We start from the raw sequence: 72,089 nt of genomic DNA, 5'->3' as shown, positions 1-72,089 counted from the left end.
ACCAGTTTAAAACTTTTCCCTTATTTTTTCACACAGAAGTCACAAGTTTACTTTCAGCGAGAGGGGTAAGGCAATCAAAGGATAGTTACACACTCAGTCAGTCACACATTTCTGTCCGGTGCATCACACACTATCCGCTTCATACACACACTTCAACAGCTGAGCAAATCACCATTAGTCAGAGGGGAATTAAACAGTCAAAACCAGTTTAAAAGTCACAAGTTCGCTCTCAGTGAGCAGTCGAAAGAAGGGATATGTCAACAGTCAGTTTATAAAACATTTTTTCTTTATTATTTAATGTTGCAACAAGGTTTTTTCACAGCTGTACTGCGCTAAGCCCCTTTTACGCAGATTTCCCGGGTTTACAGAGCTTAAACCTTTCACTACTGGCTCTGTTTAATTTGGGATCAGATTTTTTGATCGATCATTGCACCTTGCTTTCCTATGATCCTAGTCATAAGCTACTCAAGCTCCTTATCTGACTCCCTACAATACCAGCCTATAGCTCGCAATATTGTGAGCCCTGTATTTAACTCTTTACTAAATTTGAAACTCAAAACGGATCGATCGGTGCCTTCACATCACTTTCACTTTTACTTCACTTTCACTACTATTTTTGTTGCCAATTACTTCTTTCGCCGCTATACTGACTCTCCTCTCAAAATTCCAAGGGGCCTGCGTCCAGTCTACCCCCCGGGTTCTGATAGAGCCCTGAAATATTACACACCCACTGAAACTTAAAACTGACCTTCCTCCCAGCTACTTCTGGTAAGGCCCTCATAACTACTTAATCTCCTTATACTGACCTTCCTCCCAGCTACTTCTGGTAAGGCCCTCATAAACTACTTTATTTCCTTATACTGACCTTCCTCCCAGCTACTTCTGGTAAGGCCCTCATAAACTACTTAATCTCCTTATACTGACCTTCCTCCCAGCTACTTCTGGTAAGGCCCTCATAAACTACTTAATCTCCTTATACTGACCTTCCTCCCAGCTACTTCTGGTAAGGCCCTCATAAACTACTTTATTTGTGCGCACAAATTTATCTGTCAGCAGAGTCACAGCAGCTGTATAACTAAGTTCAACTTGTAGCCAGGACGGCCCTCCGCTTCGGCTCACTTCACCCAGAAGGATTTAAAATGGGGCTTACCTCCTTAAGCGGTGAGTCAAAGCGGTCCACACGTCCGGCCCCAGCGGTTAACTGGCTGGCTCGCCAAATGTCGTAGATAAATTCTTTATCAAAAGGGCTTGCTGATATTAAGAGTCTGCAGACAGAGGTCTTTAATGATCTTCCTTTATTCGGCCGAACAGGGGGACACCCTTCAGGATCAAAGACCACGTTCATCCATTTCTCCAAGCTTATATAGTCTCCCTGTCACTATTTTCAGACACACAGCATCCAGGCACGCAGCCTTGTAGGGGGGCTGGTTGACATAATTTTGATATCATGTTATAATGTCATACTATTAATATTTTGCTGACCAGGGCCACTGCACCTGTTGTTTTTCAACTCTGCTATATTAATACTTCCACACTATTTCTTTAGGCTTCATCATGGCCTGCAAAAGTTTCAGTATCTGCTCGCGATGTTGTATCGGAGAACCATCTGATTTTTTAAAACCTCTATTCCTCCATACTGAACCGAATAAGTGACAAACATTATGCGCATACGCAGAATCCGTAAAGATTGTCACCCGTTTTCCTTCTGCTAGCAAACACGCTTCAGTTAATCCTACAAGTTCAGCAAGCTGTGCAGACGCTGGCTGCGGCACTACTTCTGCTTTTTCCACAACAAACTCCGATGCCTCAGCTCTTATTACTGCCTTACCAGCACACAATTTGTCTCCTATGCGATAGCAGGAGCCATCAGTCCAATACTCCAAATCCGCTTCCTGTAACGGAAGGGCTTGCAAATCTGACCTGAGTCTTGAGAACTTCTCTGCTTCTTGAACACACTCATGTGGTTCACCATCCTCTGGAGTTGGCAAATGTTCAGCTGGGTTTACTGTGTCACATCTGACCAGAGTAATATCTTCCTGCTCCAGGAGCCTATGATAATCTCTAAGTCTAGACATGGTCAGTGTGTACTTGCCATAATTCAAAAGATTTCTCAGACTATGATGGGTAAGAATTGTCACTGGATAACCCATCGTGACTGATGATGCTTTATCATACATCAGAGAAACTCCTACTAGTGCTCTGTAGCATAGTGGTAGTCCTAGCTCCACTTCAGAAAATGCAGTAGAATAATAAGAAACAGGCTGTGGTCTAATTCCTGTTCCTGTGGGTTGGCAAAGAACTGCACACATGTATTTCCCTCCAGTGGAAGTGGAGATGTATAACAAAAAGTTTTTGGAGTAATTAGGCAGAGCTAATGCTGGAGCTTCCTGTAGTCTCTGTTTGATTGTTTCAAATGACAGAAGGCCATCTTGAGTCCAAGAAAGATTGCTATGAAGATGAGCAGTTCCAGTATCTTTAATCATAGCGCTCAATGGTCCTGTTAAGCTGGCGTAGTCCTCCACCCAGGCTGATGAATAGCCGGTGATCCCCAGAAATGTCATCATCTCTCGGACCGTTCTTGGCTTTGGAGCTTTTTGAATAGCTTCCAGGTGACTGTCGGAGATGCTTCGGTGCCCTTGGGTTATCATCTGTCCCAAGTAAACCACTTTCTCTTGGCAATACTGCAGCTTTTTCTGAGAGGCTCTATGTCCCTTCTCCGCCAATATCTGCAGTAGTCTGATGAAGTCTTTGTGAAACGTTTCCTGGTCTGGTGAACAGATGATGATATCATCTACATATTGAACGACTGTACTGCTCAGTTCCTGGTCGATCCCTGCCAAGTCATCCTTTAGCACTTTGTTTAAGATGTGTGGACTGTGTTTGAAGCCTTGTGGTAATCTTTTGTATTGGTAGAATTGATCTTTGAATGTGAAACCAAACAGACCTCGGCTTTCCTCACTGAGTGGGACACTGAAGAAAGCACCACAGCGATCTAACACAGTGAAATGTGTAGATTCTGGTGGGATTTGAGCGAGCAAGGTATGTGGATCTGGTACTTCTGCTGGGTAATCGACCACCACTTCATTTACTGCTCTTAGATCATGGGCCATACGATAAGAACCATCCGGTTTCTTTATGGGTAGTAGGGGCGTATTGCTTTGAGGGTTCTGTGTTATTTCCAGAATATCAACTTTCACCAGTCCATCAATTTCCGATTCAGTTTTCTGGATTGCTTCTTCTTTAAGAGGATATTGATTTCTCCAAGGAGGTCTGGCTCCTGGTCGAAGATCCACTTTCACTGGCTGAGCAGATTTCACCAGACCTATGTCGGTGCTGTATCGTGACCACAGACATTCTGGAACTTGTTGCAGCATTTCTCTTCTCATGGAGTCAGAGTCCCTCATGACGTTAAAGACCGACTCCTGTGTCATCTGCACCACTTGTGATTTGCCATGGCTTAGAGCTGAAATCATAATCTTAATGAATTGATCATCCTTGCTTCTCCAGATGAGATGATTCTCTTTTAGTGGTACAAAGATAGCTTTCTCTGCTTCCACCATCATCTCTCCAACATGTTTCTGCTCGTACTCTTCTGCTATCCTCAAAGTTACATGTGGAACACTTTTGGGATGTCATGTACTCTGTTCAAATAATCGTCCTTGGTTATTTTCATTGCTGCTCCTTGAGGTCCCAGAATTATCCAGCTTGATTGAAGTTGCACTTGCTTTGGTTGGCGGCTCAGCCACTCCTCCGGATCCGATTTAGCAGCATCCTTGAAGTACTTGAGTGTACAATGAAATGGATGTCCTGGAGCTCTTCCACAAGGTGTATTGGCTACAATGAATTTTTCCCATAGGGTAGCAGGTTTCAAAAGTTCTGGGCTAAGGTCGCCAATCCAAAAGACTGCAGAAGCATCAATCTCTGTTGTCATTAACAACTGACGATAAGATTCCTCTGGTACGTCCACCAAACATCCGTCTGGAGTACATTTTATTATGCAGTTCAGTTTGCATAGAGCATCTCTTCCCAAGAGTGCAATTGGGGTATGTTGCGACAACAATATGGGCATTGTAATCTTGCAATTTTTATAGCAAAGCTCAATTGGTTTTGTGAGAGGAATCAGCTGTTTCACACCCTCGAACCCGATCGTCCGTATCAATTGATTAGACATGGGGAGATGTATAGCATCTTCAGGCCTAAGGCAGGTAAAAGCGGCTCCGCAGTCCGGCATTACTTCTACCGGTCGATCATTTCTTTCACCTTTATTGTTGGATCTTGCTCTGGCCTTGATACTACCAGCTGACACCTCCCTTTCAGGTCCTCTGGGCATCCCTAGTACCCAGGATCGGGGCCCCTGTAGGGGTTCACCGGTCCTCGGGGCGGCCGTGACTGTCCTCTGGGTCACCCTCGGTAGTTGTCTCTGAGAAAACTTTCTCCTAAGCTGTTGCAATTGCGAACAAAATGGTCAGGTGAACCACAATTATAGCACACTTCAGGCTGCTGTTGAGAGCGTGGAGCAAAATTTCTTCCTCTCCCAAAATTACTTCTTCCTTTTCCTCTCCAGGTCTATGGTGGGCCATAAACTGGTGGTGAGAAACAGTTAACTGGAGGCCATGGTGCAGACTGAGGTGGTTGGAACTGTACTTTATCCGGCTGCCGCTGTGGTGGTGGTTGATTTGATGATGGCAGGCTCTGGATAACCACTGCTTGTGTTTTCTCCTTCTTTTTCGAATCCACCAGCTGTATTTGATTCAGTTTCCTGAGAGTCTCTTGGTCTTGCTCTTTCTGATCATGCTCTTTCTTCCTGAACAGCTCCACTTGGTGAGCAATGTGGTCTGTATAAACTGCTTTGGTCATGCTGCTAAGACCGACTACTTCTGCAAGCTTGCTTCTCAATGGTTGAGGCAGCCCCTTCTGAATCTTGGCCCGCAGAATCGATTGTTCCATTTGGTTCAGATCTGGATCATTTCCTGTAACATCTCTCCATGTTTGATGAGCTCTAGAGACATAGGATCTTGGATCTTCCTCCTGGCCCAATGGCTCAATAAAAATGTTGTCAGGGTGGACATTTGTCAGAAATGTCTCTTTTAGAGCTCTCCACGCTCTGCCTCGATTTGCAGCAAACAGTTCTGGGTCGTATACAGATGTCTCCACATAACAACCAAGTCCCGCTTTCTGCAGAATGTCCTCCATGGCAGGAACTCCTAAGATGTTAGCCAAAAGTCGTTTGACATCTTCTGTAGCCAGTTGCATTCCCACGCAGATCTGCTCCAATTTAGAAATCCATGGATGTGCTCCATCGTGAAGAGATGGTAATTTCTCCAAAATGTCAGACAAATCAGTGTTTTGCCAGGGTTTATACTCCAAGTTCTGTCCTCGGACGACCACTGGACACATCTTGCCGACCGGCTTTCTTCTTCTTGGGCGGAAGAAATATGTTGCCTGCGGCTTTTTAGAGAGCTTCTTCCGCAGCTTCTTCTTCTGTATCCGGAGTTCCTGTAACTGGGCCTCAAGCGCCTGTCGATTGTCTTGGCTGCTGGCTTCATCCAAATATGAAAGACATCGATCTACGCTCCTTTCAAGTTCTATCAGCACTTGTTGGCTATCATCTTTGGTTCCTGTACTCGTGGTAACTGGATAAAACTCTTCTGACGGAGAAGGGCCTTCACTCTCAGAGGTTTCATCGCTCTCACTGTCAGAGCTATCAGAGGTGTCATTTTTGAGATCCTTTTTCTTTCGTAGCTCCGCTCCTTTTCTTTCTGCTTTGGCCAATATCTCTCTTATGGCAGAGTTGTATCCATCTCTGGCTTCCTCCAGATCACTCTGAGACTTGTCTCCAGGTTTCTTCTTTGTTGTCTTCTTTTTACTCTTGAGGCTTGGATACATGTGAATGGTCGTTGTTGCTTGTCCCGTTTCTATTATTTGGTTGGCATCATCAGTGACATGATAACTGCCTTCATGGGAAATCACTGGGAGCTGAAATGAAAACATCCTGAAATTTCACTTCTTTCTCATACGGTGGGGGGCTCTTTACTGCAACTGTGTGAGAGAAGGGTGTGTTGATCTCTGCCATTAATTTCTCTGTGGCCTTTTTGATCTGCGAGATGTCTTCTCTCTGTTTTTCTTCCTTCTCTTTTGTTGCTTTCAGAAGTCTCTGTCGTTCCTTGTCGAACAGCTGAAGAACTCCCAGCTCCGTTTATCGCTTGTCATGACGTTTCTGTCCTCTTCTTCCCTTGCTCTGGTCTGCTTTGTAAGTAGCCACCAGCACTTGAACTGTTTTCATTACCTCTTGATTAAGTGTCCCCTCGATTGGCCATGGGCGGTCGATGCTTGGCCAGCGCTGGTTCCACTTTTTTGAGATCTTGGCTATATCTTTAATAAGAGGGTTGCTCTGCTGGACTAAATAAACTGGAGTAATTACAGTTGAAGTTTTGTCATCCTTCTCTGACATGATACCAACTTTCTATAATTTTCTATTTTGTGAGTTAAAAAAGGAAAAAGTAGTATGTCCAATACTGTGTTATTACACTCAATTTCTTTATTGTTTGTGTTGTTTTTATTTTTATTTATTTATTTCTTTTATTTATTTTGCTTTCACAAACCTGCAAAACAAATTTACCAACTTCAGAGGAAACCAAAAAGCCTTTAATTATTAACGAAACAAAATCACATCAAAAACCTCATTGTAATATCAGTAAACCATTCTTTCAATAGTCCATTTAAACCTTTGACAATTTATCGCTTTAAACGAATAAATGAAGAATAAAATATTTTAATAGTCAATCAGTAGCCAAGCTTTTCTGTCGGAAGTAAACATACCATGTACTCTCTGATATGTGTCTTCTAGTATGTATATGCACTACTAAAGTTTGTAATGTTCACTTGAGTTTTAACAAAAAAACAAGAAAAACAACGATACCATGTTTGTATGTATTGAAACAACTATGCATTGATATATATATATATATATATATATATATATATACAAAAAGCAGGTGACAAGATGTTTGTGGATAAAATGCACACTAGCCTTGAGCAGTTCAGGGGAGATGTGTCATCCAGCCCACAGATTTAGTGACGGCCACACCCTTGAGGCCTTGGAGAGCCTGGTCTAGACTCTCGATCCAAATAAATCATATAAAGAAAACAAACAAAAATTCAGTATGCCATAATTCAAAACAATTTATAAAAAAATGTGACAACACAAAGATTATTGAAGGCTAAAGGAGGAGTTAACTTCCTCTCCCTCTGTTTTCTCTCTCTTTTTTTTATTAAACCAATTTTTGGCTCTGTTGGCCTCTGTAAAAAAAAGGAAAAAATTACAAGAAATATAAGGCTTTATTTTTCCCATTATCATTTTATAAAAAGAAAGAAGAGTCATTTATACTGAATTACAAATGTCTCAAATGTCAAAGAGGATGGAGTCAAATGTGCCCAATGTAAAATTTTGATTCTAACTGGATTCAAAACAATAGTCACGCTGTTTTCTATATAATATCCAGGTACAAATGGGACCACATTTTCCCCTAGTTTAAATCTAAAAACAGGAAAAGGCAAAAAAAAAAAAAAAAAATAGTAATTGGGTCTGCTACCCCTCTGCCTCTCATGGCAGAGAGAGAGATAAACTTCTTAAGAAAGAGGCCTATCTTCTGCTTAGAGGAAAAAGGGTCAAAGGTGACAGGCCTTTCTGCAGTGTAATCGATAATTCTATAAGCATCCCTAAGACGGATGTGCTTAAATAAACAATCTGCTTCCACTCCACCACTTAAAGAAAGCAGCTTGTGACAGCTGTAAAAATGATTACTGTGACTATCCTAAAAAAATTGTCTAACAGTCGTCTCTTAAAATCTCCTATACCCCTCAAGTATAGTTCTAAATCCTCTTATAGAACTAATACACTATCTTACCAATACTTCCACTAATGGGATTATAACAATAACGCACACATTTACATAAAATAATAAAGACTAAACATTGTCTAAGCAGACATATAAAGCAGAAAATCAGCTACAGGCATTAAATCACATCAGCAGAACGCTCACACACCCAGACCAACACAAATGCTGACTCCAAAAGCTGTCTTCACTGCTCAGTGCACACACAGACACAAGCAAACTTCATCCCCATATCTTATATCAGTACAGATGAAGCAAGTGATATGTGCATGTTTCTTGTCACACAGTGAAATAAACTCTGTCCCTGTTTTCCATCCAAATTAGACACAGAAACTCATTTTCTTGTGATGTTAAAGAAACACCCTCATAATTTTCTGTAGTGGTTCATTAAAAGAAGAACACAAAAACATATGTGTCCAGAAATGCACAAGGCAATTAATAATATTTTAGCCACTAACAGAACATTCACACATATATAAAAGTCCTTCTGAGGAATATCTATTAAATTATTTTCCAAAACAATAGTCTGTCTGCCAAAGTGCAGACGCTCATTATTACAATTAAAATTTTTGTAAAAGTTCCTCGTAAAAGGCTCATTTTTCTGAAGGTTTATTGAGTTACCTCTAAAAAGGCTGCCCATTGAAATAGGAATTCGTTAGATTACTACTTATTAGAAAACCCTTCAAAAAGAATTTATCATTAAAAAGTTATGGAAACACAATCATGCATTGAAAACTTTAATTTTGCTCAGACCACACCCCAGCTGGACACACACACACACACACATCAGACACTCTAGCAGAGTTACGCACACACCTCGGCTCCTAGCATACACACACACACAGCTGTTCTCACTCAACCTCACACAAACACCCTCTCAGTCAGCGCTGACTTAACTCTTTTTACTTTTATATGCCTCACAAAATCTTCTTCTCTTCTTAATCTTAATTCCTTAAAAATCCTACAATTTATCTATCAAATTCTTATCCCAGGCCGGAGATTCTTACACTCTTGCTTTTTAAATTTACACCACTAATCGCTCTAAATTGGAGTACAAATGACACCGAACAATTTATTTATTCTTATGTCTTTCGATTCAAAGGGCTTCGGGCCCAGACCCCTGAATTTGCATAAATTTATAAACTTTCAAATGTACATTTTAGAAACTCCAAAAACTCAAAACACTTCACTATTTCTGAGGCTTAACCATCTCTTTTTCTTCTTTTTACAACTCAGGACTCCCAGTCCTCTATATGAAATTTCAACACAACCTTATCACTTCTTATCTGCTTCTTTTCTACATCAATTACCCCCCTTTCTCCACTTCGCCTAGGATGTGGAGAGAAAAAAACAATTTAAAATAAATTTAGCAGAGACACCTGTATAGACAACAATTCACAAACATACCCACAAAGAGAACTTTGCGGAGTGACCCCCTATGCTCTCCCCAGAAAAGCAGAGAAAAACACACCTGTCTTTCAGACTGCCATCAGGGAGTCAGCTGAAGGAAAAAAAAGGCACTGCACGACCAGTATTTCGTGACGTCAGATTTGATGTATCTTGATCAGGAGATGTGGAAAAATTGGCTTTCAGGCAAAAACGTCTCTGGACGCTGACTTGAATAATAAAAAGAAGTTTATTGCAAAAGTTCAGACATCAAAACAGATTTCTGCAGCAAAATCTGGAGGTCCCAAAACCAGAATGAAGACCTAAAGACTTGATGTGTCATTCTGTCTTATATAGGGTTTAAACAAAGAAAATTCCTCAGTCCTGTGTCCTCGAATCATAGAGTTTGCCTATAGGATGCTCATTTGCATTGAATACATGTTCGTGTGTGAATCCAGTCTGTAGGACAGAGAACCTTATATGGCAAAACTTGAGTGTGTATCTTACAAATGCTATGCTTAGATACCTCATTACCATGTAATTACGATGTAATAACCATATCACCGTGTAATCACCATGTAATATTAATGGTATTACGATGTAATTACCATATTACCATGTAATTAAAATGTAATTACCATGTAATTACCCTATTACCATGTAATTACCATTTAATTTCCATATGACCATGTAATTACCATGTAATTACCATGCAATTACCATATTACCATGCAATTACCATGTAATTACTATTTAATTACCAGATTACCATGTAATTACCATGTATTTATAATGTAATTGTGGGGCGGCAGTGGCTCAGGCGGTAGAGCAGGTCGTCCAATGATCGGAAGGTCGGCGGTTCGATTCCCGCTCCCGCAGTCATCTGTCGTTGTGTCCTTGGGTAAGACACTTAACCCTCCTTGCCTCCAGTGTTGGCATCGCTGGTGTATGAATGTGTGGATGAATGTTCGGTGATGGTCGGAGAGGCCGTAGGCGCAGACTGGCAGCCACGTTTCCGTCAGCTTGCCCCAGGGCAGCTGTGGCTACACATGTAGCTTACCATCACCAGGTATGAGTGAGGAGTGGATGAATAATGGATTCACACAATGTAAAGCGCTTTGGGTGCCTTGAAAAGCGCTATATAAATCTAATCCATTATTATTATTATTATTATTATTAATTACCATGTTATTACTATTTAAGTGCCATGTAGTTACCATGAAATTACCATGTAATCACCATGTTGTTACAATGTAATTACCATGTAATTACCTTCTGTTAACCATGTTGTTAAAATGTCATTACCATGTTACTACAATGTAATTACATTACAATTACCATGTTATAACCATGTAATTACCATGTAATCACATGTTATTACAATGTAATTACCATGTTATTACCATGTCATTACCATGTAATTACCACTTAATTCCATGCAATTACAATGTAATTACCATGTTATTGCAACGTAATTATAATATAATTACCATGTTATTACAATGTAATAACATGTAATTACCATCTAATTACCATGTAATTACCATGTTATTACTATGTTATTACCATGTTATTACCATGTAATTACTATGTAATTACCATGTTATTACTATTTAATTAGTGTGTAATTACCATGTTATTACAATGTAATTACAATATAATTACCATGTTATTACAATGTAATTACCATGTAATTACCCTGTTATTACCATGTAATTACCTTCTGGTTACCATGTAATTCCCATGTAATTACAAGCTAATTCCCATGTAATTATCATCTAATTACCATGTAATCACAATGTAATTACCATGTAATTACCATGTCATTACCTTCTGGTTACCATGTAATTACCATGTAATTACAATCTAATTACCATGTAATTACAATGTAATTATCAGTGAGCAAGGCATCCGACTTTCACTCAGGAGACCAGGGTTCAAATCTCCACAGGAACAATTATATATAACACATATGACACATATTACACATATTACACATATAACTCTACCTAACCCTAACCCTAACCCTGATCTCTGAAACACATATAAGTCATATAGCACATGTAACAAATACAACACATATAACACATATTACACATGCCACACATATACCACATTTAACACATCTAACACATATAGCACTTATAAGGCATGTAACCCCTTTAACACATGTAACATATATGACACATCTGGCACATATGAAACACATATAACACATGACACATGTTAAACATATAACATATGAAACACATATGACACATGAAACAGATATAACACATATGACACATATGACACATGTAACACATTTAACACATATAGCACATGTAACACATATGACAAATGTAACACATATAGCACATATGACACATATAACACATGTTACACATGTAACACATATAACACATATGACACATGTAAAACATATAACACAAAAAACACATATAAATCATATAACACATTTAACACATATAGCACATATAACACATGTAACCCATTTAAAACATGTAACACATGTAACACATATACGACATATGACACATGTAACACATATATAACAAATGTAACACATATAATGCATATGAAACACCTAAAACATATAACTCATATAACACATGAAACACATACAATACATGTAAGACATATAACATGTGTAATATATATTAGACAAATAACACATGTAAAACCTGTACCACATGTGGCACATGTGACAAATACAACATGTGTAACACATATAACACATGTAATACATATAAAACAGATGACACATATAACACATGTAAGACATATGACACATATAACAAATATAACATATATAACACATGTAACACATGTATCAAATGTAACACATAAAGCATATCTCACATATGACACATGTAACATATAACACATATGACACATGTAAAACATATTACACATAAAACCCATATGACACACATGACACATGTAACACATAAACACATATACCACATTTAACACATGTAACACATTCAGCACATATAACACATGTAACCCATGTAACACATATAACACATATGACACATGTAACACCTATAGCACATATGACATATACATAACATATAATGCAAATAACACAAATAACACATTTAACAGATATAATACTTATAACACATATAACAGATGTAACAGATATAAAACGTAAGAAACATTTAACACATATAAAACATGACACATGTAACAAATATAACATATATAACACATGTAACACATGTATCAAATGTAACACATAAAGCACATCTCACATATAACACATATAACAGATATGACACAACACGTGTAACACATAACACAAGTAACACATAGAATACATATAACACATAACACAAGTAACACAAAGAATACATATAACACATAACACAAGTAACACATAGAATACATATAACACATATAACACATGTAACACATATAACATTTATAACACATGTACCACATGTAACACATATAATTCACGTAACACATATAACACATTTAACACAGATTACACATATAACACATGTAACACATATAACACATGTAACATACACAGCACATATAAGACATATGACACATATAACACATATTACATATATGACACATGTACCACATATAACACATGTAACACATGTAACACATATGACACAAAGAAACACATGTAACAAATATAAGACTAATAACACCTTTAACACATATAACATATGTGACACATATCGCACATAACACATATAACACATATAACACGTGTAAGACATGTAACATATATAACACATGTAAGACATATAACACGTGTAAGACATGTAACATATATAACACATGTAACATGTGTATTACATATAGCACATAAAACATGTGTATCACATATAACACATATAATAGATATGACACAACACGTGTAACACATAACACAAGTAACACATAGAATACATATAACACATGTAACACATATAACACGTACAGCACATGAAACACATATAACACATGTCGCACATATAACACATGTAACACATATAACACATATAACATTTATAACACATGTACCACATGTAACACATATAACACATGTAACACATGGAAGTTTTCATCATGTGGATGTTCTCAACATGTGTATGTTCTCTTTATGTGGATGTTCTTGTCCTGTGGATGTTCTCAACATGTGTATGTTCTCTTTATGTGGACGTTCTCGTCCTGTCGATGTTCTCAGAATGTTGATGTTCTCATCATGTGGATGTTCTTATCATGTGGAAGTTCTCAGCATGTGTATTTTCTCCTCTTGTGGATGTTTTCATTACGTGGATGTTATCAGCATGTTCTCATGTGATTTTTCTTAACATGTGGATGTTCTCAGCATGTGGATATTCTCAGCATATATGTTCTCAGCATATAGAATTTGTCATCATGTGGATGTTTTTCATCAGGTGGATATTCTCTTCATGAATATTCTCATCATGGATGTTATCAACATGGATGTTGTAAACATGTGCATCTTCTCATCACAGATGTTCTCATCCTGTGGATGTTCTCAGCATGTGGATGTTCTCATCATGGATGTTCTCAGCATCGATGTTCTCAGCATCGATGTTCTCAGCATCGATGTTCTCAATATCTGGATGTTCTCAACATGTGGATGCTCTCATCATGTGGAAGTTCTCAGACTGTGGATGCAGTAAACATGTAGATGTTCTCAACATCGATATTCTCAACATCTGGATCTTCTCAGCATATAGAATTTGTCATCATGTGGATGTTTTTCATCAGGTGGATATTCTCTTCATGAATAATCTCATCATTGATGTTATCAGCATGGATGTTCTCAACATGTGCATCTTCTCATCACAGATGTTCTCATCCTATAGATGTTCTCATCATGTGGATGTTCTCAGCATGTGGATGCTCTCATCATGTGGTTGATCTCCACATGTGGATGTTCTCATCATGTGGATGTTCTCATCCTGCAGATGTTCACAGCATGGATGTTGTCATCATGTGGATGTTCTCATCATGTGGATGTTCTCATCATGTGGATGTTCATAGCATGGATGTTGTCATCATGTGGGTGTTCTCATCCTGCAGATGTTCACAGCATAGATGTCCTCAGCATGTGGATGTTCTCCACATGTGGATGTTCTCATCCTGCAGATGTTCACAGCATGGATGTTGTCATCATGTGGATGTTCTCATCATGTGGTTGATGTCCACCTGTGGATGTTCTCATCATGTGGATGTTCTCATCCTGCAGATGTTCACAGCATGGATATTCTCATCATGTGGATGTTGTCATCATGTGGATGTTCTCATCCTGCAGATGTTCACAGCATGGATGTTCTCATCATGTGGATGTTCTCATCATGTGGATGTTCTAATCCTGCAGATGTTCACAGCATGGATGTTGTCATCGTGTGGATGTTCTCATCATGTGGATGTTCTCATCATGTGGTTGATCTCCACATGTGGATGTTCTCATCATGTGGATGTTCTCATCCTGCAGATGTTCACAGCATGGATGTTGTCATCATGTGGATGTTCTCATCATGTGGATGCTCTCATCATGTGGTTGATCTCCACATGTGGATGTTCTCATCCTGCAGATGTTCACAGCATGGATGTTCTCATCATGTGGATGTTCTCCACATGTGGATGTTCTCATCCTGCAGATGTTCACAGCATAGATGTCCTCAGCATGTGGATGTTCTCCACATGTGGATGTTCTCATCCTGCAGATGTTCACAGCATGGATGTTGTCATCATGTGGATGTTCTCATCATGTGAATGTTCTCCACATGTGGATGTTCTCATCCTGCAGATGTTCATAGCATGGATGTTGTCATCATATGGGTGTTCTCATCCTGCAGATGTTCACAGCATAGATGTCCTCAGCATGTGGATGTTCACAGCATAGATGTCCTCAGCATGTGGATGTTCTCCACATGTGGATGTTCTCATCCTGCAGATGTTCATAGCATGGATGTTGTCATCATGTGGGTGTTCTCATCCTGCAGATGTTCACAGCATAGATGTCCTCAGCATGTGGATGTTCTCCACATGTGGATGTTCTTATCATGTGGAAGTTCTCAGCATGTGTATTTTCTCCTCTTGTGGATGTTTTCATTACGTGGATGTTATCAGCATGTTCTCATGTGATTTTTCTTAACATGTGGATGTTCTCAGCATGTGGATATTCTCAGCATATGGATGTCCTCAGCATGTGGATGTTCTCAGCATATATGTTCTCAGCATATAGAATTTGTCATCATGTGGATGTTTTTCATCAGGTGGATATTCTCTTCATGAATATTCTCATCATGGATGTTATCAACATGGATGTTGTAAACATGTGCATCTTCTCATCACAGATGTTCTCATCCTGTGGATGTTCTCAGCATGTGGATGTTCTCATCATGGATGTTCTCAGCATCGATGTTCTCAGCATCGATGTTCTCAGCATCGATGTTCTCAATATCTGGATGTTCTCAACATGTGGATGCTCTCATCATGTGGAAGTTCTCAGACTGTGGATGCAGTAAACATGTAGATGTTCTCAACATCGATATTCTCAACATCTGGATCTTCTCAGCATATAGAATTTGTCATCATGTGGATGTTTTTCATCAGGTGGATATTCTCTTCATGAATAATCTCATCATTGATGTTATCAGCATGGATGTTCTCAACATGTGCATCTTCTCATCACAGATGTTCTCATCCTATGGATGTTCTCATCATGTGGATGTTCTCAGCATGTGGATGCTCTCATCATGTGGTTGATCTCCACATGTGGATGTTCTCATCATGTGGATGTTCTCATCCTGCAGATGTTCACAGCATGGATGTTGTCATCATGTGGATGTTCTCATCATGTGGATGTTCTCATCATGTGGATGTTCTCATCCTGCAGATGTTCACAGCATGGATGTTCTCATCATGTGGATGTTCTCATCATGTGGATGTTCTCATCCTGCAGATGTTCACAGCATGGATGTTGTCATCATGTGGATGTTCTCATCATGTGGATGCTCTCATCATGTGGTTGATCTCCACATGTGGATGTTCTCATCCTGCAGATGTTCACAGCATGGATGTTCTCATCATGTGGATGTTCTCCACATGTGGATGTTCTCATCATGTGGATGTTCTCATCCTGCAGATGTTCACAGCATAGATGTCCTCAGCATGTGGATGTTCTCCACATGTGGATGTTCTCATCCTGCAGATGTTCATAGCATGGATGTTGTCATCATGTGGGTGTTCTCATCCTGCAGATGTTCACAGCATAGATGTCCTCAGCATGTGGATGTTCTCCACATGTGGATGTTCTCATCCTGCAGATGTTCACAGCATGGATGTTGTCATCATGTGGATGTTCTCATCATGTGGTTGATGTCCACCTGTGGATGTTCTCATCATGTGGATGTTCTCATCCTGCAGATGTTCACAGCATGGATATTCTCATCATGTGGATGTTGTCATCATGTGGATGTTCTCATCCTGCAGATGTTCACAGCATGGATGTTCTCATCATGTGGATGTTCTCATCATGTGGATGTTCTAATCCTGCAGATGTTCACAGCATGGATGTTGTCATCGTGTGGATGTTCTCATCATGTGGATGTTCTCATCATGTGGTTGATCTCCACATGTGGATGTTCTCATCATGTGGATGTTCTCATCCTGCAGATGTTCACAGCATGGATGTTGTCATCATGTGGATGTTCTCATCATGTGGATGCTCTCATCATGTGGTTGATCTCCACATGTGGATGTTCTCATCCTGCAGATGTTCACAGCATGGATGTTCTCATCATGTGGATGTTCTCCACATGTGGATGTTCTCATCCTGCAGATGTTCACAGCATAGATGTCCTCAGCATGTGGATGTTCTCCACATGTGGATGTTCTCATCCTGCAGATGTTCACAGCATGGATGTTGTCATCATGTGGATGTTCTCATCATGTGAATGTTCTCCACATGTGGATGTTCTCATCCTGCAGATGTTCATAGCATGGATGTTGTCATCATATGGGTGTTCTCATCCTGCAGATGTTCACAGCATAGATGTCCTCAGCATGTGGATGTTCTCCACATGTGGATGTTTTCATCCTGCAGATGTTCACAGCATGGATGTTGTCATCATGTGGATGTTCTCATCCTGCAGATGTTCACAGCATGGATGTTGTCATCTTGTGGATGTTCTCATCATGTGGATGCTCTCATCATGTGGTTGATCTCCACATGTGGATGTTCTCATCCTGCAGATGTTCACAGCATGGATGTTCTCATCATGTGGATGTTCTCCACATGTGGATGTTCTCATCCTGCAGATGTTCACAGCATAGATGTTGTCATCATGTGGATGTTGTCATCATGTGGATGTTCTCATCCTGCAGATGTTCACAGCATGGATGTTCTCATCATGTGGATGTTCTAATCCTGCAGATGTTCACAGAATGGATGTTGTCATCATGTGGATGTTCTCATCATGTGGTTGATCTCCACATGTGGATGTTCTCATCATGTGGATGTTCTCATCATGTGGATGTTCTCATCCTGCAGATGTTCACAGCATGGATGTTGTCATCATGTGGATGTTCTCATCATGTGGATGCTCTCATCATGTGATTGATCTCCACATGTGGATGTTCTCATCATGTGGATGTTCTCATCCTGCAGATGTTCACAGCATGGATGTTCTCATCATGTGGATGTTCTCCACATGTGGATGTTCTCATCATGTGGATGTTCTCATCCTGCAGATGTTCACAGCATAGATGTCCTCAGCATGTGGATGTTCTCCACATGTGGATGTTCTCATCCTGCAGATGTTCACAGCATGGATGTTGTCAACATGTGGATGTTCTCATCATGTGGATGTTCTCATCATGTGGATGTTCTCATCCTGCAGATGTTCACAGCATAGATGTCCTCAGCATGTGGATGTTCTCCACATGTGGATGTTCTCATCCTGCAGATGTTCACAGCATGGATGTTGTCATCATGTGGATGTTCTCATCATGTGGATGTTCTCATCATGTGGATGTTCTCATCCTGCAGATGTTCACAGCATGGATGTTCTCATCATGTGGATGTTCTCATCATGTGGATGTTCTCATCCTGCAGATGTTCACAGCATGGATGTTGTCATCATGTGGATGTTCTCATCATGTGGATGCTCTCATCATGTGGTTGATCTCCACATGTGGATGTTCTCATCCTGCAGATGTTCACAGCATGGATGTTCTCATCATGTGGATGTTCTCCACATGTGGATGTTCTCATCATGTGGATGTTCTCATCCTGCAGATGTTCACAGCATAGATGTCCTCAGCATGTGGATGTTCTCCACATGTGGATGTTCTCATCCTGCAGATGTTCATAGCATGGATGTTGTCATCATGTGGGTGTTCTCATCCTGCAGATGTTCACAGCATAGATGTCCTCAGCATGTGGATGTTCTCCACATGTGGATGTTCTCATCCTGCAGATGTTCACAGCATGGATGTTGTCATCATGTGGATGTTCTCATCATGTGGTTGATGTCCACCTGTGGATGTTCTCATCATGTGGATGTTCTCATCCTGCAGATGTTCACAGCATGGATATTCTCATCATGTGGATGTTGTCATCATGTGGATGTTCTCATCCTGCAGATGTTCACAGCATGGATGTTCTCATCATGTGGATGTTCTCATCATGTGGATGTTCTAATCCTGCAGATGTTCACAGCATGGATGTTGTCATCGTGTGGATGTTCTCATCATGTGGATGCTCTCATCATGTGGTTGATCTCCACATGTGGATGTTCTCATCATGTAGATGTTCTCATCATGTGGATGTTCTCATCCTGCAGATGTTCACAGCATGGATGTTGTCATCATGTGGATGTTCTCATCATGTGGATGCTCTCATCATGTGGTTGATCTCCACATGTGGATGTTCTCATCATGTGGATGTTCTCATCATGTGGATGTTCTCATCCTGCAGATGTTCACAGCATGGATGTTCTCATCATGTGGATGTTCTCATCATGTGGATGTTCTCATCCTGCAGATGTTCACAGCATAGATGTCCTCAGCATGTGGATGTTCTCCACATGTGGATGTTCTCATCCTGCAGATGTTCACAGCATAGATGTTCTCAGCATGTGGATGTTTCCATCCTGCAGATGTTCATAGCATGGATGTTGTCATCATGTGGATGTTCTCATCATGTGGATGTTCTCATCCTGCAGATGTTCACAGCATGGATATTCTCATCATGTGGATGTTGTCATCATGTGGATGTTCTCATCCTGCAGATGTTCACAGCATGGATGTTCTCATCATGTGGATGTTCTCATCATGTGGATGTTCTAATCCTGCAGATGTTCACAGCATGGATGTTGTCATCGTGTGGATGTTCTCATCATGTGGATGCTCTCATCATGTGGTTGATCTCCACATGTGGATGTTCTCATCATGTAGATGTTCTCATCATGTGGATGTTCTCATCCTGCAGATGTTCACAGCATGGATGTTGTCATCATGTGGATGTTCTCATCATGTGGATGCTCTCATCATGTGGTTGATCTCCACATGTGGATGTTCTCATCATGTGGATGTTCTCATCATGTGGATGTTCTCATCCTGCAGATGTTCACAGCATAGATGTCCTCAGCATGTGGATGTTCTCCACATGTGGATGTTCTCATCCTGCAGATGTTCACAGCATGGATGTTGTCATCATGTGGATGTTCTCATCATGTGGTTGATCTCCACATGTGGATGTTCTCATCATGTGGATGTTGTCATCCTGCAGATGTTCACAGCATAGATGTTCTCAGCATGTGGATGTTCTCCACATGTGGATGTTCCCATCCTGCAGATGTTCACAGCATGGATGTTGTCATCATGTGGATGTTCTCATCATGTGGATGCTCTCATCATGTGGTTGATCTCCACATGTGGATGTTCTCATCATGTGGATGTTCTCATCCTGCAGATGTTCACAGCATGGATGTTCTCATCATGTGGATGTTCTCATCATGTGGATGTTCTCATCCTGCAGATGTTCACAGCATAGATGTCCTCAGCATGTGGATGTTCTCCACATGTGGATGTTCTCATCCTGCAGATGTTCACAGCATAGATGTTCTCAGCATGTGGATGTTCTCCACATGTGGATGTTTCCATCCTGCAGATGTTCATAGCATGGATGTTGTCATCATGTGGATGTTCTCATCATGTGGATGTTCACAGCATACATGTCCTAAGCATGTGGATGTCCTCAGCATGTGGATGTTCCCACATGTGGATGTTCTGAGAAGAATTGTACAATATATATAAAGTAAGTGAGATGTCAAGGTACATGGAAATTTCTGTAAATGCAAAACTATTGTGGACAATTAATTTAACATTTTAGCGTCTCCAGTAACTCTGTAGATGTGCAGGTAACTGTGTGAAAAAGTCAGTTCATGTTAAGTTTTTTTTATATCTTGATGAGACTTTTCCATCTAGATCAATGTCAGAAGTTATTTTTCCACCAACCTTAAACAGAAGGTGCTTGGCTTAGTGACACCAGCCTGATTAAAATTAATGTAGTTTCAATTGTTTTCACTTTTTGTGGTGCAAGATATGTAAAATCTGAACTAAATTCAAATATTTATCATATATAATATCAGTGAGCAGAACCAACGATGGAAACTGAAAGTAAAGAAGACAAATACAAAACTTGAAAATTATGAAACTATAACTGCTCATGTTGTTATTAGTAAAAACACATAACATCCAGCTTAAGATCTTGAGGCTTTCAATTAAAGTCCACATACTTGTCTGATCATACACAGTTATCAATATTTTATATTTAAATCAGCTGATAGTGCCAAAAACATTTAAAGGGGTATTAATAATTGAAAAGTATATTGTTTTTATGAGAAGGACAGAAGACCGTATTCCTGTTTGAATATTGCACTTCATTTTATTTATAGCGTGCTGCACAGAGGAAGACAGGGTTAAAACACAGCCGATTTGTAGGTGCATTTTATTTTGAAAATGTTTAGCTTTTTCCTGCCCTTTGGTGGCGGTGTCCTGAGAGGAACCTGCACCTGAACGCCTCCAAAGTGGAGCTCTGCAGCCAGAAGTTCATGGCTCTCAGCAGGTCTCTCCTCTGCTCATTCGGAGTCTTTGATGAGGACGTCAGGGTTTCAGCAAAAATACCGGAAGTAAGACAGTCAAAATAAAAGCTGGTTAATTTGACTGTTTTTTAATTTCATTTTATTTAATTTTGATTCATTGTAAGCATTAAATTACAGAACGTAAATTCATAGCACCGTGTAATCATTGTTATGCTGTGTGGAAAAATATTAGACTTTATTTGAAGTTTAATCAGTTTTACACAATTAATAGGTTAATTTCATATAAATGAGAAAATAGATCAATATTAACTATTAATTATCAACATAAATCAGTATGGCTGGATTAATGAGATAACTTTACATAAATAAATAGCCTATATGAGTAAATACAAATGTTTGATGATTTAAATGTTTTTCTTCTTATTTTCTTTGGCTGGCTGACTGGCAACAATCCTACAGCAGTGTGTAACCAGGCTGGAGACCAGCGAGTGGAGGAGGTACCAGGATGTTGTAGTTTTAGTCCTTTCCAAAGCTGAATTTATAATTATATCTGTCTGTGCTGTACCATCAAAAACTGAATACATATCCCACATAGAAATCCCCCACCAAAAAAAAAGCCCCTCCTGCATGAGTTAATATCAGAAACCGGCAATTATGGTTTGGGAAGTTTTTAATTAGCTTATCTCACAAGTACAATTTCCTTCCAAATGTGGTTCTATTTAAATGGCAGTTAACTGCCTTTCCAAATGTATAAAAACATATTGTCAAGAAGCAACGAAATAATCCAACAAATGCCAACTTTTAATCTTTATTTTTAGTTATGTACGTGTGGGAACATGGGCGCTTTTATTGTGACATGTTTCACCGGACGTGAATCGTATTGCGGCTGCTAGCTTAACTTCCCGCGGTGAGATGGCCGTGAAGCGTCTCTGGTTCCTTGGAAGTGGAAACCGGCTCTCTGGGCAGACCGCAGGAGGCGAGAACCCATCGTTTTCCGCTTCGACCGTCATTCTTTATTTTTTATTTATTTTTTTTTTTAACAATATTCACGGTAAGACAGAAAGGAGCACGCGTCTCTCTGCTATGTAGCTAGTCAGAAGGTAAACAAGCTAAACCACACTGAGCGTTCGTTTTGTTAGTTACGTTCTCCCGCCTGGGGGGAGGGGCGGGGGAAGGCAGTGGCAGACCTGACCCAGTCCACGGTTGTCTCTCCGTGTCTGGGGCATTCCTTGCTTCCCAGCAGACCTACTATCGAGCAGCAGTGTTGTTCGGTGGTCTGAGGCCGGTACCCGCCCCTTTCTTTCCCCTCTGATTAGTTATTAATGGAGAGGAAGAAGGAAGGAAAATCCAGCAACATGGCTGACTCTGGCTCTGCAGAACCCGCTTCTTCTTTTAGTTAGACGATGGCTGTAAACTGGTATATTTACCTGAACCAGTCAGATGGCTGGCAGACCAGTAAGGGCTGAACAGGAAGATGTAAAAACCTGAATGTTTGAAGTGGAGCTCTGTTTGGCTCAGACTCATGAATCTGCTGCATCGTCTCGTTCAGATGCAGTAACAGAAGCAGGGACAGGTTAAAAGCTGATTTTAATGCTCCTCTGGGCCCCATCTGTCAATCAAGGGTGGTCCTGCAGGTAGGTGGATCCAGGTGAAACTAAGGCCCTCCTATAGAAACAAAATCTGAACCTCAAGCATCAGGAAGATGAGTTCTGAAGTAGCCTCGCCAGTTTTTGTTGGTACATGTATTATTTCGACACATCTGCAGCACATCTGGCCGTACACACCGAACAGAGCATCTGTAGTGTCTCAGAAAAATCACATGACCTTGGAGTGGGATGTTCCACATGGGTACTTTAGGTTTTTATTGAAGAGGTTTTAGTATCTATGCCAGAAAGACGAGTATCTGAATGAGTTGGGAGGATAAACGTGAATTATTAGAAAGGCTGCTAGCTGATGACGGCTTTTTAAAGGAGAAATCCAGCCTGTCCCAGACCATCCAGGAAGCTGTGGACAACATAAATAAAGCAGAACGGCCAGTAGAGGCTGAACAACGTTGAAATGCTGAGACATTCTACTATGTGATGGAAAGTCTGAGCTGGCGGTGAACGTTTTGGGGTTTGGACTTCAACATGTGTGAGAAACTACAGAACAATGTGGGCAGGCCGGGAGTTGATGTGATCCAGATGGAGGAGGAAGGCCGACTTCAGCATAGGAGTTTTCTACATCAGGACGGCGGTGTGTTCGGGGTCATGGTCTATACAGAGGAACAGGAAACTGGCCGGTGAGACTTCAGGGAGGAGAAGGTGGAGCATCAGTGGCCAAGACACCAAGTTTTGCTCCGTTTCTCTGTTTTCATGCTTTCAAGCTGCAGGTCGACGTCTCTGTCCCCCGCTGCTCCGCCCTCATGAGAGAAATGACTAATCATAAGTAGCTCAGGGCAACAGGAGGAAAATCAGCACCAGATGTAGCCAAACTGCAGAAAGTCTCTGCTCGTCGAGTCGATTCCTCTGCAGGTTGGCAGGAACGTCTGCTCCGCTGGAGGAAAATCTGTAGCAATTGGCGAACGCGGTGGTGCAGGAACGTGGTCTCTGCTGGAGCTGGGATTTTTTCTAGCCGCACATATGTTGGATATTCATGCAACGAGGGTATGGTTTGAAGCCTTAATGTTTTTTTTAAAGGCCCTGAGCAGTTAGAGGATCAGATGTGTTACATAACACCCCTGCAAATAAATAATCCATTCGCTCCACTGATCAATAATTAAAGTGTCATGCCGCCTTCGGCAGCAGCTGTTCAGTCGATTAAAACGTCCTTTATCCCTCTGAGAGAAACACCTGGAGTGCATGACGAGCTTTCAGGTGAACATTTCACCATCTTGGGTGGTTTCCATGCGGGAGGCTGCAGAGTGAAATCAGGCCTGTAGCAGTCTTCCAGACAGATGTCGCCCCCTGCTGCTCACACGCAGAAAACACAAGAGATTTGAAGTTTTTTTTATTTGTTTGAACATATAAAGATACCCCGGTGTTAATCTGTGAGCCCATATAAAACCTTTAAACTTTGTCTTTTACTGTTGCAGGTTAAATTTGGGTTTTGTCCAAGACGACTGAAGCTCGATTCCCAGAAACACAAGAGTGTGACATCTCATCAGCACTCCTGTTCGCTGGAGATCAGGTAACTGCTGCTAACCCTGCAGGCTTCTTTACTTCTTCATGTATATATGTAGAGTGACTTGATGGCTCCAGGTGTTTCTTACCAGGTAAGAACAGCAGAAAACTGAGCGATGTCCCCATCCAGCAGGATGCAGGTTCCAGCTTTGCTTTGTGGCTGCTGGTTCTGCAGGACTTTATCGTGCTGTGATTAACATGATGGTCCACGTTTAAAATGTCTCTGGATGATCCAGCTACACTGTCTCTCTGATGAGGTGGGGAAAAACCCACAAGTGTAGATTATTTTCTTTCTTTTATTTATTTTAGGGTACAAAGCTGATCCACTTCATCACATTTACTATGAGAAACAGTTCCTTATGAGAACATATTTGGAACAAACTTGCATATAATCGAGTAAGTGCCTCCGCTAATGTTTTTTTTTTATCATTTAGAAGTTTCACCCACATGGAATCAGGATCTCTGGAGCCTGAAGTGCTTTAAAAAAAAAAACAAAACGGAGTGGGTGCAGGCAGGAAATCAAATGTTATCAATTATTTAGTGTTAGATGACCTTAACTAAACATCAGAGGTCCGAGGGTAGTGGTGGGTGATATCGCCCAGATATGATTTCACAAAATATTTCTGAAAAATAATAATAACACAGATGATATTGATCTTTGGCCAAACAAGACGTCGCAGCCTAGACTTCCACCGTTTGCTGACTTGGCATCAGACATATAAGCGAAATAAAGCCCTGCTTGTAGATCCTGATGTCACTTACAGTTGTTTTACATGGATTTTATATATATATATAGATATATATATATATCTATATATATATATCCATGACTGAGACCAAGCTTTCTGACACTGGCAGCACATTTCTCTCTAGAATCCCTTGATAGTCTTGAGATTTCATTGTACCGGCACAGATTCAAGACACCCTGTACCAGATGCAGCAAAGCAGCCAGAACATAACAGAACCTCCTCCATGTTCCACAGTAGGGATGGTGTTCTTTTCTTCATATGCTTCGTTTCTCCGTCTGGAAACATAGTAACTTGGTAAAAAGTTCCATTTTTGTCTCATCTGTCCATAGGACATTCTCCCAGAAGCTTTGTGGCGTGTCAACATGTAGTTTGGCTTTTTTATGGTTTGTTTTTAACAATGGTTCCTCCTTGGTCGTCTCCCATTAAGTCTACTTTGGCTCAAACAACGACGGATGGTTCGATCTGACACTGATGTTCCTTCAGCCTGAAGTTCACCTTTAATCTCTTTAGAAGTTTTTCTGGGCTCTTTTGTTACCGTTCGTATTATCCGTCTGTTTGATTTGTCATCAGTTTTCCTCCTGCGGCCACGTCCAGGGAGGTTGGCTACAGTCCCATGGATCTTACATTTCTGAATAATATGTGCAGCTGTAGCCACAGGAACATCAAGCTGCTTGGAGATGGTCTTATAGCCTTTACCTTTAACATGCTGGTCTATAATTTTCTTTCTAATCTCCTGAGACAACTCTTTCCTTTGCTTCCTCTGGTCCATGTTGAGTGTGGTACACACCATGTCACCAAACAGCACAGTGACCACCTGTAGCCTATATATAGGCCCACTGACTGGTTACAAGCTTGTAGACACCTGTGATGCTAATTAGTGGACACACCTTGGATTAACACGTCCCTTTGGTCACATTTTTTTCAGTTTTTTCTAGGGGTACCATCATTTATGTCCAGGCCTGTTTCATGAGTTTATTTTTTAACTAATTATGTTGAAACATGGTTGAAAAGCAATGTTTGACTTTCATTGGTTAAATTTAATAGAATTTTTATTTATTATTACTTTTGTCAGATTCAAGTTATTTCTGTGACCATTGTGAGTTTTTCTTTCATTAACCGAAGGGAACCAACAATTTTGTGACCATGGAGGGCGATAGCATACATTTCTCTGCATGTGCGTCTTAGAAGACGAGTGAAGTCTTGAAAACTTGTATTTAAGTGTGAGTTTATTATAATGCAGGTACATTCTGATGGCGATCAGAAACTGTGACTTAGATCCTCCCTCTTATAGTCTGGACTCTAACATAATATCCCATATTGTGGACAGCTGTGAGAAAATCAGGAGGCTTCATAACAGGTGCAGGACCAGCCCAGATAAGCAGCTACACTCAGAAAAAACAGGCCTAAAAACCCCCAACTGATGCTATTTGCTAGAGACTTAACAGAAAAACCAGCCCAAAGTCACTGATCACAGGCAGATTTAGCAATTCTGCTGCCTTTCTGCGGCACAGCCGACTCTATCCCTGCTTTGTCTGATCTAGCTGGCAGTTTACCTGCAAGTAAAAGCACCACATATGATTTTATATTTTAACTCCAGATCCATGTGGGACATGTTCTGGGTCCGGATCCGGACCGTGGTCCCCTTGTTAGTGACCTCTGGTTTAAATGGTCTCAGTCTGTTCCAGTACAGTCCAGCATCATGGGGAAGGTTGCTGACCTGACAGCTGGGCAGAAACCATCACCTCCCTCCACCAGGAGGGAAAGCCTCAGCCGGCGACTCCAGAAGAAGCTGGATGCTCTCAAAGTGCTGCATCAAAGCTTCATTAGATATCTGAACCTTATGTATCTTTAAATATGTGTGCATGGTCAAGAAGACTTTCGCATTAGAAGAATGTACTAGATTCACAGGTTAACCTCTTTGCATTGAATCGTTCATTTTGACAGTCATATTAAAAAGTATTGGTATCAACGATAATAGCCCTTTATTGGTACCATGTCTTGCAGCATCGCTCACCACCAGCCTCAGAATGCTGACATAATAAATGTCACTGTGGCATAAAACAAGTCATGAACACTAAGTTGTAAAGTTATCTGGAGTTGTTTTTAGCAGCATTTTATGCTAATTCATAATTGCAGAAATGGTGGCTTCATGGAGAGGAAATCAGGGTGTGTTTGCTCTGAGGGTCCTCCTGTCTTCCATTGTGGGTTATAAGAGGATTCAAAGAATTTATCTAAATGAGGAAACATTATTTCTGTAGAAAGATTTTTTATTGGCGGGATTGTTGCAGAATATGAATAAAAAGATTTTTTCCCGCTGATTTTTATGCAGCTGGTAAAAAAAGTGTGTGGTAGATGGTAGAAACATATCTGAGATGGTTACATGTGCCCTTGTTTTGCCCTTGTTCTTTCAGACCTGGAGAGGTTTGCATTGTTGCCGCTTGGGTGGGCAGCATGGCTCCCCTGCCTGACTCCAGATGAATGAAGAGCACTCCGGGACACAGAGATACAGCTGATACAGGTCAGATACACTGATACAGGTCAGTAACAGCTGACACAGGTCAGATACACTGATACAGGTCAGTAACAGCTGATACAGATCAGTAACAGCTGATACAGGTCAGTAACAGCTGATACAGATCAGTAACAGCTGATACAGGTCAGTAACAGCTGATACAGATCAGTAACAGCTGACACAGGTCAGATACACTGATACAGGTCAGTAACAGCTGACACAGGTCAGATACACTGATACAGGTCAGTAACAGCTGATACAGATCAGTAACAGCTGATACAGGTCAGTAACAGCTGATACAGATCAGTAACAGCTGATACAGATCAGTAACAGCTGATACAGGTCAGTAACAGCTGATACAGATCAGTAACAGCTGATACAGGTCAGATACATTGATACAGATCAGATACACTGATACAGGTCAGTAACAGCTGATACAGGTCAGATACATTGATACAAGTCAGATACATTGATACAGGTCAGTAACAGCTGATACAGGTCAGTAACAGCTGATACAGGTCAGATACATTGATACAGATCAGATACACTGATACAGGTCAGTAACAGCTGATACAGGTCAGTAACAGCTGATACAGGTCAGTAACAGCTGATACAGGTCAGATACATTGATACAGGTCAGATACATTAATACAGGTACAGATACAGTTGAGACAGTTCAGACCCTGCTGACAGTAAGAGCTAAAGAATAATCTGCACTCTGCTTTTATAACAAGGATTTCAGTGAGTTTCCGGAGTAATTAGCACCCCAAATTTCCCTGAGTACTCTCCAAAGGGATTAATAAAGTATTTCTATTCTATTCTATTCTATTCTATTCTATACCTTGATGGCTAACCATACCGCAGCTTCAGCGTTTGCTGCTGTGTCCTCCTGTGTCTTTTAAGGCCCGTTATTACAGTTTCGTCATACATCGCCGCCCTCATACTTCTATACGTCTTGTATAGTTCTATGTGTAATATGTCAGTTCATACACAAGAGGGCAGTGTCGAGTTTAGAATTCATTTCCATGTTTTGACACCGGTTTTTGGCGGTAATGCGTTGCTATAAAGTTGTTTACAGCGGTCCAAAAACACAAAAAGAAGATGAAGCAGTTTTTCTTCTTCGTCTGCATCTTCTTTTTCTTCGGGTGCTTTTTATTTGGCGGTTATGTCATCTTCCTGTTCCTCTTCTTCTTCTTTGGTTTGTTCCTTTCGCTGGTTGTGTGTTAGCTCAGCACTGCCCCTGTAATTTCAGTGCTATTGCTCCATCTTCTGATGGAGTGACGGATAGCTAAGCCCCTGGAAAACGGACTAAATTACGCACATAACCGACACAGAAGACGGACAAAACTGTCTGTCAGTCTTTGTATCCATCCAGCACAAATGGACCTTTAGACTAAATGTCTCTGTTGACTCTTTTAGATGAGTCTCTGTATGTCTGTAGAAAGGTCGGTAGGTCTGCAAATCTCTGGTCAAATTTCAACTGATAAACATATTTTGCTAAAAGGTTAATGTTTTGTCACAGAGCTTCTCTGTAGATGTGAAATAATAGTAACTGAATGAGACGTTTCCTGTTCTTAGCTGGCAGGAGGCACCCGGTGTGGTCTTCTGCTGCATCCTGGTCCAGACAATGGTCCAGATGGTTGTGGGTGGAAATCCCAGTAAATACACAGACCAACAACCATGCGACGTTCAAAGTCCCTTAAATCCTCTTTCTTCCTCATTCTGATGCTCAGTTTGACCTTCAGCAAGTGGTCTTCACCACGTCTACATGACTACATGCTGCCATCTGATTGGTTGGTTAATGTTAACAAATCTGTTGAACTGATAAAGTGGCCAGCAAATGTGTGACTGCTGGAAATAATACAGCCTTATATTATAACAACCCTAATAATACAGCCTTATATTATAACAACCCTAATGCATGTGTGAAGACCAATGATCAAACCTCTCCAAGCTTCTGTTTGCAGAGAGGCACCAGACAGGGCTGCCCGCTTTCTCCATCACTCTTTGCTATTTTTATTGAACCCCTAGCTGCTGCCATAAGACAAAATAAAGAGATTAAAGGAATCCATGCCAAAAATATAGAACACAAGATAAGTCTTTATGCTGATGATGTATTACTTTTCCTCCAGAACTCACAGACATCTCTGCCCCAGACAATCACACTTATTAACACATTCTCATCAATATTTGACTACTCTATTAACTGGTCTAAGACTATTATTATGCCCATCAACTGTGACCTACAAAACACACCCAATACTACAATACAGTCTGGAAACATTAGATATCTAGGCATAAACATTTCCCCCAGGTTATCAGAACTAACAAAGCTAAATTATGTCCAGCTACTTAAAACAGAAGAGGATGATCTCTCATGGTGGAGGCACTTACCCATATCACTCATGGTGAGGGTTGCCACAGTTAAAATGATGGTTCTATCTAAAGTAAACTACCTGTTTTCAATGATACCCACTAAACCATCCTCCACCTGGTTTAAGTCACTGGACTCACATAGATCCAAATTTTTATGGAAAAACAAGTCATCACGTATCAGTCTAAAAACTTTACAACAGACTAAAGATAGAAGTTCATTGGAGCTACCCAACTTTAATCATGTTTTCTTAGCTAACAAGCTGCAGTATATCTCCAAATGGCTTAAACCTAGCAGTCTGGATGAATCATGGTTAGATGTAGAGCAAGCATTGTGTGAGAATCTGTTTATCTCTGACCTGCCATTCATCAGCTCAACCATCAAAACACATCAGTGTTTTAAAAGCATCAATATCAGTTCCTCTTTAGTGGCCTGCTTTAATGCTACCTATCAGGGCGGCAGAATTCATGAATCTCAATGCCCCAAAGCTATTATCAAAAACATATAGACTGTTATCTAAACTAGAAGACTCAATCTGTCTTCCAACTTCAAAATGGGAGGGTCACTTATCCAGTAACTTTAATAAAGATAAATGGTCACAAATATGTTTAAACACCTTTAAAATGACTAAGAATTCAAATATGCAACTAATACAATTCAAAATTCTGCATAGATCTCATTATACAGGACAAAGGATGTTCAGGATGGGTCTGTCACAATCAAACATCTGCACACACTGCAATGAAAACACACCTGACAACTATCTCCATGCCTTGTGGTCCTGCACACCTGTCCGCAGGTTCTGGCTTCAGGTATGTGTGGACATGTCAACATGGTTTAAATGTAATATTCCTACAATCCCCGCACTATGTCTTCTAGGTGACTTGGGTGACATTAATATGGCAATTAACCCTGCACACATGATACGCACAGCATTATGCATTGCAAAGAAAACTATCCTTGTGAACTGGAAAAACAAAAATAAGCTGTGTATTCAGCTGTTTAGGAATCTCTTAGCTGACCACATCAGTAGTGAGACAATGTCTGCCTCCTCAAAGAACTATTTAGCTGAATCTCATTCCCTCTGGTCCCCTGTTCTTAGTTCTATCACTTAGTGTAGGTGGAGGACTGTGACCTCGTTGCTATGGGGGTTTGGGAAATGGCCGGGAGTGACTGGTGGTTGCGGGTTCTTTGTGGTTGCCCGTGGTGCGGGACCGGGCTGCTCTGCAGTGGGGGTGGCTCTGGGTCAGGCCTCGTCGGGGGCTGTGGGGGCCAGCGGTTGGAGTTGCCTCGTGGCGGTGGGTGAGGCCACTGGTGGCGCCTGGGTTGGTGGGCGTCGGTCCTGGGCCGTGCATGAAGGTGTGTGCATGTGTTTCTGTGTGTGGTTGGGGCGGGGTTAAGTGCACTTGTGAGGGGGGGCTTGGGGGTGGTGGGCCGTGGGTCTGCCGCTGTGGGTCACTGGGGTGGTCAAGATGGATTTGTGATGGCGTACATGTCCCGCTACACAGTGAGTCGGTGTGTAAGGCAAAACTCGGCTGCAGCATCACGCAGCGACCCAGAAGAAAACGATGTGAAAAGCCAAGATGAACCCTGCACCTCTACAATACAGACGTGGACAAAATTGTTGGTTCCCTTCAGTTAATGAAAGAAAGACTCACATAGACCACAGAAATAACTTGAATCTGACAAAAGTAATAACAAATAAAAATCCTATGAAAATTAACCAATGAAGTCAGACGTTGCTTTTCAACCATGTTTCAACGGAATTATTTAAAAAATAAACTCATGAAACAGGCCTGGACAAAAATGATGTTTAACTTAAGTTTAACTTAATATTTAGTTGAACAACCTTTTGAGGCAACCACTGCAATCCAATGATTCCTGTAACTGTCAATGAGACTTCTGCACCTCTCAGCAGGTATTTTGGCCACTCCTCATAAGCAAACTGCTCCAGTTGTCTCAGGTTTGAAGGAGCCTTTTCCAGACGCCATGTTTCAGCTCCTTCCAAAGATGCTCAATAGGATTTAGGTCAGGGCTCATAGAAGCCACTTTAGAATAGTCCATGTTTTCGTCTTAGCCATTCTTGGTGTTTTTAGCTGTGTTTTGGGTCTTTGTCCTGTTGTAAGACCCATGACCTGCGACTGAGACCAAGCTTTCTGACACTGGCAGCACATTTCTCTCTAGAATCCTTGATAGTCTTGAGATTTCATTGTACCTGCACAGATTTTTTTTTTTTTTTTTGTATCTCAACACTGGGCCCTTAGGCCCAGTGTGGTGATGCCTTTTTTTTCTCCCCAGCCACATCTTATTCCCCCAATGTTATATTTTCCTTCTATATCTACTCTAATACATAGGCGCGCTGTAAGTGGCTGCTGCCTCAGTATGCCTGTTCCTGTTGTGTCTACATGTTGTTGCTGTCTAGTCTCGGACGGGTTGTACTGGAAACAAATTTCGTTGTACCTGTGTTCTGCACTGTGTATAATGACAAATAAAAAATATTCTTCTTCAGATTCCAGACACCCTGTACCAGATGCAGCAAAGCAGCCAGAACATAACAGAACCTCCTCCATGTTCCACAGTAGGGATGGTGTTCTTTTCTTCATATGCTTCGTTTCTCCATCTGGAAACATAGTAACTTGGTAAAAAGTTCCATTTTTGTCTCATCTGTCCATAGGACATTCTCCCAGAAGCTTTGTGGCGTGTCAACATGTAGTTTGGCTTTTTTATGGTTTGTTTTTAACAATGGTTCCTCCTTGGTCGTCTCCCATTAAGTCCACTTTGGCTCAAACAAGGACGGATGCTGCGATCTGACACTGATGTTCCTTCAGCTTGAAGTTCACCTTTAATCTCTTTAGAAGTTTTTCTGGGCTCTTTTGTTACCGTTCGTATTATCCGTCTCTTTGATTTGTCATCAGTTTTCCTCCTGCGGCCACGTCCAGGGAGGTTGGCTACAGTCCCATGGATCTTACATTTCTGAATAATATGTGCAGCTGTAGCCACAGGAACATCAAGCTGCTTGGAGATGTTCTTATAGCCTTTACCTTTAACATGCTGGTCTATAATTTTCTTTCTAATCTCCTGAGACAACTATTTCTTTGCTTCCTCTGGTCCATGTTGAGTGTGGTACACACCATGTCACCAAACAGCACAGTGACTACCTGCAGCCTATATATAGGCCCACTGACTGGTTACAAGCTTGTAGACACCTGTGATGCTAATTAGTGGACACACCTTGGATTAACACGTCCCTTTGGTCACATTTTTTTCAGTTTTTTCTAGGGGTACCATCATTTATGTCCAGGCCTGTTTCATGAGTTTATTTTTTAAATAATTCTGTTGAAACATGGTTGAAAAACAACGTCTGACTTTCACTGGTTAAATTTCATAGAATTTTTATTTATTATTACTTTTGTCAGATTCAAGTTATTTCTGTGACCATTGTGAGTTTTTCTCTCATTAACCGAAGGGAACCAACAATTTTGTCCACGTGTGTATGTGCAAAGCAGACAGTGGTGGAAGATTAAATATTTGGTGCATCTAGATGTTGTTTCCTTATTTGTGCCGATAAAGTAAAAAGAAGCCTCCATGAAACAGCAGCGGATCATTTTCCAGACGACTGCACTGAGAGGAGATGCTCAGCATGGTTTCTGGAGATCAGTAGCATCAGGAGCTCATTCTCTGTTCATCAGGATACATCCTTCATTTTTTCTGATCATAGTCTGATCAACCTATACAACACACAGATATAAAACACACCATCAGCCCTCTGACATTACAGCTCACCTGTAATTATCTGCAGAGGTGATTCTGGAGTCTCTGGGGCCTCTGCAACATTTCCTCCAACCAGCGTTTATTACCCTTTGATTAGATTTTATATTAATAACAATAACAGTTTTAATATCTTTATAGGATTGTTGCTAATATATTAAATTGCTCAAACCCAACTTTTGGATTTTCTTTGGCAACTCCCACTATTGTTCTACTTTATTATTTTCAATTTTCATTAATTAAACAGGAGCGATGTGATTGAACATGGTTCCAGTACGGAGCATTAAACTATATGCTCAGGCCTGGATAATGACTCTTTGGGATTATATTTACAGCTTACAGGACATAAATAAATAAATGCAGTTTTGCAGAACATAAAGCCGACTGGACACATGGAAATTTAATATAAACTCCGCCTGCAGACACACAGCTGACTTTTATTATCTTTAGAAGTGATTATCTAAATCTCTCACCAACAAATTCTAACTTAACTTTTTTATCTTGACAATTTAACTGCACACAGCTTTCATTTGTTAACTAAAGAAGGCGAACAATATAAGTTTTTATTTTCAGCCTTGCGACGGCCAGGAACTCAACCTGAGGACAGACGGAGCTACATGAGCTTCTTTATCTCCACTACTGACCGCTGTCTGCAGCTTCTCTTTTTGCTCGGCCTGTTTTTCTTCTTTTTGATAAACTCGCTCTCCCCCGTCCGTTTACATGAGACACGCCGCTACTTGCAGCCAGGGTTCCACCTCCGTCATTGCTAGCTCTCCACATGGGCGTGGCTCTGCAGCAAGTCAGAGGTGTTCCATAAAGCGACGGTCAGCCAGAACCGATCAGCCGGCTGCGCAGCCTGTTAGCATGTTAAAACGTGTTAAAGCTGCTGTTTGCGGAATATTTAGTGAATATGCATTATGTCTCCTCAGGGCATGCAGGTGTTTCTGCAAACATGATGAAGAAAAAAAATCCACACAAGTAAGTAAACGCTGCATCTCACGGCTACTAGAACTGGTTTAGCGACTGAAACTGGGCTTTACGTCTCTGCAAAGGAAGCATAAGAGCAGCAAGGTTCTGTCGCCGCCGCAGCACAACCTTGTCGGCTGCCGCATCCAGCACGTCTGGAAGGAAGGAGGAGGTCATGTGGTGTGGAAAGGAACAGTCCTGGACCAGGTAAACGGAGGCTGGGGATGACTCGCTTTCCTGCTCGTAGCGGATTTAACTGCTTTTACTGTTGAAAGAAGCTCCGGAAGAAAAAAACCTAGTTTCAAATGTTTTGCATTCATCAGGTGCCAGTGAACCCGTCACTCTATCTGATAAAGTATGATGGATTCGACTGCGTTTATGGTCTGGAGCTTCATAAAGACGAGAGGGTTCAGGGGTTGGAGGTGCTGCCGGACAGACTGGGTAAGGCTGGGAACTTGGATATCTGGAGGGATGCATCAAGGAGGATTAAGCTGGTCTGTTCATGGGAAAAGCCAAACTTCATCTGCAGATTTAGTGTAAAAAGATGTGAATAAAGTCATTCAAGCGGAGTGATGTTGCACCATAAGACACTAAAACAGATTCATCTGTTGGTTATTTCTTATATTAACTGATATTTATAATGCGATGCCAGACTGAAAGAGTTTAATAACTAGCAGTCAGGCTAATTGATAACAGATTGGCAATATAAAGTATAGAGAGAGTATCCCAGGAAGCCGCAGTTCATTTCCAGAACCAAAGTCAGGAACAAATTTACTTCAGTTCTGAAACGGCTGGAACGCTGTGTAAAATGTAATAAACCAGAATCCCATCAGGTCATGTTCTACTCCCAGCAGCAGATCAGCAACACATCAGATGATGAAACTGAGACGTTTCACCATGAGGTGGAAAATCTGAGCTGATGAAGGTGAAAGGTGTGGACTGCAGGCAGGCCAGTTCAGCAGCCGGACTCTTCTCCTGTGAAGCCATGCTGCTGTGATGGATGCAGGATGTGGTTCAGCATCGTCTTGCTGAAATCTGCAAGGTCTTCCCTGAAAGAGACGTTGTCTGGATGGGAGCAGATGTTGCTCTAAAACCTCCATGTACTTTTCAGCATTGATGGAGCTTCACAGATGTGGAAGCTGCCCACGCCATAGGCACTAATGCAGCCCCATCCCATCAGAGATGCAGCTTTTCACCTGTCCACTGATAACAAGCTGGATGCTCCCTCTCCTCTTTAGTCTGCAGGACACGCCGTCCATGCTTTCCACAAACTAGTTCACATCTTCATCCAGGTTTCCACTTTGCCTCAGACCATTTTAAATGAGCTTTGGTCCAGAGAAGACGGAAGAAGCTGGTTCTGGATCCTCTTCACATCTGGCTTCTTCTCTGCATGATGGAGCTTTAACCTGCATTTGTGGGTTTCAGGGTGAACTGTGTTCACAGACAGTGGTTTCTGGAAGTCTTCCTGAGTCCATGCAGTGGTTTCCAGTAGAGAATCATGTCTGCTTTTAATGCAGAACATCACCAGCATCCAGCCTTGTCCCCAGCACACAGAGATTCCTTCTGATTCTCTGAATCTTCTGATGATATGCTACACTGTAGATGGAGGATCTTCAAAGTCTGAGGAACATTTTCTGAAATTGTTCCACAGTTTTAGATCCAGTTTGTCTCAGATTGGTGAAGCTCTGTCCATCTTTCCATCTGAGAGACTCTGCCTCTCTGAAATGCTCCTTTTATACCAGTCATGTTACTGACCTGTTGCCAGGTAACCTGGTTTGTTGTCCAATGCTCCTCCAGGTGTTTCTGGTTTGTACCAGGTACTTTTCCAGCCTTTTGTTGCTCCTGTTCCAACTTTTTCCATCAGATTCACGATCAGCTCATATTTTCATCTCATGGTGAAATGTCCCCGTTTCATCCTCTGATGTGTTGGAGATCTTCTACTGGGGATAAAATGTGACCTGATGAGATTCTATATATCACTGAATTCTGTTTTTGTTTACATTTTGAACAGCATCCAACTGTTTTGGAACTGCTGTTGGTTAGTTGTTCCTACATCCCATCGTTGGGCTTTATATACAGTAGTAGCGGTTTAAAAGTTCCCCTGTTTCCATGATGGGTCCTTGACTGGTTCTTGACTGGTCCTTGACTGGTCCTTGACTGATCCTTGGCCGATCCTTCACAGGTCTGTGGGGGTAATGTAATCCCCCGCAATGACGTCGTCAGCGAGGCTCTGCCCCTAAGCAGCCCAAGTAAAAAAACAGCTGCAATCCCTCTTTTGTCCACGGGGAGGAGCAGTGATTTGATCTTGCTGCTCTCTAAACAGTTTATAATGAGCTGTGTCGCTCATTTGTTGCATTTTTGCCAACATTTAAAAAATGATTTGATTTGAAAATGGCGTCAAATAAATGTATCAAAAAAGCCGACATGTGTAGCTAATGGTGTTATGAGGCAAAGCACAACCTCCTCAAGTCGGCTAAGTGGTGAATGTCACTAGCAGCGAGCTTTCTAAACATCCCGAGGAGCGCTGCCAGCGGTCATTTGACTGCAACGTAAGTTATTCACAGTGGGGGTTGATACAGCTGCTGCATAACTGAATATTGACAAAATCATAACGTAATATCGGCAGGTAAAAATAACATAATACTGATAATGTGTAAAGCAGGGATCACAAAAGTCCGGACCCAGCCCAACCTATATTCTGAATTAGGCCTCAAAGTGCTATTATCCTAAGTAGATAAGTAAATAAATGGTTTATACTGTGAAATGAAGTGTCCCTGGATTTTATTCATAGCGATCTAGTGATAAAACGTGATAAAACGTCATACAGCTGTGTCTCAGTGGTGGGACAGCCGCCTGCCTGCTGTCTGAAGCAAGCACATGGGCAAAGGCTGGTAGGAATGACAGGAACCAGCAGCCTATCAGCACACAGGGTTTGTGATCTTACAGCCAATCAGAAGCAGAGTAGGGCGGCCATTTATTACAACTCCATAGCCGTGATATACGACAGTTTGGCTGAGAAAGAGTCTCCCTGAGCGGCTCTGTGGAAGTTTAGACGTGCTAAACTGCTCGTAAATATTGATGTGTTTACTTTTCCAAACAAGTAAGCAGGTAAAACTATAGACAACAACTATATAATAAAAGTCCTAAAATACCAGGTTCAGCCGTTTAGTTTTTAATACACTATAAGCATGGTAGCGTGACTGGCGGTCATCAAAAGACCGCTGGCGGCGCTTCCAGTGTTTAACACTAGAAAACCCAGAGATTTCTTATCCCTCTACCATGCCCAGAGTACAACCAAAAGGCTGCCCGGTTTGAAATTAACAATTCAATGGCCAACAATTAGCACCTTTACATTTGTAAACACAGCCATTACCTGCCGTTAGCTGTTCAAGCATACTCCTTGGGGGGAGGAGTGTGCTTGAAAAGAGCCTTGTGGACTGTGCTGTATAGTTTCACTCACCACAAACGGTATTTGTGCTTTTGACCATTTCTCACATTTTCATGTACCCTTTATTGAGCATTGGTCATGTGAGTTTTCATCGTCATCACACTATTGTACGCCCAGCTTGCTTTCAAGTGAGAGATTATCACGTTTCTGTTTCCACAAAGGCAAGAAGGAAAGCATAATCAAGTATTTCAAATGAGAGATAATTACATTCCTTTTGACCTGGGAACAGAAAAGCAAAATCAATTTAATGTTCCTCACTTCCTAATATGGTGCAACAAGGTTCACAGTCCTCAATGTTTTTAGTAAAAAAAAAAAAAAAATTAAAAAACACCTTACTAACAGGGTGGAATGGAACATAACAGAGTGGAACAGAATATAACAGGGTGGAAAATATTTGTTCCCAATTCCAAATAAAAACGCTTCAATGGCCAGATGATCAGCAATGAATAAAGATATTTCTACAGTGATCCAGATTTTTTGTTTGTTGTTTTTTTTGTTTTACATTTTAGATTTTGTAAGAGATGGGTGTGTTTTAACAACAGCAGTTTTATCCGTGACTTTAATCGATAATTATTATCATTATCCAGTGTATAAAAATGTTGGTGTAAAAACGCCAAAGATAGATAAGCATGATGCTGAACTTCGTGGTCTTAGCTCCTGGTTTGGTGTGTCTTGTTCTGTTTATTATCATTCTGAAAGGTATACCAAGTTGAATGCAGCCCACAACTTGAACAAAGGCTAAATTCCTCAACATTCGCACTTGCTCCATAAAATTACCATCTCCAAGGCTCCTCCACCACCACTTTGACTATGGATTGATAAGTAAATGAGCCGCAGTTTTGTAATTGTTGCATTGTCAAAACAGTTCTGTTAGTGTTGTCACACAAAATTCAGTAGACTAGTTGGTCCCTATGCAGTGAATTTACATGTTATTACAAAAATACACAATAATAAAATAGGCAAGTGGCAAGATTAGAATAATGTTATAAGTTCTGCGCAAAGACTCCTTTTTCGTTTTCCAAAACAAAACTGACATAAACAATCTTGAAAAAAATGTGCACGTAGGCTATGAGGAAAGAATGAATGCAATGAAGTAGGGACTGGTTGAATAAACACGGTTTAACTGGACGCCTAAGCGAGCGCGTTGCAGGATGGCTCCAGATTTTATTGTCAAATGGTTCCAGGTCAACCAAGTCCGAACTGCTTAGAGCAGAGTCCTGCACGGTTCCGTTTTGCTACGCATACCTGCTCTAACCCGTTAGAATGACTCCCGAACCCGACTCGTCACCAATGTATTTATTCCATTTAAATCCGAACCAGACTGATGTTTAACCCGCGACCTGAGCCATTAACGCATCATTGCCATGCTGCACCGCTGCTCCTGCTTTCAAGTCTTCTTTTCCATTATTATAGCCTATTGTTGTTTTATCATTGTGTTAATCTAAAACACATAGATAGCCTATGAATGTTTATTTTAAGCTTGCTCAACATTTTTAAAACAGCTTTATATTCCTCTGACTGAACCATTTCAGAGTGAAGACTAAACCAGACCAGTGTGTTTTATTTTGCCACTGAGAGGGTATTTATAATAGGCTACTCGGAGATTGCTGTGCTTTAACAAAATGTAATCCACCTTTCCTGGCAGCAGCTGTGTTCTCCGTTCCTGGACTACAAATCCGGCGGCAGAAAACTCTGCTGCGCAAATACCAGCGTAAAATAAACTTTCATATATTTTCTCTGTGTTGTTGTAGTATATTCAGATGATAAAACAACAATATAATAAAAAAGAAGACTTGGAAGGAGGAACAGCGGTGCAGTAGGCTATGGCACACGTTAACGTTAAAAAGCACACTGCTTGTTGTAAATACTTGGTTTATGCTTTAAGAGGTAAATATTTTGGTTAACATGTTGAAGAAATATCGTTGTTTCTTTTTTCATCTCTTGCTATGCTATTGAATTTGGCAACATTAACATGGAAATTCACTGCATTAGGACCGACTAGCCTACTGAATTTCTGGTAGCATGACAACACAAACTGGACTCGTTTGACCACTCTTACCCAATGTGCAACAATCACAAAACTGGGTCACTTGTTCAGCTGCCTCATTGCGGCTCATTTACGTATCAATCCACAGTCAAAGTGGTGGTGGAGGAGCCTAAGAGATGGTAATTTTCTGGAGCAGGTGCGAATGTTGAAGAAGGCGCATGTTCAAGTTGGGGGCTGCATACAGTACCTTTTGGAATGGTAATCAGAGCGTGTTGGGGAATAGCCCACCTGGAGGGGTGACGTAATCGGGATTCCCGGCGAGCAGGAAGTCGCAGCACAGCGAGTGTTGGATGTCCCCCCGCGATTAGACACATTGAAGTGGAAGAAATTATCTCCGATCCTGCGTGGGGCTTTTATCTGTCGCCCTGTCTTCTTATGGAGGTGAAATAAATAATATGAGAATAAAATAACCCTTCCTAGCTACCTCAAACAGATTCTGTGTTGCTTGATCCAAATCTGATTTGTCTATGTTAATAATGCTAATATTAAAAGATTAATCAGTATGATAAATACATCCTATTGAGAATAGAGCTAGGGGCTGTGATCCAGTATTTGAAAGGTTTTATTAACCTACTAGCATTCATTTCTGAATAAAACAATTGGCAGCGCACAAGCATGTTACAATTTCACATTCCACGTCAAACGATGATTATGTATTAAGTTTTATGCATTTTTATGAATTGTGACTGGCCATCAGAGGTGCTTTGAGTGGCGCCTCTGCCGGTCAGTGTAAATTCAGATAAAATCTGACAGACTACGGGCGATGAGAAGTCTGTGAGAGAAGCGCCATCTTCTGGGTCTACCCTATATTACAAGGAATGGGTGGAGTTTGATTAAAACATCGACACTCCCAGGAGAAGGAGGGGGCCTCTCTGGCGGCTGGAAGTTGGAAGGCAGCTGGCTGGAACTGGAATGGAACTGGGCTGGAAGCCGGCAGGTATTCGGCTGGCTTTCAGCTTGGATGGGAACTTTTAAACCGCTACTACTGTAGATGTGACCCTAAAAAGGAGAAAATAAAACCTGGAAAAGCTGAATAGTTTTTTCTCATATTAACATTAACCTGAGTGTAAGAAGTTCATGGTCGTATAATACAGTGCTACATTAATTAAACAGGGTAGAAATATAACGATTAAAATGGTATTAACATTAGCTGCTGCAGTGCTAAGGTTAGCATTAGCCTCAGGCAGAGTAGAGCCACCTATCCTCAGATGTTTGGGAAAAATGACTACTTATTTAAGGCAAAAAGACTTAAAAAAAAAAAAAGAAAATCAGCCAAATTTTTCTTCACCGAGGCAACGACCTAAAGACCAAGTGCTAAGTTGTAGCTTCACCATGCTAACGCCACACTTCCTACAAGACAAAGGCATAGACGCCTGGAGACATCAGTATTTCAGTGTTTTGTTTTTCTTCTTTGCAGCTAAATCCCGTCTGGCGGATGTCAGCCTGGCAGACGCCATGATCGGGAAAGCAGTGGAACATATGTTCGAGACGGACAAGGGTCCGAAGGAGGAGTGGAGGGGGATGGTGTTGGCCCGAGCGCCCATCATGACCACCTGGTTCTATATCACCTATGAGAAAGACCCTGTCCTGTACATGTACCAGCTGCTGGACGACTATAAGGAGGGAGACCTTCGTATTATGCCTGACTCCAGTGAGTGAAGTAAAAGTTCTCCTTATTAACACCAGAGTAACACCAGAAACGTCTGCTTGTCTTTGCTAGCGCCCTAACATCTTATTTGCCTCTACGCAGACGACGGCATCCCAGCCGAGAGGGAACCTGGCGAAGTGGTGGACAGCCTGGTGGGTAAACAGGTGGAGTACGCCAAAGAGGACGGCGGCAAACGAACTGGCATGGTAATACACCAGGTGGAGGCCAAGCCGTCCGTCTACTTCATTAAGTTTGATGACGACTTTCTCATTTACGTCTACGACCTGGTCAAAACGTCGTAAGGCTGTGGACTTCCCCAAGCCCCGCCCACAGACTAAAGACTCAGAAAAGACATTTTCCTGGATGGAAACAGTTGTTTCAAGAATTTACTCGTTTTTGTTTTCAGGAATGAGAAGAAAGAAAAAAAGAAAAGTTATTTTCATGTTAACTTTTATTGGTCCACATTTATAACCTTCATGGATAACGCAGAGGTGTCTGGGATGTTGGAGAAACTAGGAAAAGATTGTTGGAAAGGCAGCCTTGTGTTGGAGCGCAGAGGTTTTATCTTCTCATTCTCCTAATGACACCAGTAGGATAAAGAGATGCTGATTAATTCAGACCTCATTGAGCAGATTACCAGCAGCCACCTGTTAATAAAAACCCAGAAACATATTGGACGTTTACAGAGAAATCTCCCTTCTTTCTTTTTCTTTTGGCCTGACCAGAAGAAAGAAACGAGCCTGCAGCTTTTCTGCAGGACGAAGAGTAAATTCAGCGTTTTTAGAAAAGAAAAAGGGGAAACCAAAAGAAACTGTGGGAGTTATGGACTGGAACTGCGATGACTTTACAGCAGTGTCAACCATAACTTCCATGTATCAGTTAGTCAGAAACAGCTTTTCAGATGTGGGGAGGCCCATTTCTGCACTAAGAACAGCCCAAAGACATGTTTAAACTGGTTGGTTAAGGTTGGTTAGTGCTTCCCTTTCATTAAACCAGCCAGGGTTGTGTAATACATGGTTGGTTAGTCTGATTAGTCACCTTTCCAACCACATAGAACTGAGAAGGATGGAGCTTACCAGGCAAGAGGCCAGCATGAGGAGGAGGAGATACCAGCTTCTCCAGCTTTTGAGGACACCCTGGGCTTAGCCTGGGGAGCCTGAAATATATGTATACATATATATATATATATATATATATATATATATATATAGCCACCAGCTTTTCAACGGATACTGGCAAAGTCATTTCCGGTTGCGTTTATCTTCATCCAAATGGCAATGAATTTTTCGAGATGTCTCCAAAACCTCCCAAAAAGCACAGAATAAGATAAAGCACAGAAAAACATGAGGAAACAACGAAGCAAGTCAAGGTAAATGCGTATTTTCCTTTTGCAGGTGGTACTGAAAGATTTCAGTCCTGACCCATCACGTGTGGCTGGAGCAGCTCGATGCAACCACTGCTGTTCCAGCCAGCACAGATTCAGCTGAAGGGGCGCCCTCTGCTCAGCTGAACACAGAGGGACTTAACGGCATATTTAGCTTCTACTTCTTACGGGGATATTTCCTGCCTAACTTGACAGGGTGTGAAGCCAGGCCTTGGAGATAAAATGGTTGTGATTTCTGCTAAACCAAAGTGTGGAGCAACAGCAGAGGGTGTAAATATGCCGTCACCTGGTATTTCTACAATATAAAATGTAAGGAAAATGACAAAAGTGACTTTCTGTTGATGACTCCCTTAAAATGAATGAATGAAAAAATGTGAATGAAACGTAAGTTTTATGCTTCACACAGGTGCACTCTACAAGGCCTCAGGGGGGATTTACCCGATCTTTGTTCTTCACATGAGTATTGATTAACTAAATCAACCCTAACCCTTTCACAGGACTAAATTTGTATGCACTCACTGATGTGTCACTGTTTCAGTTTTTACTACGTTTTGCTGGAACAGACTCTGGCCAACCTTTTAAAGCAGTAGTCTGCTTTTGGGGCCACCTCAGGCGGCCTGGAAGTTAGAATAATTCTTTCAAATTAAAGGCCTGGATTAACATGTAACATCTTGCAAACACATTGGATATTATATTATACATACATAAATAACTGCGTTGACCCCATAGACTGCATGGTTGACCCGTATAAAACAACATTAATATGTTCTCTCAGGCATACAGTGATCCCGAAGTAATAATAATAAAAACAAACTATAAAAATGAAAGCCTAGAGGAGAACATTTAACCAGGATTATGACAGATTTTCACATTTCTGTAATCAAAGTGCTGTGAACTGCTAACGGCTGGAATTTATTTGTACTAAGCTGCCATATTACACAGTGGATGAGTCCATAAAATAATTTTGAACTTCAAATGCTCATATTGTCTTGAGAAGTGTTTACCTGGTCGAGATCACACAAACAGTGCAGTTAAAACTTCCCCTAGTTTGATTAAATGTTGTCTCCTTGTCACAGGGACGCACATCTGAGTACATTAGGTAAAAAATATTTACTTTCCCAAAATAAAGTATAGACGGATGGATGGATGGATAGACAGATAAAATTATTTAAGTTGATGTCATTACTAAAAATAAGTCATTTCCACTAATTTGTACAAAAAAGGTAGCAGCAAGTAGATAAGGTTCGAGGAGTCTTGAGGCAAAGGTCAATCGACCAATCATAGCAGGTGGTGTTGATGACATGATATTTTATATATGATGACAGCATAATAATAACAATAATAATAATGATCTCTATATTTTCATTGTTGAACTTAACCGTTAGCCACATTCTGGCATTTGTTTTGATTTAAATACAGTAGACATTATATATTTTACTCTGCGTGTAATGAGTCTCTGATACCAGGTTCACTGAATGAATTAAATCACTGAAAAAAAGTATCGCCTTCAGGCTGAAATGTCAAGACATTCTTGGGTGAATAACTGCAGGAAACAAGTACTAGTTTGTTTACATTTTACTTATAGATTATGATATATAGATTATATTACTTATAGAAATATTCTGTATATTATGTCAGGTGCTATACATAGAAAGTCTAAAGTACATAACAGATGTGGGAAAGAATTGATCACTAAAACAGAAATAAAACTTGAGAGAAAAGGTATTTTACAATGGCTAAACATGTTCATGTTAAACTCACCAGGAGGAGGACACGGCTACGCTTTCAAATGTCTCCATTTCTTGACAAGAGGCCCATTTTGGTCATTGGAGAGGAGACGTGCAACTGGTAAAAGCTGGTTTATGCTCCCTGAGATAGAAAGAGGGATAATGGTATCAAAGTGTTTTTTTTCTTTAACTCTCCAGATCATCCTCTCGACATCAGACGAGCAATGGATTGCATTTGTGTCCTCTTGGAGAGGAAGGCAGGATGATGAACAGTCCCTGGTACAAGGTCATCCACCAAGAAGCCCTTATCAATCAGTGACTGACGAAACACCCCCTTGTCGCTCATGGAACCCTCTAAAAGTGCAGACACAAAAGTCAGGGCTCCATGAGGGGACACTCCCACCAAGGCCTTGAAGGTGCAGTGGGACTTGTAATGTGAGAAAACTTCACTCTGAAGCAGCAGGGATGAAGGAGTTTGACACTGTAGCTCTGTACAGTCAAGGACTGTTTGCGTGTTGCTGTAGGTGCCACAAAAGTCAGAAGGAAGACTGGCTTTCACAGCTGCAGGAGACATCTATGTACAGACTGAGCCCAGTAAGGTGTAGAGAAAGTTTGCCCAGGTCACGATGATTCGTCTGACAGTTGTTCTATGGATGTTAAATCTATGACCAGCTCCCTCTGGGTACAGCTGGTGGACAGGTATGTCAGGAAGAGGAAGAGTTCATCTATGGGCAAGAGTGTCTGGGGGGAGAAATGGTTAATTACTGTTTGTTTAAAATCACGTGACATGCTTGAATGTGTACAGGGGGGGCTGGGGGTACTTACAGTCGGGCTGGTTAAAGGGCTTTCAGTTGTTGTACTAGTTGCATAAGATTTCCTTGCTCTGGTGACTCTAACCATTTTGGTGGTCGCTGAACTGATCAGGTTCCAAAAACACAATCAGATGCTCGTATGAGGGGAATCTAAAAGACAGTATTGTTGCCTGAATTAGTTATCATTCTAGCTCAATATTAGAATGGAGATCACAGAGAAAATAATGATATACTAAAAACAGGCAATAGATGCAAACACTAACCGTAACATCAAATGTAAATCGTACCACTGTTAAGTTAACCATATATGTATGTTGAAGATGTCTTACCTGGTGTAAAACCTGATGTCCTTTGGGGACGAAGCAAACCGCTGGAGTCCAAATGATTGCTGCATATGGAGTGTTTGAAACTGCTGTCTCAGTGCCTCTATTTCTTCATGCAGTTTCTCATACTCCTCTCGGTCGACGCACACTGTGCGACTAGCTGCATAATCATGTTCTGCAACAACTGGAGCCACTCATTCCTCTGTCTATTCAGTCTCCACTGGGCCGGGTTCAACTGGATTTGATGGTGAACGACTGCAGCACTCCGACACACCAGCCTATGTCTTGATGTTTGTGAAATCGTTCCACTCAAAAAATGAAGGCAAGGCACTTGTAGCTACAAGTTGCTTACCTTTAGGTAGGTCACCCTTTTCGAAATGCTGACTGCATACTTTCGTATGTTTTGTCACCGAAAATTCCGCCCTTCTTATTCTGTGCTTCCACTGCGCACCAAGTCCTGTGTCTTTAGGAAATAAGTGAAAGCTCAACTGACTGTTAGAACAAATGGAAGCGCACACAGCAGTGGTCTTTAGAGCCACTTGTTCTATTTTGGAGCTTAAAATCATTCTTGATGGTATATCTGGTCGTATTCTGTTAGTTCATTTTGCTGCAAATTGGTTGGAGAGGGAAGTAAACCGGAAGCCACTTTGCTGATATCTGGTAAAACTGGAAGTACGTCCCGAGGTTTGTGCACAGGTTGGATGGTGTCCCTCTGTACCTGCAGGACTTCCTCTGAGGACACGACTGCTGTGGTGCTGGGGTGTCTTTCCTTCTGACACTGCAATGACAGCATCTACCATTATTCTGCCTTTCTGACAAAAGTAATGCCCTCGCCGTACCCACCAATGAAGCATTTTATGTATTTCAATGTGGTCCATCTGTCTCACAAGCTGAAAAATTCCACTTCTTTACTCTTTTTCCCTTCTGAGCCATCATGGAAATGATGTGATGAATATGTATTACACAGTAAAAAACGGAGTGTTAATATTCCAGTGTAAACGTATTTTAACCTAGATAGAGTGTTTTCAACTATATGGAGAGTAAACCAACTCCAAGAGGATAGTTAAAAGTCAGTGTAAAATCCTGCAGACCTGCAGTGTAAAATTCAGCTCTACAGAGTGTAGAGTTTGTTAGCCAACCGTCAAACAGAAGAATAATTCTACAGAGTGTTAATTGAGCGCCTGTTTGCATGAGGGGAGAAGCGGTTGATGTCGACAGGAGAGACCTTGGTGCACAGTCGTTAAGTAACGTTAACCTTCCCATGTCGGTAACACTGTTTAATTACTGTGTTAAACGCGGTTTTATATGTCAGCTGAGGATACGTTGCCAACATGTACCGTTCTGTTTGATATTGTCGAGTAGATGTTGTAGGCTTTGCTAACAGTTCAAAAGTTTGCCATGTTTTCATTGAGGTAAGATGCACTTCTATGTGGGATGTTAACCACGTTTGAAATGCTACAGATATGTGGAAACGCTGCTTGTCTTAATGGCATTGTGTAGTGAAATTATTGTTTATTAGTATGCTAATCGCTAGCTAAGCTAATTCACTTATTATACTTTGGACCAGCGGTAATTAATTATACCGGAGAATGAAAATGCTGAGTCAACTGCTGGAGTTGAGAATGGTATGACTGTAACTGTGTCTAATTGCTGTTGTTGATCATATAGATAATTGTGCTAATTTGTGATACATGTGGCATTCCACTAACCTAATGTTTTACTGTAGGCTGGGACAGTGACATGTGTGCTATCTTTCTGCTTCTACATCTGCTACCACCATCTGCACAAGGACGGAAGAGGCCAGGAAAGATGTCTGCATCACAAGCTGTGGATCACCTCATAAGATTCATCAAAGTATGCTGAACAGCTGTTTAAATTAGCTATACTTTCCATCACAGTTTCCTGCAGTCTGATCTGTTGTCAGAGGTTTGTTACTAAATACTGCTGTTGAATGTGTTTTAGGCTGGAACCAGTGTACAGCAGCATCTTGATGACATCACCCAAAGCAGTCAGCCCTAACTTCTTGCTCAGGGACCCACAAGAAGCAGGATTCACACCTTCTTCATTGTGATTGACAAGCATGCACTTCCATGTAAGGCGACAGGTTCAGTGGGAGCCCTTGACGAACTCTTTAGGGCCCATTATGTCTTTGGTACGCCCTACAGTTCTTCCCTGACAAATTTTTTCACTTTTCTGCAAACAACCATTTACAACATTGACATTGGAGGAACAAAGGAAACTCCTAGAGTTGCGAGCAAGAATGGTGCATGAGATCACACAATGAAGCGTTTTCTTTGCAAAAGTGAACATTTTAGACCAAACAGCCTTATAAAGCATCTTAAAATTATCCATGGTCTCTGCACTGGCAGGACTTTTAATCCTAAATGTAGGCAGGCAGGATGCTCACGTTCTTTGGTTAGTTTTTCTGGCTTTAGGAAGCATCTAAACAAATGTCATGTAAGCGGTTCATTTGAGTCCATAGAAGAAGGTGATTTTTCACCTCATCAAGGTGTTGACACAAGTATTGCCACTGCTGTTGATGGGTCATCTGAACATTTAGAGGCCGAGTCAGAATTCTCTTTAGCAAACCTTGTAAATAGTTGTGCAGCTGTAATTTCTGACTTAAAGGCAGCAGGTGTAGGCCACAGTGTTGTGAATTCTGTTGTGATTTCCATGGAAGAGATTGTTCAAGATATCCAGCAGCATGCAAAAGAAACTGTGATTAAGCATGTTTTTAATGATGAAAGAGAAACTGAAATGTGCAAGAAAGTTGAAGCATGTTTTGAGGAGTTAGAGAATCCTTTCACAATTCTGAATTCAGAATACAAGTGGTCAAAATTCTTCTTTGGCAAGTTTGAAACTGTCGAACCAGTTGAGTGTGTGATTGGCTCAAGACTTGACACAAGGCGAAATAAAGAGACTGGAACATATGATCAAACAGTTGTTCAAGATAAATTCATGTATGTTCCAATTTTGTCTACATTGGAGTCAATATTTAAAAGTCCGTATACTGCAGAAATGTTGTGCTCTGCCACTGACGACTCAAGACTCAGAAATATTTGTGATGGATCTTTATTTAAGACTCACCTTCTGTTTTCAACTGAAAAGCACACAGTGCAGATCCAAATGTTCTATGATGACTTTGAGGTTGCGAATTCTCTTGGTTCCAAGCGAGGTATTCATAAACTGGGTGCACTATATTTTACCTTAAGAAACTTCTCTCCAAAATGGAATTCTCTTTTGGCCAACATACACCTGTGTGCCTTATTTCATGCACAAGATCTTAAACGGTATGGTTTTAGTGAAATACTTGCTCCTATTGTTCGAGATATTAAACTGTTAGAGACTGATGGTATTGAGATTCCAATATATAGTGGCCGTGTTCGTGGAAGTTTGGTACAGGTCACTGGGGATAATTTAGGCTTACATAGCTTGTTCGGTCTGGTGGAGTCTTTCAGTGCCAGGTACTGTTGCAGGTTTTGTTTAGCTGAAAAAGATGACTTTCAAACAGAATTCTCTGAAGAGTCCTCCAAAATAGTCTTGCGCACCAAAGACACCTACACTGCTCATTGTCAAGAAATGGCTCATAATCCATCTCTCCCTTATGTTTTTGGTGTAAAGAGTTCATGCTTATTGAATTCACTGACGTATTTTCACATAGCAGAGAACTTCTCAGTTGATGTGATGCATGATATTTTGGAGGGGGTGGCCCAGTACGAACTGAAGCTTTTGTTTTCGTATTTTAAAGAACGCGTTACACTTGGGGAGCTGAATTTGAGAATAGAAAGTTTTGATTATGGATTCATGGAGAGAAACAATAGGCCAGTGGCTGTAAATTTCTAATGATTCTAATGAGTCTAATGATTTGGGATTGAATGCAGTTCAGTCGTGGTGCTTATTGAGGAATGTTCCACTCATCTTTGGAGATTTGGTAACCTCTACTGACCAACATTGGGGCCTACTGCTTTTATTACTTCAAATAATAAACATTGTATTTTCTCCCATGTTATCTCAAGGCCTGTGTGTATATTTAAAACACTTGATTGTTGAACACCACAAACTGTTCAAGATGGTGTTTCCCCAGAAAAACTTTTACCAAAGCACCATTTTCTTATCCACTATCCCCGCTGCATTCAGAAAATAGGACCTGTACTTCATAGCTGGTGCATGCGCTATGAAGGTAAGCATAATTTTTTTTAAGGAAAAGCTCAAATCCTTTAAAAATATCACTAAAACGTTGGCCAAAAAACATCAGAATCATATGGCATATATTTGGCGATCTTCAACAACTTTTAGTCGGCTGGATATTGGTCCAGGAAAAATGGTGTCTTTAAAAATGGTAAAAGGAGGTTCTGGAATTGCCATGTCAATGCAACTGCCCAGTAATGTTCAAGTTATGAAAGTGAATTGGGCTAATCACAATGGTTTTGTTTACCACCCACATCTGGTCAATTGTGGCAAAGTTGAATCTGAAATGCCTCTTTTTTTACCAGATTGTGTCAGTTCTAATAATGCATGAGAAATTGTTGCTACTCACTTCACCTTTATTTACAGTAACTTTCCAAGAACATTTCAATGCATGTGAAGTGACCAGAAGCAAGATTTTGTTGTCTTCCATGTTGACAATCTGCAATATCCTAGGCCTTTTGACATACAAATGTCATATGGAGTGAATGACACAGCTCTCTTTGTTGTACCATATTGTTTTTTATTGGTGAGCACCGTGTAATGTGGGTAACATGTTTTATCTCACTCACAAAACATAATAAATGCTGTTACTGTAACTTTATGTTTGTGTTTATTTCCATTTGATAAGTTGGATGACCGCAATTCTGTAATGCAGCAATAGTAAAATAGCATCCTATGACCTAGATGTAAAAAAAAAATAAATAAAAATAACACTGTAGAGATACAAATATTACACATAAGAGTGTCATTTGAAAAACTAAATTTGGAGTAAAATTAACTATTGTAAGTGTAATCATATTACTCTGAACAGTGTGAAAAAACACTGTTAAATATCTTTAATTTTGACACTGAATTGAGAAGAATTAACTCTGAAAATTTGACACTGGTCATTGAGTAAATTTTACTCTATTTTTGAGTGGGACCAAATATTATCTGAAACAGAGTTAAATTCAACTCTCTAAGAGTTACACTGACACTTGGTTTTTTTACTGTGCAGGCATTCACCTGACCATTTATAGCCACCATGTGGGCGGGGCAAGGTGTTCTGTTATGTCTAAACTAAATGTCATTCCCATGAACGTAGACTCAGCTAAACTCTCTTCTAATCAAACGCCAAGGAACAGTCCGATGTGTTGAGGTGGATCAAGATACGTGTGAAACTGTTGACGAGAGCAAAAACAAAATAAAATGTTGCATTAGTATAAAACATATTTCTCTGATTAAATCTTCAATGTATCAGATCAAAACGTGTCGATGTATGATGAAACAATAAAAAAATACATGGCTTGTTATTTAAATCAGCTATAATTAGCATAGTTTACACATCTTTTCCAAGTTAGATTTAAACTACAAAATTATGTCACTTTTCCAAAAGATATTCTAACAAACATGTTTCAATAACAAACAATATAACTTACAGACGATGCCACTTATTAAACTGTAAAGGCATTGATGGCAACAGATAAGCACATGTGGCTGCTCCTGGCTAGAGCTTAAGGACAAAATGGCGCTCAGGAAGAAGTGACCTCACTTCCTGTTACGCTCAGGCTAAAAAAAATTAAATACCCAAAACAACCACTAAGGGGCAATAGTTGCAGAAAATTAAAGATCTGAGTCCATCACACTCCCCACCTGGCATCCCTAGGATGTCAAATTGTACATCACTTGACTGGGTCCCGTGGCAACAGGAGTATAACGTCAGACACTGGTCTTAAATACAGTCTTGGTATACTGTCTTTCACGATTTTCACCTCGATCTTTCTGACCTTGCTATCATCATTTGGAAACGTTCTTGTGACCAGTCCTGTAGCCCAGTCATTTCTTTTTGCCGAGTTGTCTTTCATCAGTACAACGTCTCCATCCATAACATTAGATCTCACTTTGGAACTGATCAGTTCCAAGTTCTCGGCACGCTCCTCTGAAATTAGTCCCACAATCGGACCTTAGCTGTTTGACAGGCCCCCTAACTGCGAAGAAGCGCTGTAGACCATTGATGAAACTGGATGAATCCATCAATTCAACAACCTCTATGTGTATGGATGTGTACTCATGCATACATGCACAAAGCTGTTGACTTTGGGTCCTCTTCACTCTCCATGGACGTTTTCTTCAAACCATAAAGGGCTACAGCTAGTGAGGGACAGTTACAAAACACACGAACCTTCATGCGATACTGTAAAACTTTGTCATTAAGTTGGTGGTTGCGAAACCACATGTATCAGAGATAGTCCCGATGATCCTCTCTCACTAGGAAGCTGTGAAACATCTGTTGGATATCTGTCATCTCAGCAGCAGTGTCCGTCCTTAATCGCATGAGAAGAAGAAAGGTGTTGTTGAGGTTTGGACCTGGTAGGAGAATATCATTCAATGGTATTCCTCTGAACTGTGCATTTGAATCAAAGACAATCCTTATTTTCCCCAGTTTCTGGGATTGATAAACACCAAAGGAAGGTAAGTACTGTTGCAAATATTTTTATAAACATTCTTATTCATTTACTCATTTATTATTCAGTTATTCATTTACATTTTATCCTTAGATTTCTAGCAACATTCATTAGCCTCTGCTTTTAATTAATAGAGCTACATTATTATAGTGCTGCTAAGGTGAAACAGATTAATAACACAGCTTACAGTCTCGTACAGGGTTACTTGAGTCCAACATTTAACAATACTGGGAAAATATCAAGGGACCTTGAAACTGTTCTGGGTGTCCAGCAAGGGAGTTGTTGCAAATAATTTTTATAAACATTCTTATTCATTTACTCATTTAGTTGTTGTGAATATTGTTATATTCCCTTACTTATCTACTCACTCCAAGCAGAGCAGAATTTCCCAGTAACCCAGAAAAAATTATTGAAGAACAGCCTTTGTGTAAAACTGTGGGAACAGGTAGAAGGGAGTCAGCACAGAGACAGGCAGATAACAGGACAGGAAGAAGTGTTTCTTTTCCCCTCAGCTCTGACGCACCCCAGAAGGAGGTCCTAGAGGAATCAAATTCCCGGAAGGAGGAGGGACGACACCTTTGCAAAATACACATTCACATGAATGCGCACAACATGCACGCACATAGCCACAATGCATTGTATCAGTATAAATGAGGAGGATAACTTAGGTAGGCGGGTCTTTTGGCTGAACCGAAGTGTCCAGACACTCCGTGTATTAGTGGACCAGAAGCTAAGCTAACGGACCTCCTCTTAAGAGATATGTATTGTTTTCTTATTACTGGCTCAACAAAGAATTGTCAATTCTACTCAATCTCTGGTGTTTTTGCCTTCTTTTAAAAAGTGAATTTTTGAACACTCTTCCTTCTGATGATTTATTTACAGGTGGTGAATAAATTTTAAAAACAACAGTACCAATTCTTTGTCAAGTTCTGGTGGAGGAGCTAGCTCAACATATCCATTTCTGAAGATGTCTTCAATGAAGTCCACAAAATGACATTTCATCTCGGTTTCCTATTCAAGGCGGATGGAGGGCTTGCTCTTGATTATTCGGCAAACATGGCCTGGGACTGCGAAATGGGAGAGGAGCCACCCAGCTGTTGGAATCATCTTTCTTAAATCATTGTTCATGATCTGGAGAAAGATTTCATTCTCAATGGAGAGTGCTAGTTTATTTACCTTTTAAATGGCTAAAGACCTTCTCACTTAAGCATGGTTGAGTAGAGGCGAGAGTGGAAGGAGACGTGACCTGTTCATTAACAACCTTCTCTTTGAAGGCAGTTCTGTTCTCACAAGGCCTGAAATAGCTGGGGCATCCATTCTCAAGGATATTATTCTTGAATATCTTAACAGTTGGCTGGTGGGCCCCACCAAAGCAAACATCACCAACTATAGCCCAACCCAGATCTAGTTGTTGGACATAGGGCTCATTATGATGACCGTTACACTGATTGTGCACTTTTTGTACTCAGAGGATGTCTCTGCCACTTAACAAAAGTATCTCAGTTGAACTGCCTAGAGGAGGAATCTTGTCAGCTATAGGCTTGAGATGCATGTGGCTACGTGCAGCCTCTGGGATGGGGATTTCATTCCTATTATTAGGAATCAAGTCACACTCAGTTAGGGTTGGCAATGATCAGTGAAGATCTCCATCGGCTGACACCACCATGAATCCAGAGGCTCTACTACCAGCAGTGTCTGTGGTCCCTGAACATGTTTTGAGGGTATAGGGAGAAACAGTGGACCAGCTCTACACCCTCTTCAGGGTCTTTAAACGGGCATGGGAGTTTGCCCAACCAATCTACATGTGCTTTGTAGACTTGGAGAAGGCATATGACCGTGTCCCCCAGGGACTCTTGTGGGGGGTACTCCGGGAGTATGGAGTGCCGGACCCGCTTGTACGAGTTGGACTCCGCCAAGACTGCCCTTTGTCACCGATTCTGTTCATAACTTTTATGGACAGAATTTCTAGGCCCAGCCGAGGTGTTGAGGGGATCCGGTTCGGTGGCCTCAGGATTGGGTCTCTGCTCTTTGTGGATGATGTGGTTCTGTTGGCTTCATTGGGCCGTGATCTTCAGCTCTCATTGGAACGGTTCGCAGGGATGAGAATCAGCACCTCCAAATCCGAGACCATGGTCCTCAGCCGGAAAAGGGTGGAGTGCTCTCTCCGGGTCCGCATTAGGGTCCTGCCCCAAGTGGAGGAGTTCACGTATCTCGGGGTCTTGTTCAGGAGTGAGGGAAGGATGGAGCGGGAGATGGACAGGCGGATCGGTGTGGCGTCTGCAGTGATGTGGACTCTGCATCGGTCTGTCGTGGTGAAGAAAGAGCTGAGCCAAAAGGCAAAGCTCTCAATTTACCGCTCGATCTACGTTCCTACCCTCACCTATGGCCACGAGCTGTGGGTAGTGTCCGAAAGAACAAGATCGCAAATACAAGTGGCCAAAATGAGTTTTCTCTGCAGGGTGGCCGGGCTCTCCCTTAGAGATAGGGTGAGAAGCTCAGTGATCGGGGAGGAGCGCAGAGTGGAGCCGCTGCTCCTCCACATCGAGAGGAGCCAGATGAGGTGGCTGGGGCATCTGGTTAGGATGCCTCCTGGTCGCCTCCCTGGTGAGGTGTTCCGGGCACATCCCACTGGAAAGAGGCCCCGGGGAAGACCCAGGACACGCTGGACGGACTACATCTTTCAGCTGGCCTGGGAACGCCTTGGGATCCCCACAGATGAGCTGGTGAATGTGGCCGGGGAGAGGGACGTCTGGGTTTCCCTACTTAGGCACCTGCCCCCGCTACCCGACTTCGGATAAGTGGAAGAAAATGGGTGGGTGGATGGATGGACGGACGGACGGACGGACCAAGAGAGAGAGGAGACAGGATTTTCTCAGTTTGGGGACTTCTTTTTTTTTCTGCTACGGAGACGCAGATGACTGTTAGACCTTTATAAAGTGAATTTTGCACAAAATTTGGTCTGTGCTGACCGACTTAAGGAACAAGGTAATCTCGTTGCCGTATAACAGTAAGTGGTCTGGTCCATTAGGAACAGAGTTTTGCAGTTTTGCAACCGCAAAGTACAAAAAGGAAAGGAAAAAAGAGGAAACCAACACCTCATGTGGTGGGCTCTGCTGATCCAGGACCAGGGGTGTGTATAAATAACACTGTGTGTATTAAGACATTTATTGAAAGGCTATATGAATGAATGTCATAAACACAAATGTTTATAAATGATAATAAAAAAATATAAACAAGAAATAAAAATCAAAGGAAAACTAAACTAAATGAACACAATGTTTATAAGACAACATCACTAACACTAGCATCATCAGTCAGATTATTAGGCTGGCAGACATCAAAGTATCAATTCAGGAGTGTTGATCCATCCCTAGATGCCATCCCTACCAGCTTTAAGTTGGTCCATCATTCCAGAAAAATGTTTGAGATCATCGTCAAGCTGAAAGCTGAACTATCACCTCTGTTTCTGGTCTGCAACTATAAAAAACTGTACAGCAGAAAGTGATTCATGAATATGATGTCCTTATGAAATAGAAGTCTACCAAGAGTTTGATGCAACTGGATTTTTAGTAGGCTCACATTCAGCCGCAATTGAAATTATTCAACCACTGCAAATCCATCTCATTAGTTAAATGTAAATGATCTGCCAATGACTTCAGCAGATTACTCACTGTTATTCATGCAGGGAGCTTCCATGTTGGACTAAGTATATAGTAGTCACTTTGATGCTAAGTGGCCACAATGGACAAATTCTCCCAGAGTCGATCTAGCAGACAAGGATGTGCCTCATCCTGGGACTTTGTGTCTCAGCCGTTGAGCCCTTGGCTGAGACCATCAGACAATACCTGGAGCTATAAAAGTCAAACAACACATGAAATCAATCTTATGGTAGACAAACAAATCTACTTGACTCCCTTGAAAAGTCACAGTTTTAAACACTTTTGGCCTTGTGTCAGGATCTAAAGTTAATTCTGATAAAAGTGAAATTCTTCTGCTCAAAATTTGATTATACTGAATATCAAGAACCCTGTTTAAATGGTTCCCCAAAGGTATAAAATACACTGAAATCATGGTGAACAATAATATTAGAAATCTGTTTAAACTCAATTACTTGCCCTTCCTTGATTTAAATATAGAGGATTTACAAAAATAGGCACATTTCCTTTTCACTGTGATTGGCCGAATAAATTGTGTTAAAACGAATGTCGTCCCAGGCTCAGTATCTCTTCAGTAACTCCAAGAGTATCTTTAGAGAAACTTCCATGGGACTATAACCTACCTTAAGCTACCTAATTTTGAAAATTATTATTGGGTCAAATGACATTCATTTCTTTTCTTTTTGAGAAGGAAAATCTTCAACTCTAGGTCCCTTCACAGTTTGTTTACAAGTGGACACCTACAACTATATCCTACAGAGGCAGTAACCCAGTCTTTATACACATTATAAAAACATGGTGCGAATTCCACAAAAAACTGGACAGAAAAGTCTTTTCTCATCCAAAATGCACTTGAAGCAGAATGAACTTATTCCTTTGTTGACGGACAATAAGATTTAGAAATGTGGCATCGGAAAGGGGTTCATTATTTGCAAGATTGTTATAAGAACAGTTCTTTGATGTCTTTTGAGGACATGAGGATGGTTTACCTAATAGACATCTTCTTTATTTACAGTTAAGGTCCCTTCTGTGAACTTCGCTGGGACCTGAGATGATCTTGCCTGTTTTTGGTGACCAGAGGCCTCATTTATCAAACTGTGCATACCAAAGCAAACTACAGGTGGCATCTGCGGCGCACTTTAACTTCCAGATTTATATTCCTGTTTCTGTTTATAAATCAGAATCAACTCTAAAGCGGGCAGCCTTGCCCCGCCCACATGGTGGCTATAAATGGTCAGGTGGACGCCTGTAATACATTTTCATCATATCATTTCCATGATGGCGCAGGAGGGGACAAAAGGGAAGAAGTGGAATTTTTCGGGGTGTGAGACAGAGATCTTGATGGACCGCGTTGACAAACGTAAAAATGTTTAACTGGTGGACACGGCGTGGATGTTACTGGTCAGAAAGACAGAATAGTGGCAGCAGGTGGAGATGCTGTCATCACAGTGTCAGAAGGGAAGACATGCCAGAGGACTCGGAACGTACGGCAGGATATCTCAGTTGGTAGAACATCCGTCTGCCATGCGGGAGAACGAAGTTCAAATCCCAGAGGGGTGAATCGCTTTGGAGAAAAGCATCTGACAGTAATGATGCCGTAATATAGTGCAGCGATTTTAAACCTGGTGTAATGTGTTCCCTCCTCTGGTCCTCATCAGAACTCTGCTGCAGAGTTTTGGAGTAATTGCAGGTTAGAGATGAACTATTTTGGAAGACCAAAGAGCAGGGTGTTACAGTAATCTATTCAACAAGAAATAAAAGCATCAGCATCTCGCTGCTGGCAGAGAGAGGAATAGAAAACTCTGGTGATGTTTTTAAGATGATAAAATCCAGTTTATGAGACACTTCTGATCTGGGGAATAAAATCCAGCTCAGAGTCAAAAAGATTACCCAGGTTTCTCACACACGCTCATTTCTGCTCCCTTAAATAGCGCTGTCCATTTCTAACGTTGTCATACTCATACTTCCATGCGTCTTTTACGTTTCTATGGTTGTTGAGTCAGTTCCTCCACTAGGGGGCAGTGCTGAGTTCAGAGTTCACTCCCATGGGGCAATGTCAGTTTCAGACACCGTTTGGCAGCGGTAATGCATCGCTGTGAAGTTGTTTCCAGCAGCCCAACACACCCTTGCATACAGTTTTTCTTCAAACGCTTGTGCAATTTCTACATTTGTTTTCCTTGTCTTTATTCTTCTTCTGCTTTCTTTGTTCCCTTCCTGATCCTCTTCTTCTTCTCTGGTTTGTTTCTTTTGCTGGTGACATGCCAGCTATTCTGCTCAGCACTGCCCCTGTGCTCCGTCTTCAAACAACGAATAGATAAGCTCCCTGAAAATGGACCAAATAATGCGCATAACTGACGCAGAAGATGGACGAAGTCGTCCATATGTATCCGTCTTCTGCAGCAAGCATGAATGGGCCTTTAAAGGGATGGAAATTCTGGTAAAATTATCTTTCTCTTGTCTTCAGGACTGATAACTGAAACTTCAGTTTTGTCCTGGTTAAGCTGTAAGAAGTTCTCTGCCATCCAAGACTTTAAATCTAAAATCCAGTTTAAAAGGATGTCAACTGGCTCCAGGTCATCAGGAGACACGGCGATGTAAAGCTGCGTATCATCAGCATAGCTGTGGAAACCAATGCCGTGTCTCCTGATGACGTCCCCAAGAGGCAACATGTACAGATTAAAAATGATTTATGGCAGAAATCGATCCTTGGGGAACCCCACATTATATTTAATGATTTCTAAGAAGCAGGTATCCATACTTACTAAAGATTGTCAATCCGAGAAATCAGAGTAAAACCACTGAAGAACAGTACCTGAGAGGCCCACCAGACTTCTGAGTTTGTCTAATAAAAGCTGGTGATCTACTGTATCAAATATGGCACTATAATCCAGTAGAACCATAAACTAAAGCTTTATTGTTGTTGCACAGAATGTTAAGAGATTGGTTGCGAATTCAATCCCTTATAGTGCAATAAGTTAATAAATTAATTTACATTGTGCTAAAAAGTTACTAAAACCAGTCTCGCACTGTAAGGAAAATCATGGATTATCATTATGTTTATTATATTATATTGTGATTTTATAAATGATTCGTCATTATACTTTGAACCAATCATTTATACCTTGTGTTTTTAGAATCAGTTTTGTATTTACTCTGTATTTACTATGTACCAGTCTTTATATTTTAATCATTAGGATTCAGAAAAAGTACTCAGCAGCATTCTTTGTGCATGTGTGCTGGTTTATGCTTGAGTCTGAAGGAACAGAAAATCAAGGCCATGGACGAGATGAAAGGACATGACAGTACTAGGAGGAGCCCGGACTAACCTAGCCATGCCTCGTATTTTCCATGTCTTATCTTTAGTGGAAAAATACTGTAACTTGAGACTTGTGTAATTCTGAAGTGTGTAATGTTTGAGGGAAGGACTTCATGAACCTCCTCTTATAATGCCTTGTAATGTGTGAAACAACTCAGCGTGTGTATCATACTTATAATAATAATAATAATAAATTTTATTTCAAGGCGCCTTTCAAGACCCAAGGTCACCTCACAAAACAATTAAAACAGTTAAAAACAAAACAATTAAAACAGTTATAAACATAAAACAAACATTGTATGGTGCATACACTCTTTGCAAGTAAAATTGTATACATGAAGTAATGCTCTGTGTTCTTTCTTTTGTTGAAAGGTTTAGCTTTGCAGTGCTTGTGTTGGGAAGAATTTTCCTAACACTAACACACTCATCATACCATTACTGCACTTTTTATTTATTTATTGTTGTAGTCCCTCATTGTTTTAAAGGCCGATGACCCAAGGGTAAAAAGTGCTGTTTGAAGCCTGGGACAAAATCCACTTTAGGATTAATAGGTCACGTTTACCTTCATGACAATTGTAGGGGGTGATTTTTTTTCTAACTCATCCATTTGGATGTTATATAATCTTAAAATTCGGCATAATTAGGGGTGTGTCCTTTTGAAAGACACGTATCCGAAATCCACAGCAAGAAGGGAGAGTGTAGCACAATAGCAGTTTGTAGCTGACTAACAGTGCGCCTTAGCTTTAGCCTGCCTACCTCCCTTAGCTAGTTAGCTAGGTGTCAATCATCCACCCCCACCTTCACAGAACCTTGTACCTTCTGCCAGAGGGCAGCAGGTTAAAGAGGCTATGACCAGGGTGTGATGGGTCTAGGAAGATCCATTTTGCCCTGTTTATCCCAATTGTCAGCAATTTCTTCCAGTGAGGGCAGGGGGCTGCCAGTGATTTTACTACACTGTAAAGCAGTAGGTTAGCAACCTCTCCACTGTGGAACGGCAGAAAGTTCTCAGCAGAGCTGCCTCTAGATGACACTTCCGGAGCATTCTCAGGAAGTGCAGTCCCTGCTGGGCTTTGCTGCTGGGTTGGTGTGCCTGAAAGAGGGGACCCTTTCCACGCCAACACCGTTAAGCTGCAGTGGGGCATGGTCTGCTCTCCTCTTTCTCCAGTCCATCACCATCTCCTTCATTTTGTTGGTCATCAGCAAGGAGTTTTTTTCTCCGAACACCACGTGACCAGTCTCTGCCCCTCCCTGTACGCCGTCTCATTGCCGCTGGAGATGAGGCCACTGCTGTAGTGTTGTCGGCGGATTGACGATGATGTTTGAGTCGTGGAGGGGGACGCAGTCGTGAGTGTACAGCGTGAACAAGAAGGGATTCAGCACACATCCCTGATGGGAACCTGTGCTGAGTGTACGGATGGGGGATGTGTGAGGCCCACCCTCCTGTCTGTGGACGGTCTGTAAGGAAGCTGTTAATCCTGGCACAGGTGATGGGTGGGAAGTCCAGGTCAGTCATCTTCATGATGACATTCAACAGGATGGTGTTGAAGGCTGAACTAAAGTCCACTAAAAGCATCCTGACAGAGTTTCCCCTTTCCTCTGTGGGCTCAGCAGCAGCATCAGCTGTTAGCCTTGTAGGCAAATTGGTGTTGGTCAAAGCTTTCTTTAGGTGGGACATGAGGTGGTGTAAAACTAGCACTTCATGACTACAGAGGTTAGTGTTACTGGTCTGTAGTCATTCAGGCTGCTTATTGTGGGTTTTGTGGGGACAGGTATGATGGTGGCTGCTTTCAGGCAGGATGGGACCAGTTAATAATCCTCGTCAGGACCCCTGACAGTTGGTCCGCGCAGACCCTCAGTACTTTGCTCAGTAGCCCATCAGGATCTGTTGCTTTGTGGGGATTTACAGCTTTCAGAAACCCCCTCACCTGATTTAGCAACTCGAGAAGATGGTTGTCGGAAGGCCGTGATGTTGGGGGAAAAGGATGGGATGTTTCGGCCTTAAAGTGGGCGAAGAAAAGGTTTCATTCTTCTGCCAGCGAGGGATCTGCGTTTCCTACCTGAGCTCTTTTACCCTTGTCAGCCCGTACAGGTGTTGTGACTGTTGCGGACTAAAATGCTAAACTTTGCAGCAACTTTTGTGAAAAGTTGCAACAAAAGTTTATTTGGTTTATAGTGCTCTTTTATTTATTTATTTTTGCAAAAGCATCTGAAAACTGTTTTAAATAATTAAGCATTTTAAAGTCTAATATTCCAACATTTTTTTTTTGAAAGAAGTGCACTGTCAGAATACCGCACCATCCAGCAGAACTTTGGAAACTTTGGAAAACAAAAACAACAAAACATGTACTTTTCAGAATCTGTAACAAATAACAGATCATTTCTAATTTATTTCTAAACTTTTAAAACTGAATAGTGGCAACAAACAATGGACCCTCATCCACATTTTATAATAAAGAGTTTAACTTTAATTAGATAAACTTTTTCCTTCCTTTTACTCTTTTCTCAGGTCTGTCCCATTGCTTTCCGCCATGTTTATGCATCTCATTTAAACAATTTAAAAATTCCAGACTTCTATTCGTTATCACTTAGATAATCTTGGACACAGACTAGCTTTCTTTTCTGTTTGTCTAGCATGACTTTGTATCAAATCCTTACTAAATCAATCCCACCTTGATTGTTACAACAGATAAGGATGGTAAAGATTCTGCGCTGGTGTCTTGCAGTAGAAGAACGTTAGTCAGTTGATGACTTCCGTTTGTGTTTGACCATAATAATATAAGTACAAAATAATTTACCTCCACTGTCATGTGGAGCATGGGGAAACTGTACAGCACGGTCCTGGGCGATGATTTTTGTTGGCTAATGCAACATATTTCCCTCTCACACATCACCAAGGTAACCATCTGGAACAGGAAGTGAACATGACGTCATGGATCATGTAATTTAACTTGCCTTGGTGTCATGCAGGCGGTTTTCCACCTTCTTTTTGTAGTCCCTTTTGGCTGTTTTGATGCCCTGCCTCATTTTTGCTCTGGCCCGTGGCATAAGCGACCAGGCCCTCATTAAAAAAGAGTCTTGGATCATCAGTAGGGATGGCTCCTCCGCAATCATCCAGCGTTTTCGGTTATTAAACTCTGAACTGTTTGTCCACTGTGATGCTGTCCGTGCATGTTTTTATGTAAAACAGAACAGTTTCAGTGTATTCAAGTAACTCCTGATATTAACATACCAGACTCATGGCTCAGACAAGTCTGCTAATTACCCATAGATTTGAGTCAGGTGCATTACAGTAGGAAAACTTCTAAAACCTGCAGGACACCAGCCTTCAAGGACCAGCATTGAAGAACCCTGATGTAGAGGTATGGTCTGGTCTTTAGTAGTTAGTTTGTGCCTACGGCAACTTGAAAACTAAAATATATAACAGTGTATAAAGCTACTGTTAACCAGAAAACTCCAGCTATACTTGTCCAGTTTTTATGCAACTCACTAGATCGGCATGCAGTTCGGCCTCTGCAATCAGAAACAACCCTACAGGATCAGCTGTTTCAACATGTTGCAGAGTAAATGATTAAGAGCTAACGGTTCTTGCAAAACATTTGTCAGTGTTTCTCTTATGGAATGACTCAGTATAACAGTTTCTTGTCAACACGCATGATTTAAACGGATTAGTTGTCTAGAGAAATGAGTCACTTGGTTTCCATAAATAATATCAGGCAGCATCTGCATCAAAATGAGATTAGTGCAGCTGACCAGTTAAATCACCAGATCATTGTTAATGTTAATTGGAATAATGTTCCTCGTACAGAAACAATGATAAACACTCTTAGCACCTATTACAATTCAATTCAATTCCTTTATTGTCATTACACATAGAAGTGTAACAAGATTGCTTGGCACTCCGAATACATAAAAACATAAAAAACAGAGCCATTAACCTTTTACCCTGATTTCTTTCAAATGACTGAAGAACACTAAGGCCCTGTATATTGAGGCCTGGATATAAAATTGCAGGTGTATGCATAGTTTTTTTTAATTATTTTTTCTTTACCCTGTCCTGTCCAGTATCCTAACATACAGAACGGCGGTCTGTGTGCCATATTTTGCCGGACAGATTTGCTCTACCAAGCAGACATGTTATATAAATGGCTGCCCTTGATGTTTGCAATATTTTTTATTATTTTTATTATAATCTTATTTTCTTTAGTCTTAATACGTCAGTGCCGAACCTGACAGGGAAACAGAGGAAGAGAGAAAAAGAAAAAAGGACAGAATTGAAATGTGGAAACAACAGTTGTCAAGTCCTAAATCACATCAGTATTTACAAAAACAATATAATCTACCACATGATACATAAAAAAAATAGGATAAAGATGAAATCAAACAGTCATCAAACATACCTGTAGAGAAACGTACAAACACACAAACATCAGCAACATCTGATGGTCACAAACGTGCTCGTATCTCTATCTCGTATCTCTATCTGTCGGAAGTGGATAGAGACACGAGCACGTTTGTGACCATGCACGTGTGAACGTGAACATGCATGTGTGACCATGCAACAAGGATGAAATGTGTGTTTTCAAGAAGGCCGTGACCACACCACACCCCGAAGCATCCGGGGCAGACAGGGGGGCCCCAAAGGCTGGGCAGGTCCGCAGAGCACAGAGCCCAGGATAGCCAAAGCAGAGAGAGCAGCGGCACTGAGCAGCCCAGGGTGACAGTGAGCAGGCCCAGTGGGTACCGGGTGCTGTGGCACGTCGCACGGATGGCAGGCACCCCGCAGATCCAAGGGCCACCCATCCCCCCCAACAGAGCCCCACCCAGGAACCCGATCACCCAAGACAAAACCACCGTGGGCCATGCCAATCCAGCGCCAACGCTAGGTACCCCCAGAGACAATGACATGGCTGCAGGTCCTCCCCACCCCCTCCCCCCCTCCCGACCAACCCTCCCATCCACCAGCCCACCCCCTTTTTACTGCCCCTAAAACCCCCCTCTGCCCCAACTCTTACCCACTCACTCACCCAAAACCCCTCCATTGCCCCTCCAGGCAGCAGGACCCCCTCAGGGCTCCCTCAGTGTGTGTGTTATGTGTGTAGTGATGTGGTGTTAAATATGGTAGTGTCTAAAGTGTAAATAAAATCAGGGGGAGCGAGGTCAGAATGGAAGGGGATGGGGGAAGGGCCACCTCAGTGGCTCCTGTCTGCCCACCCACAGCCCATGTGCCCGTTAGTGGGGTAGGCAGTCAAAGGGGTCCACCAAGGGATCCTGCAACTGGGGACCCCTCAGCCAAACCCACCGTCTCTGCCCGCCCCACAATGCCCTATGTGTGGTGTGTGTGTGGTGTGTATGGTGTGGGGTGGCGGGGGAGGGGCACAACCAGAAGAAAAATCTCCTCATCTGGCTGCTGTAGGCACCCCCACCTCTCCAGGACTGCCCGAGTACAGAAGGGCAAAGGCCCAGCGTGGCCAAGAGTCCAAGGTACCAGCGCCATGGACACCCATTCACCTCTGGCAGTCCACGCCACCACCCCAGGTGACCAGAGAGCCCAGGTTGCACACACATATCCTGGTCGAGCCCAAGGCCCAGTTCCCCCAGCCACTCCGAAGCAGCTCCCGGCAGCATGGGAGAGAGGACGAGAGAGAGAGGAGAGGAGACTCCTCCAATTCCACCTCCCATGAGCCCTAATCCACCCACTCCCCACCAGGCCCCCTGCTGCCCCCCTTCCTCCTACCCCTCCCTTCGTCTTCGTCCCTATGGACACATTGTAAGGACCTAAGGGCACCTGCCAGGCACTGGATCGTCCTGACCCTGATCGCCCAGGGCGACCAAGCCCCCTGAGGCCCAGGCAGGGTCTCCCCAGCCCAGAGGGAGGCAGCCCCCAGACCCCGTGGTCCCTGGCCCCCACCACAGCAATCGGGCCACCCAACCCAGGCCAGCCCCCCAACAACCCTGGACCCACGGCTGCCCACCAGCTCGCCCTTAGGGAGCACCAGCCCCTAGGCCACCAAGGCCCCGGATCCGGTCAGACACACAGTCTCCCACACAATGACCACTGACTCAAAAAACCGCCAGGGCCGATAGACCCCCAAGGTCCCCCACCCAGCCCCACCCCTGACGCCTAAGAAACGACAAGACCCCAGCACCCTTTCCCACTACATATGTGACTAATCAGTGGGGTCCAGGGAGAGTGAGAGTTAACTGATTGGTGTTTAATGGATGCCGATGCAGTCTCTAGATTGATGTGATCCAACAGGAGATTTCTGTACTGGTTAATATTTAGATTGTTTTTAGGCTTCCAGTTCACTAGAATAGTTTTCTTTGCGATACATAAGGCCGTGAGGACCATGTGTGCTTTGTTAGTGCCTATATTGTCACTTAGTTCATCCAGTAAACAAAGTTTAGGACATGCAGGAATGTTACATCTAACCCATGTTGATAAATCCTCACAAACCTTGTTCCAGAACTTTTGGACAGGTGCACAAAGCCATAAAGTGTGTAGGTAATCATCTGCTGTGTTACCTGTGCACTGTGTGCAGATATCTTAGTGATTAAGACCCATCTTGAACATCCTTTGTCCTGTGTAATGCGTTCTATGGAGGTATTGTATGAGTTGTAAATTTGGGCTGTCTGTCATATTACAGGCAATGAGACATATTTGTAGCCAAAATGGTTGACTAGGATTGATGGATAAATCTCCCATTTTGAAGTAGGTAGGGAATTTGAATCATCTATTTTTAACATTAATCTGTATATTTTTTAAGTAATATTACGGTACAGAGGTCCATAAAATCTGGTTTATTTTTCCACACAAATCGAGAGATGTGTGATTCTAGCGATTTAGAGGTGGGTTTCATAGGAATCAAAGAAAACAAATAGTTGATTTTGGGTAGAACCATCATTTTTATAGTGGCAACTCTCCCCATGAGTGAAATGGGTAGAGATTTCCAGTGAGCAAGATCATCTTCTATAGTCTTAAGAAAGTTAATGTGATTAAGCTTTGTTAGTTCTGAGAGCCTGGAGGGAATATTTACACCCAGGTATCTAATGTTACCTGATTGTAAGGTGGTGTTGGGTAGATTTTGAAAGCTACAGTTGATGGGTAGAACTGTACTCTTAGACCAGTTAATGGAGTAATCTAAGAGTGATGAGAATTTATTAATTAGTGAGATTGTTTCAGATAGAGAGCTTCTCACCCTATCTCTAAGGGAGAGCCCGGCCACCCTGCAGAGAAAACTCATTTTGGCTGCTTGTATTTGCGATCTTGTTCTTTCGGACACTACCCACAGCTCGTGGCCATAGGTGAGGGTAGGAACGTAGATCGAGCGGTAAATTGAGAGCTTTGCCTTTTGGCTCAGCTCTTTCTTCACCACGACAGACCGATGCAGAGTCCACATCACTGCAGACGCCACACCGATCCGCCTGTCCATCTCCCGCTCCATCCTTCCCTCACTCCTGAACAAGACCCCGAGATACGTGAACTCCTCCACTTGGGGCAGGACCCTAATGCAGACCCAGAGAGAGCACTCCACCCTTTTCCGGCTGAGGACCATGGTCTCGGATTTGGAGGTGCTGATTCTCATCCCTGCGAATCGCTCCAATGAGAGCTGAAGATCACGGCCCAATGAAGCCAACAGAACCACATCATTCACAAAGAGCAGAGACCCAATCCTGAGGCCACCAAACTGGATCCCCTCAACACCTTGGCTGTGCCTAGAAATTCTGTCCATTAAGGTTATGAACAGAATCGGTGACAAAGGGCAGCCTTGGCGGAGTCCAACTCGCACTAGAAAAGATTCTGATTTATTGCCGGCAATGTGGACCAAGTTCTGACACCGGTCGTACAGGGACCGGACAGCTCGTAAAAGCGGGTCTGGCACTCCATACTCCCGGAGTACCCCTCACAGGAGTCCCCAGGGGACATGGTCGAATGCCTCCTCCAAGTCCACAAAGCACATGTAGATTGGTTGAGCAAACTCCCATGCCCCCTCCAAGACCCTGAAGAGAGTGTAGAGCTGGTCCACTGTTCCACAACCGGACGAAAACCACACTGCTCCTCCTCAATCCGAGGTTCGACTATCTGACAGCCCCTCCTCTCCAGCACCCCTGAATAGACCTTACCGGGGAGGCTGAGGAGTGTGATCCCCCTGTAGTTGGAACACACCCTCTAGTCCCCCTTTTTGAAGAGGGGGAACACGACCCCAGTCTGCCAGTACAGGGGAACTGTCCCCGATGTCCATGCGACAGCCAAGACAGCCCTACAGCATCTAGAGCAGGGGTAGCCAACGTTGGTCCTCGAGGGCACCAATCCAGCAGGTTTTCCAGATTTCCGTGCTCCAACACACCTGACTTAAACTAACGAGTCATTGTGAAGATCCTTATAGGCTGTTGGATCTATTTAATTTGAGTCAGGTGTGCTGGAGCAGGGAAATCTGGAAAACCTGCCGGATTGGTGCCCTCGAGGACCGACGTTGGCTACCCCTGATCTAGAGCCTTAAGGAACTTTGGGCGGACCTGTATAAGATTTTATTTCAGTTAATGAAAGATGGTCCAAAGCCGAATCTGTTTAAAGTAGCTAGTAAATATTTCCAGTTAACACGATCAAAAGCTTTCTCTGCATCTAAAGAAACTACTATTGTTTCCAGGTTATTGATGGTAGAATAATCTATTATATTAATTAGTCTCTGCATGTTAACAGAGGAATATCTGCCCTTTATAAAGCCTGTTTGATCAGGGTGTATAATGGGAGGAGTTACTTTCTCTAACCTTCCAGCTAATGCTTTGCAAATTATTTTAAGGTCCGCATTTATCAGTGATATGGGTCTGTAGCTAGATGGTATTGTGGGGTCTTTACCTGGTTTTAATAGTACAGTAATGGTGGCAGAGTTTATGTTTGGGGGTAAGTAACCATTTTCCTTTATTTGTGTCACCATTTTGAAAAATGTAGGGGCCAGTATTGACCAGAATTCTTTATAGAACTCTGCTGGGAAGCCATCCGGACCTGGGGCTTTTTTACAGGGCATATGTTTAAGGGCTTCATGTAGCTCCTCCACTGTGAGGGGGGAGTCTAAGGCCGTGACTTGTTCCTGCTGTAAACCTGGAAGATCTATATTGTTAAGAAAATAATGGATATCGTTGTTTGATGGATCTAAGTGTGATGTATGCAGAGTTTTATAGAAATCTATAAAGATGTTGTTTATTACATCTGGCTCATTCGTAATATTACCTACTGAATCTTTAACAGCTGATATGGTTGATTTTTATTTATTTATTTTTAACTGATCAGCTAAGAATCTTCCAGATTTATTACTGTGTTCAAATATCTCCAAGCTTAATCTTTGCACCAGAAATTCTATTCTCTTGTTAATTATTTAATTTAATTCAAGTCTAGCCTTCCTTATTTTGGTCATTGTTGGTTCATCTGGTGAAGCACTGTAGGCGTCCTCTAATGATTTAATTCTTAGGTCTAATTCTAATATTTTTTCTTTTTTTATGTGATGCAAAAGAGATCATTTTGCCTCGCATTACCGCCTTCCCTGCTTCCCACAGAACACATGCTGGGACTCCTGGTTTGTCATTGTTTTCTAAGTATATAGCTCATTCCTACATTTCTTTAAAGGCATTTTCACACTGGTGCAGTTTGGTTTGCTTTAAATGAACCCTGGTCCACCTCCACTGATAGTTCAGTGTAAATGTGCATTTAAACTCCAGTCTGCTTGAAAACCTGGGATCTCTGTTCACTTGCAAGTGAACCCTAGTGCAAAGAGAGGACGTAACGTAAGACCCATTGTAGTGCTGGTGAAAACTGCATTAGGCTGAACACTAATGTGAAAACAGAAACCTGCAGAACCCGAGTGTTGCTCAAGTCGTCACTTGAGTTGGACGTTTTCATTCCTGGACAATTAATAGTTTGACTTAGGTTCATAGGTTTAACCACCAAAGTAAAAACAGAAAGCCCAAGATGGCATGGATTTATTATTTATTATCATTATTATTATTGTTGCTCCATTGTTTTCTAGCAGTGAACAGGGACGTCTCTAGGATTTAAGGAAAGGGGTGCTTAGCCCTCAGGAGAGGATATACAAAGTTGCCCCTTTCAGCCTGTGGGGAAATCATAATGAAGATGAGTAAAAAGCAACAATGAAGAGCAGTTTTTGTAATGATCTCCATAACTCTGATGTTATTTTAGACAAAGACAACCTCATGCTGAGTTTACCTGAAATTATATAAAAGCCTCGTACCTAATTTCACTTCCTAATTTTCACTTCAAGTCTTTTCAACCATGAATCTAACCACCGAGCGGCCCATCACAGGTCACCGTCTCTGCTCTGCAGACCAATCCTGGCCCATGGACAAGCTGGATACTCTTCTTATTTAGTGTTTGTTTAGGAGAATATCGCCCCGTAGAGAGCAGTGAAAGCGTGATGCTGTGAGGTGGTCTGGTGCACACAGTTCTGTTATGTTTGCAGGATGAGGATCCAGTACATAGCATAACTTTTTTAAGGCCTCTAGTACATGAACTCGCACATCTCCACCCTCTGTTTGGGCGGGTCAAACCAAACGGGTTATTCCATTAGACCGGTTAGTTGTTCTTACTGCTATTAATGGTCATCTCAATTATTAGTTTAAAGGAAAACATTGATTCTTATTGTTGTCACACAAATATTTTTCTCTTCTTTTCTTGGGGTGAACATCCGTCACTACCAAAATAAACTGTTGAGACATCAACGGTATGAAGACTGAAAACAGGAAGGAGCAAGTTCAGCCTGGCCCGATGAGGATGGTGATCTGCACAGGCCACCAGGACCAAATGTTTCTTGGATTGTTTTTGTTCTTTTATTGTTTTTGTTTTCAATATTTGTGATTTCTGTCTAACAAAATCCAAAATCAAATTTCTTTGGGGGGAAACCAAGACAGTTTCCTTGATGACTAACCCCCCTATTAATAAAAGATAAACCACCTCCCTGTAATTTATTTGCATACAGACCAGGATGTACCAAAACCAAAGCGGAAGCCACGATTGCAGCGTCCACAGGTGATAACAATCTGCTGCAGTGCAACAGAGAGAGAATCTGCAGCCAGTTAAGCAACAAGACCTTCAGATGGACGCAAACACCAAAGACCGGCTGGTTTCCACCGTCCTGCCTTTCCCTTACAAACACAAAAGAGCCAGACAAGCTGTGGAAGCAAGAACCCGCCGTAAGGAGGAGTGCAGTGCTTTAAAACATTACAGCTTTTCTAACTAAAGACACTCCAAATCCACTTCAGCAAATCCCCGCTTCTAATATAGCTGGTCATTCTGCCAGCACTCAGGCCTGGATGAACCAGTCTGGATAAACCGGTTTGGATAAACCAGTCTGGATGAACCAGTCTGGATGAACCGGTTTGGATAAACCGGTTTGGATAAACCAGTCTGGATGAACCAGTCTGGATGAACCGGTTTGGATAAACCGGTCTGGATGAACCAGTCTGGATAAACTGGTTTGGAATAACCGGTCTGGATAAACCGGTTTGGAATAACCGGTCTGGATAAACCGGTTTGGATAAACATGAAGTTCAGAAAAGAAGCTGCTTTCCTGTGAGCTGTCACAGACTGCATAGCTTGGTTTTGGCAACGTGGGGGTTGGGTTAGGGGTTACTCCATCGGCAGGGTTACCCCTGGACTGCCCTGGACCTCGCACCTGCACTGTTCACCTGGACCCTGGAAAAGTTCTTCCCATCTGACATGTTTGAACAGAATCATCTGACGGCAGTAGAACAATTATTAAATAAACTTTGAGTAAATTGAAGCGAGCGGTACGAGCCATAACGCAGGGTTGGATCAGGTTACACTGTCGTTACCGGCGGGTCGGTTAAGGACCACTTCTACACAGAAGTGGGAACATGTGTTTATCATGAGTGTTCCCGTAGGTCAGTTCACCTGGGTTTTTTCTTCCAGTCAAGCTTTAAATCTGATTACTTGTGTCTACGAGTCTGTTTCCATGTGCACCAGAAATCTGATCATTATCTGATTTTCTGATAATGCAGATATCATAATGCAGTTATAATCTGATATGCTTCTAGTTTCCCTTCAACACCTGAATTCTCTCCATTTTTACTTCGGTGCTCGTGGAGAACTTTGTGTCGTTTCCATCTTTTCAACGGAAGACATTAAAAAAAGGATGGAGTTTTATAAATCGACGACGTG

General features: G+C 41.7%; 2 protein-coding genes across 8 annotated transcripts; both read left to right on the top strand.

Moving 5' to 3' along the window:
- The first annotated feature begins 22,258 nt into the window (after positions 1 to 22,258).
- On the top strand, positions 22,259 to 42,724 carry LOC121629702 (spindlin-Z). 7 transcript variants are annotated; one of them, XM_041969427.1, is made up of 8 exons: positions 22,259 to 22,430; positions 24,453 to 24,547; positions 27,701 to 27,807; positions 34,873 to 34,921; positions 34,996 to 35,116; positions 35,233 to 35,350; positions 41,822 to 42,055; positions 42,155 to 42,724. In XM_041969427.1, the coding sequence occupies exons 3-8, from the start codon at positions 27,768 to 27,770 to the stop codon at positions 42,352 to 42,354; spliced, it is 762 nt and encodes a 253-aa protein (XP_041825361.1). In that variant the 5' UTR covers positions 22,259 to 22,430; positions 24,453 to 24,547; positions 27,701 to 27,767; the 3' UTR covers positions 42,355 to 42,724. The 7 variants fall into 7 exon arrangements, with proteins under 7 accessions (XP_041825361.1, XP_041825360.1, XP_041825365.1 ...); XM_041969426.1 differs by having other exon boundaries at positions 22,259 to 22,479; XM_041969431.1 differs by having other exon boundaries at positions 22,259 to 22,479; positions 27,701 to 27,826.
- A 5,242-nt stretch (positions 42,725 to 47,966) lies between these two features.
- LOC121629700 lies at positions 47,967 to 51,071 on the top strand. The gene is made up of 2 exons (XM_041969424.1): positions 47,967 to 48,152; positions 48,261 to 51,071. The coding sequence occupies exon 2, from the start codon at positions 48,579 to 48,581 to the stop codon at positions 50,139 to 50,141; it is 1,563 nt and encodes a 520-aa protein (XP_041825358.1). The 5' UTR covers positions 47,967 to 48,152; positions 48,261 to 48,578; the 3' UTR covers positions 50,142 to 51,071.
- Positions 51,072 to 72,089: the final 21,018 nt, after the last annotated feature.

Source organism: Melanotaenia boesemani, chromosome 19, assembly GCF_017639745.1.
Source record: "Melanotaenia boesemani isolate fMelBoe1 chromosome 19, fMelBoe1.pri, whole genome shotgun sequence".
In the NCBI taxonomy this organism is placed as follows: Eukaryota; Metazoa; Chordata; class Actinopteri; order Atheriniformes; family Melanotaeniidae; genus Melanotaenia; species Melanotaenia boesemani.
The sequence above is the reverse complement of the archived record's forward strand: the minus strand, read 5'-3'. Positions and strand labels throughout refer to the sequence as shown.

What these genes read in the sequence shown, in the direction of transcription:
- LOC121629702 (XM_041969427.1), top strand. Translation starts at nt 27,768, where the DNA reads ATGAAGAGCACTCCGGGACACAGAGATACAGCTGATACAG. An exon ending in GGTGCTGCCGGACAGACTGG is followed by an intron (nt 35,351 to 41,821) that starts GTAAGGCTGGGA and finishes TCTTCTTTGCAG; the next exon opens with CTAAATCCCGTCTGGCGGAT. An exon ending in TCGTATTATGCCTGACTCCA is followed by an intron (nt 42,056 to 42,154) that starts GTGAGTGAAGTA and finishes GCCTCTACGCAG; the next exon opens with ACGACGGCATCCCAGCCGAG.
- LOC121629700 (XM_041969424.1), top strand. Translation starts at nt 48,579, where the DNA reads ATGAAGCGTTTTCTTTGCAAAAGTGAACATTTTAGACCAAACAGCCTT.